Source organism: Syngnathus floridae, unplaced genomic scaffold (genome assembly GCF_059516105.1).
Source record: "Syngnathus floridae isolate MCC-2025c unplaced genomic scaffold, RoL_Sflo_1.0 HiC_scaffold_46, whole genome shotgun sequence".
NCBI classification, from domain to species: Eukaryota; Metazoa; Chordata; class Actinopteri; order Syngnathiformes; family Syngnathidae; genus Syngnathus; species Syngnathus floridae.
Genome location: NW_028284075.1, coordinates 9620 through 81708, shown reverse-complemented (window position 1 = coordinate 81708; position 72089 = coordinate 9620). Strand labels below are relative to the sequence as shown.

At 46.8% G+C, this 72089-nt stretch overlaps 3 long non-coding RNA genes across 5 annotated transcripts; all 3 read left to right on the top strand.

Moving 5' to 3' along the window:
• The first annotated feature begins 3656 nt into the window (after positions 1-3656).
• Positions 3657-6250, top strand: LOC148378407 (uncharacterized). Its single transcript, XR_015855895.1, has 3 exons — positions 3657-4150; positions 4332-4575; positions 6140-6250. It is a non-coding gene; the product is annotated as an uncharacterized LOC148378407 (long non-coding RNA).
• Positions 6251-15304: 9054 nt separating this feature from the next.
• Positions 15305-28046, top strand: LOC148378406 (uncharacterized). Of its 3 annotated transcripts, XR_015855890.1 has the most exons (4): positions 25488-25946; positions 26128-26170; positions 26294-26371; positions 27936-28046. It is a non-coding gene; the product is annotated as an uncharacterized LOC148378406 (long non-coding RNA). The 3 variants fall into 3 exon arrangements; XR_015855889.1 differs by lacking the exons at positions 25488-25946; positions 26128-26170 and adding an exon at positions 15305-15632; XR_015855888.1 differs by lacking the exon at positions 26128-26170 and having other exon boundaries at positions 25636-25946.
• Positions 28047-66558: 38512 nt separating this feature from the next.
• LOC148378405 (uncharacterized) lies at positions 66559-69152 on the top strand. The gene is made up of 3 exons (XR_015855898.1): positions 66559-67052; positions 67234-67477; positions 69042-69152. It is a non-coding gene; the product is annotated as an uncharacterized LOC148378405 (long non-coding RNA).
• Positions 69153-72089: the final 2937 nt, after the last annotated feature.

Sequence of the window (72089 nt, the reverse complement as noted above, 5' to 3'; positions counted from 1 at the left end):
CGTGTTGGTGGACTCGGACGGATCGTCCTTGTCTTTTCACACCGACAGAACCCCCGACACGGAACCCGAAGAGGTAGCCCGCCATTTCTGCCAGCGTATTGGCACCAAACATTCCTCTTCAGCCTGGAATCGGACTCGTCTTTGCGTCGCGGGTGCTTTGTCGCCGGTCTGACTGATTCTGGTACTAGTGCTGTGTTGCATTGGTGTGTGCATGAAGAGGCGGAGCTTCGCTACCGCCAGCTGACGCAAGAATATCAAGCGCTGCAACGAGCCTACGCTCTGCTAGCCCAGACCAGCGAAAGGGGACTACGACGCCGAGAAGGAGATCAAGGTGGCGCCCCTTCCCGCAACCCCCGGCCGGGTCGCAGCCTCCCCGTTCTCACCCAGCCTCGGGTGTTCTCTGGTCTGAAAGGAGGAGGAGGAGCCTCCCTCCTCCTCCTTTCAGACCAGAGAAAAGCTGATGGTAGAAATGGGTCACTATCAAAGCAGAGTAGCAGATCTGGAGTCAGCGCTGAAGCAACAAGGACAGGTAAGCTCATCAATGAGCACACCTTTTTCTCAGACAAAATAGCTACATTCTTCAGTCACTCATCCGTCTGGCATTACTGGACCAACCCCCCCCCCCCCCCCCCCCGAACGTGGCTGGGAAAATGCGGAGAAAAGCAAATGTCATTTTCCAGTCAACCAAAGAATTTGTGGATGAAAATGACACAACATTCCAAAGCTGTCCACGCGTTTGTCTCTTCTAGAATGTCAAGTGGGTGGAGGAGAAGCAGCTGCTGCGTCAGAGCAATCAGCAGTTGGCCGAAAAGGTGACGGAAAGAAAGGCGCTGGGCGGAGTCGCTTGGCGTCACACCTGTCGGGAAGCCCCGCAGATGAGGTCTGACTGTCTTTTCAGGTCAGGCGGATGGAGGCGGAAGAAGCGCGTCTGAAAGAGCACATCCAGGATATCCGAGATCAAAACGAACTGCTTGAGTTCCGCATCCTGGAGCTGGAGGTGGGAAGACTCGCACAAGCGTGTTGAGGCCAGAGATGTGACGGACGGACGGACGGACGGACGGACGGATGCATGCCTCTGCCTTTCAGGAGAGGGAGTGGCGCTCCCCCGTCTTGAAGTTTCTGCAAGTCCGTTTCCCAGACGGCCTCAGCCCTTTGCAGATCTACTGCGAGGCCGAGGGCGTGAGCGTACGTAAGGCGTCCCTCGCAACCCTAACCTTAACCCGAGGTCCCAGAACACCTTACATTGCTCCTTGCGCCTTTCCCCCGGACATCGTCATCAGTGATCTGATGAAGAAGCTGGACATCCTGGGCTATAACGCCGTAAGTGTATGTCGAACTCCTTATGTTCGCACTCCACGAGACTCGGCGGCTCAAATGTGACTTTTGGAAGGCTTTGCGCTGAAAGAAGCTTGTTGACGCTGTGCCTTTGGGCTCTTGCAGAATCTCACCAACGAGGAGCAGGTGGTCGTGATTCACGCCAGGACCCTTCTCACCCTAGCCGAGAAGGTAACGCGCACGTCCACGCACGCTCTCGCATTCTGCTTATGTGACAGCAGCCTTTCCTCAGTGGTTAGAATACATCAAAGTGACCAAGTCAGCACTTCAACAGAAGATGTTGGACATTGAAAGTGAGAAGGTAGACAGACACGCGACATCAGCCAAGGGGAACTCCGGCAATGTGCCCCAACAATTCTGACCTTGAGCTGTGCTAGGATATGTTCTGCAAGCAGAAGGGCTACCTGGATGAAGAGTTGGACTTCAGGAAGTGTTCCATGGACCAGGCTCATAAGGTAAGCCGCCCTCAAATCTCCCGCCGGACCACTGATGGACGAGGATTGCGGCCCAGAGGATCCTGGAGCTGGAGGCCATGTTGTACGAGGCGCTACCGCAGCGGGACTGCCCCGCCACGGACGGCGAAAAAGCCAGCCACGCTGGCGTGAATGACGTGCTGACGGCGGATCAGAGAGAAGAGCTTAGGAGCGCCGTGGACCAATGGAAGCGAGCCCTGATGTGCGAGTTGAGGGAGCGCGACGCTTGCATCCTCCAAGAGAGAATGGATCTGCTGCACAGCGCGCAACAGGTAAGGGCCCAAAGCCAGCCCGGCACTTACTTGCACGCTTACTGGCTTTTGAATGCCACTTTCCATTTGTCCGTCCTAGAGGAACAAAGAGCTGAAAGAATTCATCGAAGCTCAGAAGAGACAAATCAAACAATTGGAGGAGAAGTTTCTGTTTCTCTTTCTATTCTTCTCCTTGGCCTTCATTCTGTGGCCCTAACACCAGCTGGTGAGTGAGCTCCAGCGGCACCGCACTCGACACCTCCGATACACTGCCAGCCGGTCTCAGACGTTGGCAGACGCTCCGATGCCAACGTATACCCCCCGCCACGGTGACAGAGGCACCGCGTCACACCGGCGCTCATCCAATCAGAAGGCAGGAAAAGCAAATTCACATGCAGGGCACTTTTGAACCAGAAGAGAGCGCCACAAAAAACGGTTGTTGCCCCAAACGCGCACTAAAAAGGGTCAGAATAACAAGAGTCCCACTGGCCAGCCGGGGCCACCCGTCCAGCTGTTTCTTCAGGGGGGAAAAAAATTGGAGTCACCGGTGAGTACATTTTGCATTTAGCTCTGCTTTTCTGCTTCTGTCTTCAAGTGTGTGGCATCCTGCGATCAAAGATTCAGCCAACCCCAAAGCGGTTGACCTCAACGTCCCACCACCATGCCTACCAGAGCAGGTGACGTGATGCTTTGGACATCCTTCCGTCTCAGATGCCCAAAAGTACTCTTTGCCACATCTGCGGCAATACGGTGTCTTTTCAAAGGTGCAAATAAATCCAGCGTGGGCGGAACACGCACGTCTTCGGTTTTTCCCGCTTTGTTTGTGTGACAGCTGTTGTGAAAATTTTATACAAATAAAGTTGTATAGTACAGGTTTGGCCAAGCCGCAACTCCCGAACCGCATGCGGCTCTTTTATGTTCATATCAACATTTGTGTGTGTGTGTGTGTGTGGGGGGGGGGGGGGTTGTGCGTGTTGGCTTCACTTGAGTTCAATTTGGTATTTTGGTCAAAAGCGCATGTGGTGAAATTCCACAAAGTAGGATGGGCAAACACATTTCTTTAAACTATGAGTGTCAATTGGGCTCTCGAAATGGCAGGGAAAAGATGCACAGCAAAACGAAAATACGTAGATGAACACAGGACGTTTTAATCAGAGTGGGAAAGTTTCTATTTTTTGTTGAACGTGATGGCAAACCATTCTGCCTGATATGTCAGACCTCAGCGCATTTCAAAGATTCAAATCTTCAGCGCCATGCACTTCAGCTCACTCCATGCTAACATTGATCAGGCGTCGAACCCGCATCATCATGCTTAAGAGGTGGCCATGCTAACCAGTGCGCCATTATGTCAACGCATAATAACTAAGTCTACTGGTCAAAACAGCGGTTACTATATGACGTCGCTACGTCGTGGTCACGTGACGCAGACAAGACGTCAATGGACGTGGGCAGAGTTAACTTGTTTAAAAGGGAGTAGGCAGAAGAAATATTTAATTTATTTAAATCTATTTTGAGTGCACACCATTATGCCAATGCATAACAACTGTAAATCTACTAAACAAAACAGCGGTTGCTATATGACATCTGCCACGTCGTGGTCACGTGACATACGTGACGTCGATGGGCGTAACTTTCGCCGGAATTCAAATCCGCGGGGAGAGTTAACTTGTTTAAAAGAGAGTGGGCAGAAGAATTATTTAATTTATTTAAATCTATTTGGTGTGTGCGCCATTATGTCAATGCATAACAACTGTAAGTCTACTAAACAAAACAGCGGTTGCTATATGACGTCTGCCACGTCGTGGTCACGTGACGCGGACGTGACGTCGACGCCTACTTTACATCCCACCGATCACAGGACCCCTCGGCTGCATAACCGTGCCCCCTTCCCAACCAATCGGATTTGCTATACGCGAAAACGACGCCAATGGAAAGAGCTTCCGCCCAAATTTAAATCCGTGGGCGTGGCTCGCAGCAGGAAGTAGGAAAATGGCGGCGATGTTGACAAAGACACAGCGGATGGTAACATACGACTAACAAGAGAAATATTTTTATTTTCTGCTTGCAACTGGACCGTCCAGAGCGTACACGGTAAGTACAACTCATCGTTTTTAAAAAGAAGTACTTTTGTTGCCCTGAAAAGCGAGTGAGCGTGGCGTTTGTGGGGGACGTCGAATTTCGACGATTCTTTCTGGTCAACGGTTGTAAATGATTGTGTTGATTAAAAAAGAAAACTTGATGTAACTCTACTTTTAACTGCCGTTTCAGATAGATTTGGAATTGCATCACATCCAATTTTGCCTAGAGCGTACACGGTAAGTAACACTCGTTGTGTTTAAGGAGATTTACGTTTGTAATAGCAGAAGTGTAGCCGCGTTGCGTTGTACGTGTGAATGTTGGTCCGGGCGAAATGTTAATGTTTAATTTCATTCCTTTAGGTTCCACGGTGTTTGTTGGCTGCAAGTTTTCCACTGCAAGAAGAGGCTCATATCATTGACCAGGAGCGAGCTACAATGGTGAGTAGCCATAACATTTATGTTAAACACTTCCTATTTCATGTCTAACAGTACTTGATTTAACAAATAACCATAAATAAATACAGTGTGGGCACTGAAGTTAACATATGTGATTATACTGCCTAATCTGTCACCGAGTAGATTGTTGCAAAGTAATATAAGATCCAAAGTTGTAATTCAGAATAGTTTTCAAAAGAAGGCCATTAGAATTATATACAAGTCTGATTACCCTGAACAAGCTATTAATTAAATCACAAATTCTTCAATTCAAAGATTTGGTAGATTATCAGACAAATAATGTCTAACAGTAATTGATTTAACACATCACGATAAGTAGATTGAGTGTGGGCACTCTCAAGTTAACATATGTGATTATACTGCCTAATCTGTTACAGAGTATGTTGTTGCCAAGTAATGTAGAATAGATCCAAAGTAGTAATCCAGAATAGTTTTGAAGAGGCCATTAGAATAATAAACAAATCTGATTACCTTGAACATAATAACAAGCTAAGTGTTTAATATGTCCTATGAAGTCAAAATTGGGCACCATCATGTGGTGAAATTTGGAATTGCATCACATCCAATTTTGCCTGGGAACAAACAGATTACATAAATCTTAGTTTTGAATAAGCCACTCCTTCTCAAACAAGTAAACTCTGCCCATTTTGCGCAGTAGATGTTCTGTTAATATCTAGTATTTATACAAAGTCATAATTTAAATTGCTTTCAACCTTCATTCATCGGTTCAACCAACATTACTCGCTCTTATTACCAACTTGTATTGATTTAACTAAGCGTTTAATACTTCCTATCAGGTCTCAAATCGAGATTTGGCAAAATACAATTTCAGCAAATCCAATTTTGCCAGGGAACAAAAATAGATTAAATAAACTAAATAAGTCCTCTTCCCATTAAATAAATCAGAAAAGTCTGTCTTGTAACCAGTCCTCTTCAAACAAGTAAAGTCTGCCCATTTTGTGCCGTAGATTTTGTGTCTATGCCTAGTATTTAAACAAAATCATAATTTAAACGACTTCTTTCCTTCATTCACTTTGGAAATTTGGAATTGCAGCAAATCGAATTTTGGCAGGGAACAAAAATAGATCAATTAAACTAAATAAGTCTTCTTCCCATTAAATAAATTAAAAAAGTCTGTCTTGTAACCAGTCCTTTTCAAACAAGTAAAGTCTGCCCATTTTGTGCCGTCGATTTTGTGTTAATGCCTAGTATTTATACAAAATCATAATTTAAAGGACTTCATTCCTTCATTCACTTTGGAAATTTGGAATTGCAGCACATCAAATTTTGCCTGGGAAGAAAAGTAGATTAAATAAATTTAATAAGTCTTACTACTTCCCATTAAATAAATTAAATACGTCTTACTTGTTCCCACTCCTTTTCAAAACAGTAGTTTAAAACGAGGGCCCTTCACTCAATCTTTAACCTCAACCCCGCACGTTGTGTTGTATCTGTGAATGTTGGTTGTGGCCAAATGATAGTTTTCTTTCATTCGTTTAGGTTCCAAGAAAACTTGATGTAACTCTACTTTTAACTGCCGTTTCAGATAAGCGGGTATTACGTCGCAGTCAAATGCCGCGGATATGACGTAATTGCCCGAACCTCCGCCAAAATTCAAATCTGTTGGCGCGATGGCCGTGAGCCACTGAGCAGCGACGATTATCAACAGAAATATCTTTATTTTCTGCTTGCAACTGGACCGTCTAGAGCGTACACGGTAAGTAACACTCATTGTGTTTAAGGAGATTTACGTTTGTAATAGCAGAAGTGTAGCCGCGTTGCGTTGTACGTGTGAAAATTGGTCGAGGCGAAATGTTAATGTTTAATTTCATTCCTTTAGGTTCCACGGTGTTTGTTGGCTGCAAGTTTTCCACTGCAAGAAGAGGCTCGTATCATTGACCAGGAGCGAGCTACAATGGTGAGTAGCCATAACATTTATGTTAAACACTTCCTATTTCATGTCTAACAGTACTTGATTTAACAAATAACCATAAATAAATACAGTGTGGGCACTGAAGTTAACATATGTGATTATACTGCCTAATCTGTCACGGAGTAGATTGTTGCAAAGTAATATAAGATCCAAAGTTGTAATTCAGAATAGTTTTCAAAAGAAGGCCATTAGAATTATATACAAGTCTGATTACCCTGAACAAGCTATTAATTAAATCACAAATTCTTCAATTCAAAGATTTGGTAGATTATCAGACAAATAATGTCTAACAGTAATTGATTTAACACATCACGATAAGTAGATTGAGTGTGGGCACTCTCAAGTTAACATATGTGATTATACTGCCTAATCTGTTACAGAGTATGTTGTTGCCAAGTAATGTAGAATAGATCCAAAGTAGTAATCCAGAATAGTTTTGAAGAGGCCATTAGAATGATAAACAAATCTGATTACCTTGAACATAATAACAAGCTAAGTGTTTAATATGTCCTATGAAGTCAAAATTGGGCACCATCATGTGGTGAAATTTGGAATTGCATCACATCCAATTTTGCCTGGGAACAAACAGATTACATAAATCTTAGTTTTGAATAAGCCACTCCTTCTCAAACAAGTAAACTCTGCCCATTTTGCGCAGTAGATGTTCTGTTAATATCTAGTATTTATACAAAGTCATAATTTAAATTGCTTTCAACCTTCATTCATCGGTTCAACCAACATTACTCGCTCTTATTACCAACTTGTATTGATTTAACTAAGCGTTTAATACTTCCTATCAGGTCTCAAATCGAGATTTGGCAAAATACAATTTCAGCAAATCCAATTTTGCCAGGGAACAAAAATAGATTAAATAAACTAAATAAGTCCTCTTCCCATTAAATAAATCAGAAAAGTCTGTCTTGTAACCAGTCCTCTTCAAACAAGTAAAGTCTGCCCATTTTGTGCCGTAGATTTTGTGTCTATGCCTAGTATTTAAACAAAATCATAATTTAAACGACTTCTTTCCTTCATTCACTTTGGAAATTTGGAATTGCAGCAAATCGAATTTTGGCAGGGAACAAAAATAGATCAATTAAACTAAATAAGTCTTCTTCCCATTAAATAAATTAAAAAAGTCTGTCTTGTAACCAGTCCTTTTCAAACAAGTAAAGTCTGCCCATTTTGTGCCGTCGATTTTGTGTTAATGCCTAGTATTTATACAAAATCATAATTTAAAGGACTTCATTCCTTCATTCACTTTGGAAATTTGGAATTGCAGCACATCAAATTTTGCCTGGGAAGAAAAGTAGATTAAATAAATTTAATAAGTCTTACTACTTCCCATTAAATAAATTAAATACGTCTTACTTGTTCCCACTCCTTTTCAAAACAGTAGTTTAAAACGAGGGCCCTTCACTCAATCTTTAACCCCAACCCCGCACGTTGTGTTGTATCTGTGAATGTTGGTTGTGGCCAAATGATAGTTTTCTTTCATTCGTTTAGGTTCCAAGAAAACTTGATGTAACTCTACTTTTAACTGCCGTTTCAGATAAGCGGGTATTACGTCGCAGTCATGTGCCGTGGATATGACGTAATTGCCCGAACCTCCGCCAAAATTCAAATCTGTTGGCGCGATGGCCGTGAGCCACTGAGCAGCGACGATTATCAACAGAAATATCTTTATTTTCTGCTTGCAACTGGACCGTCTAGAGCGTACACGGTAAGTAACACTCATTGTGTTTAAGGAGATTTACGTTTGTAATAGCAGAAGTGTAGCCGCGTTGCGTTGTACGTGTGAAAATTGGTCGAGGCGAAATGTTAATGTTTAATTTCATTCCTTTAGGTTCCACGGTGTTTGTTGGCTGCAAGTTTTCCACTGCAAGAAGAGGCTCGTATCATTGACCAGGAGCGAGCTACAATGGTGAGTAGCCATAACATTTATGTTAAACACTTCCTATTTCATGTCTAACAGTACTTGATTTAACAAATAACCATAAATAAATACAGTGTGGGCACTGAAGTTAACATATGTGATTATACTGCCTAATCTGTCACGGAGTAGATTGTTGCAAAGTAATATAAGATCCAAAGTTGTAATTCAGAATAGTTTTCAAAAGAAGGCCATTAGAATTATATACAAGTCTGATTACCCTTAACATAACAACAAGCTATTAATTAAATCACAAATTCTTCAATTCAAAGATTTGGTAGATTATCAGACAAATAATGTCTAACAGTAATTGATTTAACACATCACGATAAGTAGATTGAGTGTGGGCACTCTCAAGTTAACAGATATGATTATACTGCCTAATCTGTTACAGAGTATGTTGTTGCCAAGTAATGTAGAATAGATCCAAAGTAGTAATCCAGAATAGTTTTGAAGAGGCCATTAGAATAATAAACAAATCTGATTACCTTGAACATAATAACAAGCTAAGTGTTTAATATGTCCTATGAAGTCAAAATTGGGCACCATCATGTGGTGAAATTTGGAATTGCATCACATCCAATTTTGCCTGGGAACAAACAGATTAAATAAATCTTAGTTTTGAATAAGCCACTCCTTCTCAAACAAGTAAACTCTGCCCATTTCGCGCAGTAGATGTTCTGTTAATATCTAGTATTTATACAAAGTCATAATTTAAATTGCTTTCAACCTTCATTCATCGGTTCAACCAACATTACTCGCTCTTATTACCAACTTGTATTGATTTAACTAAGCGTTTAATACTTCCTATCAGGTCTCAAGGCAAGATTTGGCAAAATACAATTTCAGCAAATCCAATTTTGCCAGGGAACAAAAATAGATTAAATAAACTAAATAAGTCTTCTTCCCATTAAATAAATCAGAAAAGTCTGTCTTGTAACCAGTCCTCTTCAAACAAGTAAAGTCTGCCCATTTTGTGCCGTAGATTTTGTGTCTATGCCTAGTATTTAAACAAAATCATAATTTAAACGACTTCTTTCCTTCATTCACTTTGGAAATTTGGAATTGCAGCAAATCGAATTTTGCCAGGGAACAAAAATAGATCAATTAAACTAAATAAGTCTTCTTCCCATTAAATAAATTAAAAAAGTCTGTCTTGTAACCAGTCCTTTTCAAACAAGTAAAGTCTGCCCATTTTGTGCCGTCGATTTTGTGTTAATGCCTAGTATTTATACAAAATCATAATTTAAAGGACTTCATTCCTTCATTCACTTTGGAAATTTGGAATTGCAGCACATCAAATTTTGCCTGGGAAGAAAAGTAGATTAAATAAATTTAATAAGTCTTACTACTTCCCATTAAATAAATTAAATACGTCTTACTTGTTCCCACTCCTTTACAAAAAAGTAGTTTAAAACGAGGTCCCTTCACTCAACCTTTAACCCTATTTATTCACCTTCTAGGCTAAGTGTTAAAGGCTAAGTGTTAAAGGCTAAGTGTTAAAGGCTAAGTGTTAGAGGCTAAGTGCCAGAGGCTAGGCGCCAGAGGCGAGTTTTTGTGGGCTGAAGTTTTAGTGGGGTTAGTGTGAATACAATCCAAAAGAATACAACAGAATACAATACAATAGAATATAATACATAGATTAAATTCAATAGCTCTTACTACTTCCCATTAAATAAATTAAATACGTCTTACTTGTTCCCAATCCTTTTCAAAAAAGTAGTTTAAAACGAGGGCCCTTCACTCAACCTTTAACCTCAACCCCGCACGTCACATTGTGTTGTATCTGTGAATGTTGGTTGTGGCCAAATGATAGTTTTCTTTCATTCGTTTAGGTTCCACGGTGTTTGTTGGCTATGTTTTCCACTGTCAGAAGGATGAAAATACAAAGTACAACGCTTGGACGTGGGCGAAGACGTCACCGGTGAGTCCTTCCTTCCTATTTATTTACCTTCTAGATGCTAGAGGCTAAGTGTTAGAGGCTAAGTGTTAGAGGCTAAGTGTTAAACACAATACGAACAACACAACGATACTGCACTGAACAACACGATACCGCACTGAGAAACACGATACCGCACTGAACAACAGGATACCGCACTGAACAACACCATGCCGCACTGAACACCATGCCACACTGAACAACACCATCCCGCACTGAACAACACCATGCCGCACTAAACAACACCATGCCGCACTGAACAACACCATGCCTCACTGAACGACACCATGCCGCACTGAAAGACACCATGCCGCACTGAACGACACCATGCCGCACTGAAAGACACCATCCCGCACTGAACACCATGCCGCACTGAACAACACCATCCTGCACTGAACAACACCATCCCGCACTGAACAACACCATGCCGCACTGAACAACATTATGCCGCACTGAACATTATGCCGCACTGAACAACACCATGCCGCACTGAACAACACCATGCCGCACTGAACAACATTATGCCGCACTGAACAACACCATGCCGCACTGAACAACACCATGCCGCACTGAACAACACCATGCCGCACTGAACAACATTATGCCGCACTGAACAACACCATGCCGCACTGAACAACACCATCCTGCACTGAACAACACCATTCCGCATTGAACACCATGCCGCACTGAACAACACCATCCCGCACTGAACAACACCATCCCGCACTGAACAACACCATGCCGCACTGAACAACATTATGCCGCACTGAACAACATTATGCCGCACTGAACAACACCATGCCGCACTGAACAACACCATGCCGCACTGAACAACACCATGCCGCACTGAACAACATTATAACGCACTGAACAACACCATCCCGCACTGAACAACACCATGCCGCACTAAACAACATTATGCCGCACTGAACAACATTATGCCGAAATGAACAACACCATGCCGCACTGAACAACACCATGCCGCACTGAACAACACCATCCTGCACTGAACAACACCATCCCGCACTGAACAACACCATGCCGCACTGAACAACACCATGCCGCACTGAACAACACCATGCCGCAATGAACAACACCATCCCGCACTGAACAACATTATGCCGCACTGAACAACATTATGCCGCACTGAACAACATTATGCCGCACTGAACAACACCATGCCGCACTGAACAACACCATCCTGCACTGAACAACACCATCCCGCACTGAACAACACCATGCCGCACTGAACAACATTATGGCGCACTGAACAACATTATGCCGCACTGAACAACACCATGCCGCACTGAACAACACCATGCCGCACTGAACAACACCATGCCGCAATGAACAACACCATCCCGCACTGAACAACACCATGCCGCACTGAGCAACACCATGCCGCACTGAACAACACCATCCTGCACTGAACAACACCATGCCGCACTGAACAACACCATTCCGCACTGAACAACACCATGCCGCACTGAACAACATTACGCTGCACTGAACAACACCATGCCGCACTGAACAACACCATGCCGCACTGAACAACACCATCCTGCACTGAACAACACCATCCCGCACTGAACAACACCATGCCGCATTGAACAACACCATCCTGCACTGAACAACACCATCCTGCACTGAACAACACCATGCCGCACTGAACAACACCATGCCGCACTGAACAACACCATGCCGCACTGAACAACACCATGCCGCACTGAACAACATTATGCCGCACTGAACAACATTATGTCGCACTGAACAACACCATGCCGCACTGAACAACACCATGCCGCACTGAACAACATTATGCCGCACTGAAAAACACCATGCCGCACTGAACAACACCATCCCGCACTGAACAACACCATGCCGCATTGAACAACACCATGCCGCACTGAACAACACCATGCTGCACTGAACAACATTATGCTGCACTGAACAACACGATCCTGCATTGAACAACACCATGCCGCACTGAACAACACCATCCTGCACTGAACAACACCATCCTGCACTGAACAACACCACCCCGCACTGAACAACACGATCCCGCATTGAACACCATCCCGCACTGAACAACACCATGCCGCACTGAACAACACCATTCCGCACTGAACAACACCATGCCGCACTGAACAACACCATGCCGCACTGAACAACACCATGCCGCACTGAACAACACCATGCCGCACTGAACAACATTATGCCGCACTGAACAACACCATGCCGCACTGAACAACACCATCCCGCACTGAACAACACCATGCCGCATTGAACAACACCATGCCGCACTGAACAACACCATCCTGCACTGAACAACACCATCCCGCACTGAACAACACCATCCCGCACTAAACAACACCATGCCGCACTGAACAACATTATGGCGCACTGGACAACATTATGCCGCACTGAACAACACCATGCCGCACTGAACAACACCATGCCGCACTGAACAACACCATGCCGCACTGAACAACATTATGCCGCACTGAACAACACCATGCCGCACTGAACAACACCATGCCGCACTGAACAACACGATCCCGCATTGAACAACACCATGCCGCACTGAACAACACCATGCCGCACTGAACAACACCATGCCGCACTGAACAACACCATTCCGCACTGAACAACACCATGCCGCACTGAACGACACCATCCTGCACTGAACAACACCATCCCGCACTGAACAACACCATGCCGCATTAAACACCATGCCGCACTGAACAACACCATCCTGCACTGAACAACACCATGCCGCACTGAACAACACCATGCCGCACTGAACAACACCATGCCGCACTGAACAACATTATGCTGCACTGAACAACATTATGCCGCACTGAACAACACGATCCCGCATTGAACAACACCATCCCGCAGTGAACAACACCATGCCGCATTGAACAACACCATGCCGCACTGAACAACACCATGCTGCACTGAACAACATTATGCTGCACTGAACAACACGATCCTGCATTGAACAACACCATGCCGCACTGAACAACACCATCCTGCACTGAACAACACCATGCCGCACTGAACAACACCATGCCGCACTGAACAACATTATGCCGCACTGAAAAACACCATGCCGCACTGAACAACACCATCCCGCACTGAACAACACCATGCCGCATTGAACAACACCATGCCGCACTGAACAACACCATGCTGCACTGAACAACATTATGCTGCACTGAACAACACGATCCTGCATTGAACAACACCATGCCGCACTGAACAACACCATCCTGCACTCAACAACACCATCCTGCACTGAACAACACCACCCCGCACTGAACAACACGATCCCGCATTGAACAACACCATCCCGCACTGAACAACACCATGCCGCACTGAACAACACCATTCCGCACTGAACAACACCATGCCGCACTGAACAACACCATGCCGCACTGAACAACACCATGCCGCACTGAACAACACCATGCCGCACTGAACAACATTATGCCGCACTGAACAACACCATGCCGCACTGAACAACACCATCCCGCACTGAACAACACCATGCCGCATTGAACAACACCATGCCGCACTGAACAACACCATGCTGCACTGAACAACATTATGCTGCACTGAACAACACGATCCTGCATTGAACAACACCATGCCGCACTGAACAACACCATCCTGCACTCAACAACACCATCCTGCACTGAACAACACCACCCCGCACTGAACAACACGATCCCGCATTGAACAACACCATCCCGCACTGAACAACACCATGCCGCACTGAACAACACCATTCCGCACTGAACAACACCATGCCGCACTGAACAACACCATGCCGCACTGAACAACACCATGCCGCACTGAACAACACCATGCCGCACTGAACAACATTATGCCGCACTGAACAACACCATGCCGCACTGAACAACACCATCCCGCACTGAACAACACCATGCCGCATTGAACAACACCATGCCGCACTGAACAACACCATCCTGCACTGAACAACACCATCCCGCACTAAACAACACCATGCCGCACTGAACAACATTATGGCGCACTGGACAACATTATGCCGCACTGAACAACACCATGCCGCACTGAACAACACCATGCCGCACTGAACAACACCATGCCGCACTGAACAACACCATTCCGCACTGAACAACACCATGCCGCACTGAACAACACCATCCTGCACTGAACAACACCATCCCGCACTGAACAACACCATGCCGCATTGAACAACACCATCCTGCACTGAACAACACCATCCTGCACTGAACAACACCATCCCGGACTGAACAACACCATCCTGCACTGAACAACACCATCCCGCACTGAACAACACCATGCCGCACTGAACAACATTATGGCGCACTGAACAACATTATGCCGCACTGAACAACACCATGCCGCACTGAACAACACCATGCCGCACTGAACAACACCATGCCGCACTGAACAACATTATGCCGCACTGAACAACATTATGCCGCACTGAACAACACCATGCCGCACTGAACAACACCATGCCGCACTGAACAACACCATGCCGCACTGAACAACACGACGTCGCACTGAACAACACGACGCCGCACAGAACAACACGACGCCGCACAGAATAACACAATACCGCACAGAACAACACAATACCGCACAAACAGTTTTAGATAATATTACGTCGCAGTCATGTGACGCGGACATGACGTCAATAGGCGGAACTCACGGCAAAATTATAATCCGTGGGCGTGGCTTGCAACAGGAAGTAGGAAAGCGGCAGTTCTGGCAAACAAGACACAGCGGTTAGTAACACGATGACTAACAAGGCAAATATTTTTGTTTTCAGCTTGCAACTTGACCGTCTAGAGCGTACAAGGTAATTACAACTGTTTTTTTTTAGCCCTGAAAAGCGAGGGAGTGTGGCGTTTGGGAGGAATGTCGAACTCGGCGTCTGCTTCCAGCCACAGACGCCAAATTTCGACGATTATTTCGACTGGTCAACGGTTGTAAATTATTGCGTTGACTAAAAACTTTATTTAACTCTACTCTTAACTTTGCCGTTTCAGATATGCGGGTATTACACCGCGGAAATGACGTCAATAGGCTGAACTCTCGCCAAAATTCAAATCTGTGGGCGCAATGGCCTTGAGCGAGACACCGGATACAAACACGACGATTATCAACAGAAATATCTTTATTTTCTGCTTGCAAGTGGACCGTCTAGAGCGTACACGGTAAGTACAACTCATTGTGTTTAAAAAGATTTACGTTTGTGTAGTTTGCGTTGCGTTGTATCTGTGAATGTTGGTTGAGGCTAAATGTTAATGTTTAATTTCATTCCTTTAGGTTCCACGGTGTTTGTTGGCTGTATGTTTTCCACTGCAAGAAGAGGCTCGTATCATTGACCAGCAGGAGCTACAATGGTGAGTACCCCTTTCGTCTTCCATTTATGTTAAACACTTCCTATTTCATGTCTAACAGTACTCGATTTAACAAATAACCATAAATAAATACAGTGTGGGCAGTCACGTTAACATATGTGATTATCCTGCCTAATATGTTTATCACAAATATGTCACTAATCACTAATATGTTTATTTGTTTATCACAACACCTTTGGACCTTCAGCAATCGATTATTTACCTTCATCTACATAGAGACAGAACGATGGTGTCTTAAACATCTCATTCATTTCACCAAATAACTTCACGCAGGTGGATAACGGCCGTCTCGGTCACGCTATGTTGCGTGATGCAGTTTTGAAGAACCAAATGCATTTATTCAATGACTAAGTCAAGCTAGTTCTATGTTTATGATGTTGTAAGTTACGGTACCGATTGAAGTTGAGTTCGAAGCCAGTGGAAAACAGCGCTGCGTTTGTGCTCTCCAGGTACAAATGTTGTGATCTCTGACTGACGACCGGGCGAGACTCGAGTAAGAGATGTCCAAACGAGCTCCGGCAGGGCGGGCCAAGGCGGAGCGAACGGACGCCCTTCAGGCCGCCAATGACGAGCTGAGAACCAAACTGATGGACGTCCAGTTAGAACTTCAGCAGGAGAAGAACAAGGTGAAAACCTCAACAGACAGACACTGCCTGCCTCCCTGCCTGCCTCCCTGCCTGCCTCCCTGCCTGCCTCCCTCCCTCCCAGTTTTCCCGATGTAGATTAGACATGCGTGTGCCATGACTGTGTCAGCCTACATCAACAAATGCACCGAGGACGTCAGCACCACTAAGAATATCATCACCCGGGGCAACCAACGACCCTGGATGACTGAGGAGGTACGTCAAACGCTACGAGCGCGGAACTCTGCCTTCAAGTCTGGCGACAAGGAGACACTGAGGACAGCGAGAGCCAACTTGAACCGTGCCATCAGGATAGCGAAGCGAGACCGCAGTCGAAAATTTCAGGATCGTTTCCACGACGTCAAAAACATCAGGAGTATGTGGCAAGGCATACGGGCGATTACAGACTACAACTCACCCTCCCCCCCCCCGGTGGGTGTAGTTGATGCTGACTTTCTAAATGGTCTAAATAACTTCTTTGGGAGGTTCGAGGCACTAAACGGCACTCCAGCAGTTAAAACTGTCCCCCATCAGGAAGAGGAGGTACTCTGCCTTGACTCCGCCGATGTGTTGAAGACCCTGAGGAGAGTCAACCCCTGTAAGGCCCCTGGCCCCGACAACATTCCTGGGCGTGTGTTCAGGGAATGTGCAAGTCATCTGGCTGGGGTCATCACAGACATTTTTAACACCTCGCTGGGCCAAGCCACAGTGCCGGCGTGCTTTAAGACTGCCTCCATCATTCCGGTGCCGAAGAAACCTCAAATCACCTCATTTAATGATTACCGGCCTGTTGCACTGACTCCGGTTATGATGAAGTGCTTCGAAAGGCTGCTTAAAGGTCACATCGTTTCCAGACTCCCCCTATTATTTGACCCGTTCCAGTTTGCCGACCGGCAAAACCGCTCCACTCAGGACGCCATCTCCTCCGTTCTTCACCTGAGCCTGGCTCACCTGGAGGAGAAGAACACCCATGTGCGGAGACTGTTCCTGGACTTCAGCTCAGCGTTTAACACCATCATCCCACAGCATCTGGTAGGAAAATTGGAACACCTGGGCTTCAACACCCCCCTTCGCAACTGGCTGCTAGACTTCCTCACCAACAGACCTCAGTCAGTCCGGGTCGGACAGAACACCTCTGATGTCATCACCCTCAGCACAGGCTCCCTTCAGGGCTGCGTCCTGAGCCCCCTGCTGTGCACCCTGATGACACACGACTGCGTCCTCAGGTTCACCACCAATCACATCGTGAAGTCAGCAGACGACACAACGGTGGTGGGGCTCATCAGAGACAACAACGACCTGGACTACAGAGAGGAGGTGGAGCAGCTGGTGGGCTGGTGCAGAGAAAACAGCCTGATCCTGAATGAGGAGAAGATGAAGGAGATCATCGTCGACTTCAGGAAAAAACAGCCTCACCACGCTCCACTGATCATCAACAGCTCAGCTGTGGAGGTGGTCAGCACCACCAAATTCCTGGGGGTCCACATCACAGAAGACCTCACCTGGACTATGAACACTACGGCACTGGTCAAGAGGGCACAGAAGCGCTTGTACTTCCTGCGGAGGATGAGGAGAGCCCACCTGCCCCCACCCATCATGAGGACGTTCTACAGGAGCACCATAGAGAGCATTCTGACAAGCTGTCTCTCTGTGTGGTGTGGAGGGTGCACCGCCTCCGATTGGAAGAACGTGAGGAGAGTGGTGAGGACAGCAGAGAGGATCATAGGGGCTCCTCTTCCCTCCATTCAGGACATTTCATCTCAGCGCTGCATGTCCCGTGCCCGTAACATCATCAATGACCCATCACACCCCCACCATGGACTGTTCTCCCTGCTGCCCTCTGGGAAGAGGTTTGCAGCATCCGCTGCAGGTCCACCAGGTTCTGCAACAGCTTTTTCCCTGCTGTCATCAGACTGTTGAACACTAGAACTGTTGAGCTCTAAACTGAACTCTGCATCACACATTCACAGAACTGTACTTTATGACACTACGGACCTCTATCTTGCACTATCTCGCACTACCAACTTTACTGAACTTGTATAAACCCTTTAAATAGAAGTTTAATACATGGTTTAGCATTCCTCTGCACACTCTTGAATACTGTTTTGCCTACTTGCACTATTGCATAATTATCACTGCTGCACTTTATACTTATTTTTAATATATATATATATATATATATATATATATATATAGTATATATGTATATATATATATTTTCATAGGATATGTTACTTCTATTCAACTGCAATATCACTACTTTGTTGTAAGACGTATGCAACGGAATTTCGTTTTGTATGCACCATGTGCAGACAAGATGACAATAAAGTTTGTCTAAGTCTAAGTCATGTCAGGTCAGCTGTCTGGAGAGAGAGAGAAGTCAGGACCTGCGGGCGGAGCACCACCGTGCCACCGCCGCCATGACGGAACTCAAAAGCAAACTCCATGAGGAGAAGCAGAAAGAGTTAGCCATTACCAGGGAGACATTACTGCGGCAGCATGAAATGGAGCTGATGAGAGTGATCAAAATCAAAGATGGAGAGATCCAGCGACTGAATGCCTTGGTCCTCAGCCTGAGGGACGGCTCCATGGACAAGGTGATCCGCTCTATCCGTGTCTGACTATCCGCACGCCACGTCGGGCTTCGATGCGGCCGCTACCGTATTGTGTAGCTTGTCCCCAGTAAGCGTCGCGGCGCTCCGGTGCGGTCTCAACGGCCCGGTGTGGCGCAATGTCTGCTCAGGTGAGGAGGGGGGGCGCTTTGCTGGCGGAGGTGGAGGAGACGCGGCGGTGTCGGGAGACCGAGCGGTGTCGCCTCCACCAGGAGCGCGGAAGAAGCCCTGGCAGCGGCCCAGCAGGCCTGGCAGTCCCGAGCGGCCGAGCTCCGATCGGCTCATCACCAGCATCGGGAGGAGCTGAGCCGAACCAAGAGAGACTGCGAGAGGGAGATCCGCCGACTGGTAGGACTGATCAGATGCGCGGTGCGTGACTATGTTCCCAATTTCGTTGTATACCTGCAGTGCAATGACACCTAAGGCATTCTATTCTATTCTATTTCACAAGAAGAAAATGTCCGGTTGCTCGCTTCGCTTTTGTCACAGCAAAGGTGTTCTAGTCGATTCAAGAACAAAATTGGCCGGTTGCTCTCTTTGTTTTTGTCACAATTCTGGCAAATGAGTTTGCCCGCCTGCCTGAGCGCTCCCCGTTTGTACATCCAGACGGATGAGATCAAGCTGAAAGACAGAGCGGTTAGTGTTTTGGATGAAGCCCTGGGGCCGGCCACGTCCACCGCCTTCAGCTGCAGACTCAGGCTGCCGAGCAGCAGATCGCTGCCCTGAGGGATTCCCAAAGGGCGGGCCTAAACTACCCTGGAAGTGGGGTCAACGCCGCTACTAGCAATCCTCTTCATTGCGTAAGCCACCTCATCACACACTTGCAGTACGCATGACTTAGTTCGTTGCTGGAGGAAGGTAGCACAAAAACAGTTTTGAACTTTGAACGAGTGCTTGTGTGTGTGTGTTGCGGGGCGTTTTCAGTCTCAGGAGGATCGGGACACGCGACGGTTTCATCTGAAAATCGCTGAGCTCAGCGCAGTCATCAGGAAACTGGAGGATCGAAACGCCCTGCTTTCTGAAGAGCGCAATGAACTGGTAATTTATTGACGGCACGCTTGAAGGTTTGCGCTACGTTTGATGCGCGCCATCCAGCGAGGCACCCATTGCGCTTGCTTATTAGTTGAGCGGCGCGGCGAGTCGGTTGCCTGGTAGATGTCTTTTATTGGGAGCCAAAGCCACGATTCCGTTCAAACCGATGCAAAAGGAATGGATACGTTCTGGCCCGCGTGTTGTGCGTCTTTCACATCCCGCACTTCATGCTTGCAGCTAAAGCGACTGAGAGAAACAGAAAGCCAGTTTCTGCCACTCCTGTACAAAAACAAACGCCTGAGCAGGAAGAATGAAGAACTCTCGCTGGTGCTGTGTCGCCTTGAAAACAAAGTGCGCTTTGTCACCCAGGAGAACGAGGAGATGGCAAGCTTGGTAAGTCGACGCGGACAACGGCGGCGTGCCAACAGAGTCCACTGCATTTGTGTTCCACAGAGAAGGCCTAGTTCGCTCAATGACCTGGACCGCGGTTGCGGCCAGCAGGACGGTGAAATGGAGTTCCTTCAAGTTGTGGAGCAGCGGCACATCATCGACGACTTGTCCAAGGTCTTCAGGCAGGCGACTCGGTGCACGTACGGCAGCGCCGCGCTCGCTCGCTGTCGCCAGGAAACCTTTTCCGTCCAAAGCTTGGCCGGCGGCCGCCATCCAAAAAATTGGCCCCTTAAATTCCGACCTTTCAAGCAGGAGCATTGTGCGCACGCGTTTGAACACGCTTTAGACTTGTTTTGCCGTTTTCAGCAGCTCAAAGCTCCCGTTTTGTCAGCGCCTTTGCCACTCGCTGTGCGCTGAAAACGACGGACTTGCCCGGCTGCTCAGCCCGTCAACCATGAGCCGCGAGCGCGACGTCATTGTCCGTAGGCAGCTAGTGGCAAAATGCACCCTGTTAGAGTTGCGCTCGCTCCAACTTATTTTGCAAGAACCACACGGGAGACAAGTAAGTTCTTTTGGACACCTGCAGGTGGAGAGTCCATCCGTTGTACGAATGAAGTCTGACTCTCGGCTCCTGCACGAGCATTTTAATTAAGAGAAACAGGCTGGGTGTAAGAGTGGATTGAATAGAGGAAGCCCTTGACCTCTAGTCAAAACATAGCAAGGGGTGTTTTACGACTTTGTGTAGGAAGGGATAAGCGATAGGGATAAATAAGGGATAAATAATATTATTTATTACAGGTCGCAGTCAAAGTCAAAGCAACACAATGATACGATAAAGATAATCTGGAAAACCCTGACACACCCTGTAGTTGTCACTTTTGGAAAAGACGAGCGTCCCTCCAATCATCGCCGGTGACGTGTTTTTCAGGCTCTGGAGACAGGAGCTCATGTCAGAAATGTCATTGTGAGTCGCGTTTGTTTCTGCGCCGGAGCCGTTCGTTCCCTTTGCATCCAAAGAATCTCAAAGGCGGATTATTTGTGTCGACAGGAGAGAGATTTGCTGCTACGATACCGACGTCGAGAATCTCTGAGGAGGAACAAAGCGTGAGGTCCTGCAAGGTGAGTCTGTTTGTTTGCGGCTGCTTGGTGTTGCGCAAGATGAAATGGCCTTTTTCTCGCTATCGTTCCTCTCGTCGATTCATCGTGAGGTGTCGCTTCAGTTTGTTCAGAGAGATGTTTGCTTCCGCGCCCGCAGGTCATCGAAACATTTTACGGCTACGACGAAGACGTGTTGGTGGACTCGGACGGATCGTCCTTGTCTTTTCACACCGACAGAACCCCCGACACGGAACCCGAAGAGGTAGCCCGCCATTTCTGCCAGCGTATTGGCACCAAACATTCCTCTTCAGCCTGGAATCGGACTCGTCTTTGCGTCGCGGGTGCTTTGTCGCCGGTCTGACTGATTCTGGTACTAGTGCTGTGTTGCATTGGTGTGTGCATGAAGAGGCGGAGCTTCGCTACCGCCAGCTGACGCAAGAATATCAAGCGCTGCAACGAGCCTACGCTCTGCTAGCCCAGACCAGCGAAAGGGGACTACGACGCCGAGAAGGAGATCAAGGTGGCGCCCCTTCCCGCAACCCCCGGCCGGGTCGCAGCCTCCCCGTTCTCACCCAGCCTCGGGTGTTCTCTGGTCTGAAAGGAGGAGGAGGAGCCTCCCTCCTCCTCCTTTCAGACCAGAGAAAAGCTGATGGTAGAAATGGGTCACTATCAAAGCAGAGTAGCAGATCTGGAGTCAGCGCTGAAGCAACAAGGACAGGTAAGCTCATCAATGAGCACACCTTTTTCTCAGACAAAATAGCTACATTCTTCAGTCACTCATCCGTCTGGCATTACTGGACCAACCCCCCCCCCCCCCCCCCCCCCCTCCCGAACGTGGCTGGGAAAATGCGGAGAAAAGCAAATGTCATTTTCCAGTCAACCAAAGAATTTGTGGATGAAAATGACACAACATTCCAAAGCTGTCCACGCGTTTGTCTCTTCTAGAATGTCAAGTGGGTGGAGGAGAAGCAGCTGCTGCGTCAGAGCAATCAGCAGTTGGCCGAAAAGGTGACGGAAAGAAAGGCGCTGGGCGGAGTCGCTTGGCGTCACACCTGTCGGGAAGCCCCGCAGATGAGGTCTGACTGTCTTTTCAGGTCAGGCGGATGGAGGCGGAAGAAGCGCGTCTGAAAGAGCACATCCAGGATATCCGAGACCAAAACGAACTGCTTGAGTTCCGCATCCTGGAGCTGGAGGTGGGAAGACTCGCACAAGCGTGTTGAGGCCAGAGATGTGACGGACGGACGGACGGACGGACGGACGGATGCATGCCTCTGCCTTTCAGGAGAGGGAGTGGCGCTCCCCCGTCTTGAAGTTTCTGCAAGTCCGTTTCCCAGACGGCCTCAGCCCTTTGCAGATCTACTGCGAGGCCGAGGGCGTGAGCGTACGTAAGGCGTCCCTCGCAACCCTAACCTTAACCCGAGGTCCCAGAACACCTTACATTGCTCCTTGCGCCTTTCCCCCGGACACCGTCATCAGTGATCTGATGAAGAAGCTGGACATCCTGGGCTATAACGCCGTAAGTGTATGTCGAACTCCTTATGTTCGCACTCCACGAGACTCGGCGGCTCAAATGTGACTTTTGGAAGGCTTTGCGCTGAAAGAAGCTTGTTGACGCTGTGCCTTTGGGCTCTTGCAGAATCTCACCAACGAGGAGCAGGTGGTCGTGATTCACGCCAGGACCCTTCTCACCCTAGCCGAGAAGGTAACGCGCACGTCCACGCACGCTCTCGCATTCTGCTTATGTGACAGCAGCCTTTCCTCAGTGGTTAGAATACATCAAAGTGACCAAGTCAGCACTTCAACAGAAGATGTTGGACATTGAAAGTGAGAAGGTAGACAGACACGCGACATCAGCCAAGGGGAACTCCGGCAATGTGCCCCAACAATTCTGACCTTGAGCTGTGCTAGGATATGTTCTGCAAGCAGAAGGGCTACCTGGATGAAGAGTTGGACTTCAGGAAGTGTTCCATGGACCAGGCTCATAAGGTAAGCCGCCCTCAAATCTCCCGCCGGACCACTGATGGACGAGGATTGCGGCCCAGAGGATCCTGGAGCTGGAGGCCATGTTGTACGAGGCGCTACCGCAGCGGGACTGCCCCGCCACGGACGGCGAAAAAGCCAGCCACGCTGGCGTGAATGACGTGCTGACGGCGGATCAGAGAGAAGAGCTTAGGAGCGCCGTGGACCAATGGAAGCGAGCCCTGATGTGCGAGTTGAGGGAGCGCGACGCTTGCATCCTCCAAGAGAGAATGGATCTGCTGCACAGCGCGCAACAGGTAAGGGCCCAAAGCCAGCCCGGCACTTACTTGCACGCTTACTGGCTTTTGAATGCCACTTTCCATTTGTCCGTCCTAGAGGAACAAAGAGCTGAAAGAATTCATCGAAGCTCAGAAGAGACAAATCAAACAATTGGAGGAGAAGTTTCTGTTTCTCTTTCTATTCTTCTCCTTGGCCTTCATTCTGTGGCCCTAACACCAGCTGGTGAGTGAGCTCCAGCGGCACCGCACTCGACACCTCCGATACACTGCCAGCCGGTCTCAGACGTTGGCAGACGCTCCGATGCCAACGTATACCCCCCGCCACGGTGACAGAGGCACCGCGTCACACCGGCGCTCATCCAATCAGAAGGCAGGAAAAGCAAATTCACATGCAGGGCACTTTTGAACCAGAAGAGAGCGCCACAAAAAACGGTTGTTGCCCCAAACGCGCACTAAAAAGGGTCAGAATAACAAGAGTCCCACTGGCCAGCCGGGGCCACCCGTCCAGCTGTTTCTTCAGGGGGGAAAAAAATTGGAGTCACCGGTGAGTACATTTTGCATTTAGCTCTGCTTTTCTGCTTCTGTCTTCAAGTGTGTGGCATCCTGCGATCAAAGATTCAGCCAACCCCAAAGCGGTTGACCTCAACGTCCCACCACCATGCCTACCAGAGCAGGTGACGTGATGCTTTGGACATCCTTCCGTCTCAGATGCCCAAAAGTACTCTTTGCCACATCTGCGGCAATACGGTGTCTTTTCAAAGGTGCAAATAAATCCAGCGTGGGCGGAACACGCACGTCTTCGGTTTTTCCCGCTTTGTTTGTGTGACAGCTGTTGTGAAAATTTTATACAAATAAAGTTGTATAGTACAGGTTTGGCCAAGCCGCAACTCCCGAACCGCATGCGGCTCTTTTATGTTCATATCAACATTTGTGTGTGTGTGTGTGTGTGGGGGGGGGGGGGGGGGGGGTTGTGCGTGTTGGCTTCACTTGAGTTCAATTTGGTATTTTGGTCAAAAGCGCATGTGGTGAAATTCCACAAAGTAGGATGGGCAAACACATTTCTTTAAACTATGAGTGTCAATTGGGCTCTCGAAATGGCAGGGAAAAGATGCACAGCAAAACGAAAATACGTAGATGAACACAGGACGTTTTAATCAGAGTGGGAAAGTTTCTATTTTTTGTTGAACGTGATGGCAAACCATTCTGCCTGATATGTCAGACCTCAGCGCATTTCAAAGATTCAAATCTTCAGCGCCATGCACTTCAGCTCACTCCATGCTAACATTGATCAGGCGTCGAACCCGCATCATCATGCTTAAGAGGTGGCCATGCTAACCAGTGCGCCATTATGTCAACGCATAATAACTAAGTCTACTGGTCAAAACAGCGGTTACTATATGACGTCGCTACGTCGTGGTCACGTGACGCAGACAAGACGTCAATGGACGTGGGCAGAGTTAACTTGTTTAAAAGGGAGTAGGCAGAAGAAATATTTAATTTATTTAAATCTATTTTGAGTGCACACCATTATGCCAATGCATAACAACTGTAAATCTACTAAACAAAACAGCGGTTGCTATATGACATCTGCCACGTCGTGGTCACGTGACATACGTGACGTCGATGGGCGTAACTTTCGCCGGAATTCAAATCCGCGGGGAGAGTTAACTTGTTTAAAAGAGAGTGGGCAGAAGAATTATTTAATTTATTTAAATCTATTTGGTGTGTGCGCCATTATGTCAATGCATAACAACTGTAAGTCTACTAAACAAAACAGCGGTTGCTATATGACGTCTGCCACGTCGTGGTCACGTGACGCGGACGTGACGTCGACGCCTACTTTACATCCCACCGATCACAGGACCCCTCGGCTGCATAACCGTGCCCCCTTCCCAACCAATCGGATTTGCTATACGCGAAAACGACGCCAATGGAAAGAGCTTCCGCCCAAATTTAAATCCGTGGGCGTGGCTCGCAGCAGGAAGTAGGAAAATGGCGGCGATGTTGACAAAGACACAGCGGATGGTAACATACGACTAACAAGAGAAATATTTTTATTTTCTGCTTGCAACTGGACCGTCCAGAGCGTACACGGTAAGTACAACTCATCGTTTTTAAAAAGAAGTACTTTTGTTGCCCTGAAAAGCGAGTGAGCGTGGCGTTTGTGGGGGACGTCGAATTTCGACGATTCTTTCTGGTCAACGGTTGTAAATGATTGTGTTGATTAAAAAAGAAAACTTGATGTAACTCTACTTTTAACTGCCGTTTCAGATAGATTTGGAATTGCATCACATCCAATTTTGCCTAGAGCGTACACGGTAAGTAACACTCGTTGTGTTTAAGGAGATTTACGTTTGTAATAGCAGAAGTGTAGCCGCGTTGCGTTGTACGTGTGAATGTTGGTCCGGGCGAAATGTTAATGTTTAATTTCATTCCTTTAGGTTCCACGGTGTTTGTTGGCTGCAAGTTTTCCACTGCAAGAAGAGGCTCATATCATTGACCAGGAGCGAGCTACAATGGTGAGTAGCCATAACATTTATGTTAAACACTTCCTATTTCATGTCTAACAGTACTTGATTTAACAAATAACCATAAATAAATACAGTGTGGGCACTGAAGTTAACATATGTGATTATACTGCCTAATCTGTCACCGAGTAGATTGTTGCAAAGTAATATAAGATCCAAAGTTGTAATTCAGAATAGTTTTCAAAAGAAGGCCATTAGAATTATATACAAGTCTGATTACCCTGAACAAGCTATTAATTAAATCACAAATTCTTCAATTCAAAGATTTGGTAGATTATCAGACAAATAATGTCTAACAGTAATTGATTTAACACATCACGATAAGTAGATTGAGTGTGGGCACTCTCAAGTTAACATATGTGATTATACTGCCTAATCTGTTACAGAGTATGTTGTTGCCAAGTAATGTAGAATAGATCCAAAGTAGTAATCCAGAATAGTTTTGAAGAGGCCATTAGAATGATAAACAAATCTGATTACCTTGAACATAATAACAAGCTAAGTGTTTAATATGTCCTATGAAGTCAAAATTGGGCACCATCATGTGGTGAAATTTGGAATTGCATCACATCCAATTTTGCCTGGGAACAAACAGATTACATAAATCTTAGTTTTGAATAAGCCACTCCTTCTCAAACAAGTAAACTCTGCCCATTTTGCGCAGTAGATGTTCTGTTAATATCTAGTATTTATACAAAGTCATAATTTAAATTGCTTTCAACCTTCATTCATCGGTTCAACCAACATTACTCGCTCTTATTACCAACTTGTATTGATTTAACTAAGCGTTTAATACTTCCTATCAGGTCTCAAATCGAGATTTGGCAAAATACAATTTCAGCAAATCCAATTTTGCCAGGGAACAAAAATAGATTAAATAAACTAAATAAGTCCTCTTCCCATTAAATAAATCAGAAAAGTCTGTCTTGTAACCAGTCCTCTTCAAACAAGTAAAGTCTGCCCATTTTGTGCCGTAGATTTTGTGTCTATGCCTAGTATTTAAACAAAATCATAATTTAAACGACTTCTTTCCTTCATTCACTTTGGAAATTTGGAATTGCAGCAAATCGAATTTTGGCAGGGAACAAAAATAGATCAATTAAACTAAATAAGTCTTCTTCCCATTAAATAAATTAAAAAAGTCTGTCTTGTAACCAGTCCTTTTCAAACAAGTAAAGTCTGCCCATTTTGTGCCGTCGATTTTGTGTTAATGCCTAGTATTTATACAAAATCATAATTTAAAGGACTTCATTCCTTCATTCACTTTGGAAATTTGGAATTGCAGCACATCAAATTTTGCCTGGGAAGAAAAGTAGATTAAATAAATTTAATAAGTCTTACTACTTCCCATTAAATAAATTAAATACGTCTTACTTGTTCCCACTCCTTTTCAAAACAGTAGTTTAAAACGAGGGCCCTTCACTCAATCTTTAACCTCAACCCCGCACGTTGTGTTGTATCTGTGAATGTTGGTTGTGGCCAAATGATAGTTTTCTTTCATTCGTTTAGGTTCCAAGAAAACTTGATGTAACTCTACTTTTAACTGCCGTTTCAGATAAGCGGGTATTACGTCGCAGTCAAATGCCGCGGATATGACGTAATTGCCCGAACCTCCGCCAAAATTCAAATCTGTTGGCGCGATGGCCGTGAGCCACTGAGCAGCGACGATTATCAACAGAAATATCTTTATTTTCTGCTTGCAACTGGACCGTCTAGAGCGTACACGGTAAGTAACACTCATTGTGTTTAAGGAGATTTACGTTTGTAATAGCAGAAGTGTAGCCGCGTTGCGTTGTACGTGTGAAAATTGGTCGAGGCGAAATGTTAATGTTTAATTTCATTCCTTTAGGTTCCACGGTGTTTGTTGGCTGCAAGTTTTCCACTGCAAGAAGAGGCTCGTATCATTGACCAGGAGCGAGCTACAATGGTGAGTAGCCATAACATTTATGTTAAACACTTCCTATTTCATGTCTAACAGTACTTGATTTAACAAATAACCATAAATAAATACAGTGTGGGCACTGAAGTTAACATATGTGATTATACTGCCTAATCTGTCACGGAGTAGATTGTTGCAAAGTAATATAAGATCCAAAGTTGTAATTCAGAATAGTTTTCAAAAGAAGGCCATTAGAATTATATACAAGTCTGATTACCCTGAACAAGCTATTAATTAAATCACAAATTCTTCAATTCAAAGATTTGGTAGATTATCAGACAAATAATGTCTAACAGTAATTGATTTAACACATCACGATAAGTAGATTGAGTGTGGGCACTCTCAAGTTAACATATGTGATTATACTGCCTAATCTGTTACAGAGTATGTTGTTGCCAAGTAATGTAGAATAGATCCAAAGTAGTAATCCAGAATAGTTTTGAAGAGGCCATTAGAATGATAAACAAATCTGATTACCTTGAACATAATAACAAGCTAAGTGTTTAATATGTCCTATGAAGTCAAAATTGGGCACCATCATGTGGTGAAATTTGGAATTGCATCACATCCAATTTTGCCTGGGAACAAACAGATTACATAAATCTTAGTTTTGAATAAGCCACTCCTTCTCAAACAAGTAAACTCTGCCCATTTTGCGCAGTAGATGTTCTGTTAATATCTAGTATTTATACAAAGTCATAATTTAAATTGCTTTCAACCTTCATTCATCGGTTCAACCAACATTACTCGCTCTTATTACCAACTTGTATTGATTTAACTAAGCGTTTAATACTTCCTATCAGGTCTCAAATCGAGATTTGGCAAAATACAATTTCAGCAAATCCAATTTTGCCAGGGAACAAAAATAGATTAAATAAACTAAATAAGTCCTCTTCCCATTAAATAAATCAGAAAAGTCTGTCTTGTAACCAGTCCTCTTCAAACAAGTAAAGTCTGCCCATTTTGTGCCGTAGATTTTGTGTCTATGCCTAGTATTTAAACAAAATCATAATTTAAACGACTTCTTTCCTTCATTCACTTTGGAAATTTGGAATTGCAGCAAATCGAATTTTGGCAGGGAACAAAAATAGATCAATTAAACTAAATAAGTCTTCTTCCCATTAAATAAATTAAAAAAGTCTGTCTTGTAACCAGTCCTTTTCAAACAAGTAAAGTCTGCCCATTTTGTGCCGTCGATTTTGTGTTAATGCCTAGTATTTATACAAAATCATAATTTAAAGGACTTCATTCCTTCATTCACTTTGGAAATTTGGAATTGCAGCACATCAAATTTTGCCTGGGAAGAAAAGTAGATTAAATAAATTTAATAAGTCTTACTACTTCCCATTAAATAAATTAAATACGTCTTACTTGTTCCCACTCCTTTTCAAAACAGTAGTTTAAAACGAGGGCCCTTCACTCAATCTTTAACCCCAACCCCGCACGTTGTGTTGTATCTGTGAATGTTGGTTGTGGCCAAATGATAGTTTTCTTTCATTCGTTTAGGTTCCAAGAAAACTTGATGTAACTCTACTTTTAACTGCCGTTTCAGATAAGCGGGTATTACGTCGCAGTCATGTGCCGTGGATATGACGTAATTGCCCGAACCTCCGCCAAAATTCAAATCTGTTGGCGCGATGGCCGTGAGCCACTGAGCAGCGACGATTATCAACAGAAATATCTTTATTTTCTGCTTGCAACTGGACCGTCTAGAGCGTACACGGTAAGTAACACTCATTGTGTTTAAGGAGATTTACGTTTGTAATAGCAGAAGTGTAGCCGCGTTGCGTTGTACGTGTGAAAATTGGTCGAGGCGAAATGTTAATGTTTAATTTCATTCCTTTAGGTTCCACGGTGTTTGTTGGCTGCAAGTTTTCCACTGCAAGAAGAGGCTCGTATCATTGACCAGGAGCGAGCTACAATGGTGAGTAGCCATAACATTTATGTTAAACACTTCCTATTTCATGTCTAACAGTACTTGATTTAACAAATAACCATAAATAAATACAGTGTGGGCACTGAAGTTAACATATGTGATTATACTGCCTAATCTGTCACGGAGTAGATTGTTGCAAAGTAATATAAGATCCAAAGTTGTAATTCAGAATAGTTTTCAAAAGAAGGCCATTAGAATTATATACAAGTCTGATTACCCTTAACATAACAACAAGCTATTAATTAAATCACAAATTCTTCAATTCAAAGATTTGGTAGATTATCAGACAAATAATGTCTAACAGTAATTGATTTAACACATCACGATAAGTAGATTGAGTGTGGGCACTCTCAAGTTAACAGATATGATTATACTGCCTAATCTGTTACAGAGTATGTTGTTGCCAAGTAATGTAGAATAGATCCAAAGTAGTAATCCAGAATAGTTTTGAAGAGGCCATTAGAATAATAAACAAATCTGATTACCTTGAACATAATAACAAGCTAAGTGTTTAATATGTCCTATGAAGTCAAAATTGGGCACCATCATGTGGTGAAATTTGGAATTGCATCACATCCAATTTTGCCTGGGAACAAACAGATTAAATAAATCTTAGTTTTGAATAAGCCACTCCTTCTCAAACAAGTAAACTCTGCCCATTTCGCGCAGTAGATGTTCTGTTAATATCTAGTATTTATACAAAGTCATAATTTAAATTGCTTTCAACCTTCATTCATCGGTTCAACCAACATTACTCGCTCTTATTACCAACTTGTATTGATTTAACTAAGCGTTTAATACTTCCTATCAGGTCTCAAGGCAAGATTTGGCAAAATACAATTTCAGCAAATCCAATTTTGCCAGGGAACAAAAATAGATTAAATAAACTAAATAAGTCTTCTTCCCATTAAATAAATCAGAAAAGTCTGTCTTGTAACCAGTCCTCTTCAAACAAGTAAAGTCTGCCCATTTTGTGCCGTAGATTTTGTGTCTATGCCTAGTATTTAAACAAAATCATAATTTAAACGACTTCTTTCCTTCATTCACTTTGGAAATTTGGAATTGCAGCAAATCGAATTTTGCCAGGGAACAAAAATAGATCAATTAAACTAAATAAGTCTTCTTCCCATTAAATAAATTAAAAAAGTCTGTCTTGTAACCAGTCCTTTTCAAACAAGTAAAGTCTGCCCATTTTGTGCCGTCGATTTTGTGTTAATGCCTAGTATTTATACAAAATCATAATTTAAAGGACTTCATTCCTTCATTCACTTTGGAAATTTGGAATTGCAGCACATCAAATTTTGCCTGGGAAGAAAAGTAGATTAAATAAATTTAATAAGTCTTACTACTTCCCATTAAATAAATTAAATACGTCTTACTTGTTCCCACTCCTTTACAAAAAAGTAGTTTAAAACGAGGTCCCTTCACTCAACCTTTAACCCTATTTATTCACCTTCTAGGCTAAGTGTTAAAGGCTAAGTGTTAAAGGCTAAGTGTTAAAGGCTAAGTGTTAGAGGCTAAGTGCCAGAGGCTAGGCGCCAGAGGCGAGTTTTTGTGGGCTGAAGTTTTAGTGGGGTTAGTGTGAATACAATCCAAAAGAATACAACAGAATACAATACAATAGAATATAATACATAGATTAAATTCAATAGCTCTTACTACTTCCCATTAAATAAATTAAATACGTCTTACTTGTTCCCAATCCTTTTCAAAAAAGTAGTTTAAAACGAGGGCCCTTCACTCAACCTTTAACCTCAACCCCGCACGTCACATTGTGTTGTATCTGTGAATGTTGGTTGTGGCCAAATGATAGTTTTCTTTCATTCGTTTAGGTTCCACGGTGTTTGTTGGCTATGTTTTCCACTGTCAGAAGGATGAAAATACAAAGTACAACGCTTGGACGTGGGCGAAGACGTCACCGGTGAGTCCTTCCTTCCTATTTATTTACCTTCTAGATGCTAGAGGCTAAGTGTTAGAGGCTAAGTGTTAGAGGCTAAGTGTTAAACACAATACGAACAACACAACGATACTGCACTGAACAACACGATACCGCACTGAGAAACACGATACCGCACTGAACAACAGGATACCGCACTGAACAACACCATGCCGCACTGAACACCATGCCACACTGAACAACACCATCCCGCACTGAACAACACCATGCCGCACTAAACAACACCATGCCGCACTGAACAACACCATGCCTCACTGAACGACACCATGCCGCACTGAAAGACACCATGCCGCACTGAACGACACCATGCCGCACTGAAAGACACCATCCCGCACTGAACACCATGCCGCACTGAACAACACCATCCTGCACTGAACAACACCATCCCGCACTGAACAACACCATGCCGCACTGAACAACATTATGCCGCACTGAACATTATGCCGCACTGAACAACACCATGCCGCACTGAACAACACCATGCCGCACTGAACAACATTATGCCGCACTGAACAACACCATGCCGCACTGAACAACACCATGCCGCACTGAACAACACCATGCCGCACTGAACAACATTATGCCGCACTGAACAACACCATGCCGCACTGAACAACACCATCCTGCACTGAACAACACCATTCCGCATTGAACACCATGCCGCACTGAACAACACCATCCCGCACTGAACAACACCATCCCGCACTGAACAACACCATGCCGCACTGAACAACATTATGCCGCACTGAACAACATTATGCCGCACTGAACAACACCATGCCGCACTGAACAACACCATGCCGCACTGAACAACACCATGCCGCACTGAACAACATTATAACGCACTGAACAACACCATCCCGCACTGAACAACACCATGCCGCACTAAACAACATTATGCCGCACTGAACAACATTATGCCGAAATGAACAACACCATGCCGCACTGAACAACACCATGCCGCACTGAACAACACCATCCTGCACTGAACAACACCATCCCGCACTGAACAACACCATGCCGCACTGAACAACACCATGCCGCACTGAACAACACCATGCCGCAATGAACAACACCATCCCGCACTGAACAACATTATGCCGCACTGAACAACATTATGCCGCACTGAACAACATTATGCCGCACTGAACAACACCATGCCGCACTGAACAACACCATCCTGCACTGAACAACACCATCCCGCACTGAACAACACCATGCCGCACTGAACAACATTATGGCGCACTGAACAACATTATGCCGCACTGAACAACACCATGCCGCACTGAACAACACCATGCCGCACTGAACAACACCATGCCGCAATGAACAACACCATCCCGCACTGAACAACACCATGCCGCACTGAGCAACACCATGCCGCACTGAACAACACCATCCTGCACTGAACAACACCATGCCGCACTGAACAACACCATTCCGCACTGAACAACACCATGCCGCACTGAACAACATTACGCTGCACTGAACAACACCATGCCGCACTGAACAACACCATGCCGCACTGAACAACACCATCCTGCACTGAACAACACCATCCCGCACTGAACAACACCATGCCGCATTGAACAACACCATCCTGCACTGAACAACACCATCCTGCACTGAACAACACCATGCCGCACTGAACAACACCATGCCGCACTGAACAACACCATGCCGCACTGAACAACACCATGCCGCACTGAACAACATTATGCCGCACTGAACAACATTATGTCGCACTGAACAACACCATGCCGCACTGAACAACACCATGCCGCACTGAACAACATTATGCCGCACTGAAAAACACCATGCCGCACTGAACAACACCATCCCGCACTGAACAACACCACGCCGCATTGAACAACACCATGCCGCACTGAACAACACCATGCTGCACTGAACAACATTATGCTGCACTGAACAACACGATCCTGCATTGAACAACACCATGCCGCACTGAACAACACCATCCTGCACTGAACAACACCATCCTGCACTGAACAACACCACCCCGCACTGAACAACACGATCCCGCATTGAACACCATCCCGCACTGAACAACACCATGCCGCACTGAACAACACCATTCCGCACTGAACAACACCATGCCGCACTGAACAACACCATGCCGCACTGAACAACACCATGCCGCACTGAACAACACCATGCCGCACTGAACAACATTATGCCGCACTGAACAACACCATGCCGCACTGAACAACACCATCCCGCACTGAACAACACCATGCCGCATTGAACAACACCATGCCGCACTGAACAACACCATCCTGCACTGAACAACACCATCCCGCACTGAACAACACCATCCCGCACTAAACAACACCATGCCGCACTGAACAACATTATGGCGCACTGGACAACATTATGCCGCACTGAACAACACCATGCCGCACTGAACAACACCATGCCGCACTGAACAACACCATGCCGCACTGAACAACATTATGCCGCACTGAACAACACCATGCCGCACTGAACAACACCATGCCGCACTGAACAACACGATCCCGCATTGAACAACACCATGCCGCACTGAACAACACCATGCCGCACTGAACAACACCATGCCGCACTGAACAACACCATTCCGCACTGAACAACACCATGCCGCACTGAACGACACCATCCTGCACTGAACAACACCATCCCGCACTGAACAACACCATGCCGCATTAAACAACACCATGCCGCACTGAACAACACCATCCTGCACTGAACAACACCATGCCGCACTGAACAACACCATGCCGCACTGAACAACACCATGCCGCACTGAACAACATTATGCTGCACTGAACAACATTATGCCGCACTGAACAACACGATCCCGCATTGAACAACACCATCCCGCAGTGAACAACACCATGCCGCATTGAACAACACCATGCCGCACTGAACAACACCATGCTGCACTGAACAACATTATGCTGCACTGAACAACACGATCCTGCATTGAACAACACCATGCCGCACTGAACAACACCATCCTGCACTGAACAACACCATGCCGCACTGAACAACACCATGCCGCACTGAACAACATTATGCCGCACTGAAAAACACCATGCCGCACTGAACAACACCATCCCGCACTGAACAACACCATGCCGCATTGAACAACACCATGCCGCACTGAACAACACCATGCTGCACTGAACAACATTATGCTGCACTGAACAACACGATCCTGCATTGAACAACACCATGCCGCACTGAACAACACCATCCCGCACTGAACAACACCATGCCGCACTGAACAACACCATTCCGCACTGAACAACACCATGCCGCACTGAACAACACCATGCCGCACTGAACAACACCATGCCGCACTGAACAACACCATGCCGCACTGAACAACATTATGCCGCACTGAACAACACCATGCCGCACTGAACAACACCATCCCGCACTGAACAACACCATGCCGCATTGAACAACACCATGCCGCACTGAACAACACCATCCTGCACTGAACAACACCATCCCGCACTGAACAACACCATCCCGCACTAAACAACACCATGCCGCACTGAACAACATTATGGCGCACTGGACAACATTATGCCGCACTGAACAACACCATGCCGCACTGAACAACACCATGCCGCACTGAACAACACCATGCCGCACTGAACAACATTATGCCGCACTGAACAACACCATGCCGCACTGAACAACACCATGCCGCACTGAACAACACGATCCCGCATTGAACAACACCATGCCGCACTGAACAACACCATGCCGCACTGAACAACACCATGCCGCACTGAACAACACCATTCCGCACTGAACAACACCATGCCGCACTGAACGACACCATCCTGCACTGAACAACACCATCCCGCACTGAACAACACCATGCCGCATTAAACAACACCATGCCGCACTGAACAACACCATCCTGCACTGAACAACACCATGCCGCACTGAACAACACCATGCCGCACTGAACAACACCATGCCGCACTGAACAACATTATGCTGCACTGAACAACATTATGCCGCACTGAACAACACGATCCCGCATTGAACAACACCATCCCGCAGTGAACAACACCATGCCGCATTGAACAACACCATGCCGCACTGAACAACACCATGCTGCACTGAACAACATTATGCTGCACTGAACAACACGATCCTGCATTGAACAACACCATGCCGCACTGAACAACACCATCCTGCACTGAACAACACCATGCCGCACTGAACAACACCATGCCGCACTGAACAACATTATGCCGCACTGAAAAACACCATGCCGCACTGAACAACACCATCCCGCACTGAACAACACCATGCCGCATTGAACAACACCATGCCGCACTGAACAACACCATGCTGCACTGAACAACATTATGCTGCACTGAACAACACGATCCTGCATTGAACAACACCATGCCGCACTGAACAACACCATCCTGCACTCAACAACACCATCCTGCACTGAACAACACCACCCCGCACTGAACAACACGATCCCGCATTGAACAACACCATCCCGCACTGAACAACACCATGCCGCACTGAACAACACCATTCCGCACTGAACAACACCATGCCGCACTGAACAACACCATGCCGCACTGAACAACACCATGCCGCACTGAACAACACCATGCCGCACTGAACAACATTATGCCGCACTGAACAACACCATGCCGCACTGAACAACACCATCCCGCACTGAACAACACCATGCCGCATTGAACAACACCATGCCGCACTGAACAACACCATGCTGCACTGAACAACATTATGCTGCACTGAACAACACGATCCTGCATTGAACAACACCATGCCGCACTGAACAACACCATCCTGCACTCAACAACACCATCCTGCACTGAACAACACCACCCCGCACTGAACAACACGATCCCGCATTGAACAACACCATCCCGCACTGAACAACACCATGCCGCACTGAACAACACCATTCCGCACTGAACAACACCATGCCGCACTGAACAACACCATGCCGCACTGAACAACACCATGCCGCACTGAACAACACCATGCCGCACTGAACAACATTATGCCGCACTGAACAACACCATGCCGCACTGAACAACACCATCCCGCACTGAACAACACCATGCCGCATTGAACAACACCATGCCGCACTGAACAACACCATCCTGCACTGAACAACACCATCCCGCACTAAACAACACCATGCCGCACTGAACAACATTATGGCGCACTGGACAACATTATGCCGCACTGAACAACACCATGCCGCACTGAACAACACCATGCCGCACTGAACAACACCATGCCGCACTGAACAACACCATGCCGCACTGAACAACATTATGCCGCACTGAACAACACCATGCCGCACTGAACAACACCATGCCGCACTGAACAACACGATCCCGCATTGAACAACACCATCCTGCACTGAACAACACCATGCCGCACTGAACAACACCATGCCGCACTGAACAACACCATTCCGCACTGAACAACACCATGCCGCACTGAACAACACCATCCTGCACTGAACAACACCATCCCGCACTGAACAACACCATGCCGCATTGAACAACACCATGCCGCACTGAACAACACCATCCCGCACTGAACAACACCATGCCGCATTGAACAACACCATGCCGCACTGAACAACACCATCCTGCACTGAACAACACCATCCCGCACTGAACAACACCATGCCGCACTGAACAACATTATGGCGCACTGAACAACATTATGCCGCACTGAACAACACCATGCCGCACTGAACAACACCATGCCGCACTGAACAACACCATGCCGCACTGAACAACATTATGCCGCACTGAACAACATTATGCCGCACTGAACAACACCATGCCGCACTGAACAACACCATGCCGCACTGAACAACACCATGCCGCACTGAACAACACGACGTCGCACTGAACAACACGACGCCGCACAGAACAACACGACGCCGCACAGAATAACACAATACCGCACAGAACAACACAATACCGCACAAACAGTTTTAGATAATATTACGTCGCAGTCATGTGACGCGGACATGACGTCAATAGGCGGAACTCACGGCAAAATTATAATCCGTGGGCGTGGCTTGCAACAGGAAGTAGGAAAGCGGCAGTTCTGGCAAACAAGACACAGCTGTTAGTAACACGATGACTAACAAGGCAAATATTTTTGTTTTCAGCTTGCAACTTGACCGTCTAGAGCGTACAAGGTAATTACAACTGTTTTTTTTTAGCCCTGAAAAGCGAGGGAGTGTGGCGTTTGGGAGGAATGTCGAACTCGGCGTCTGCTTCCAGCCACAGACGCCAAATTTCGACGATTATTTCGACTGGTCAACGGTTGTAAATTATTGCGTTGACTAAAAACTTTATTTAACTCTACTCTTAACTTTGCCGTTTCAGATATGCGGGTATTACACCGCGGAAATGACGTCAATAGGCTGAACTCTCGCCAAAATTCAAATCTGTGGGCGCAATGGCCTTGAGCGAGACACCGGATACAAACACGACGATTATCAACAGAAATATCTTTATTTTCCGCTTGCAAGTGGACCGTCTAGAGCGTACACGGTAAGTACAACTCATTGTGTTTAAAAAGATTTACGTTTGTGTAGTTTGCGTTGCGTTGTATCTGTGAATGTTGGTTGAGGCTAAATGTTAATGTTTAATTTCATTCCTTTAGGTTCCACGGTGTTTGTTGGCTGTATGTTTTCCACTGCAAGAAGAGGCTCGTATCATTGACCAGCAGGAGCTACAATGGTGAGTACCCCTTTCGTCTTCCATTTATGTTAAACACTTCCTATTTCATGTCTAACAGTACTCGATTTAACAAATAACCATAAATAAATACAGTGTGGGCAGTCACGTTAACATATGTGATTATCCTGCCTAATATGTTTATCACAAATATGTCACTAATCACTAATATGTTTATTTGTTTATCACAACACCTTTGGACCTTCAGCAATCGATTATTTACCTTCATCTACATAGAGACAGAACGATGGTGTCTTAAACATCTCATTCATTTCACCAAATAACTTCACGCAGGTGGATAACGGCCGTCTCGGTCACGCTATGTTGCGTGATGCAGTTTTGAAGAACCAAATGCATTTATTCAATGACTAAGTCAAGCTAGTTCTATGTTTATGATGTTGTAAGTTACGGTACCGATTGAAGTTGAGTTCGAAGCCAGTGGAAAACAGCGCTGCGTTTGTGCTCTCCAGGTACAAATGTTGTGATCTCTGACTGACGACCGGGCGAGACTCGAGTAAGAGATGTCCAAACGAGCTCCGGCAGGGCGGGCCAAGGCGGAGCGAACGGACGCCCTTCAGGCCGCCAATGACGAGCTGAGAACCAAACTGATGGACGTCCAGTTAGAACTTCAGCAGGAGAAGAACAAGGTGAAAACCTCAACAGACAGACACTGCCTGCCTCCCTGCCTGCCTCCCTGCCTGCCTCCCTGCCTGCCTCCCTCCCTCCCAGTTTTCCCGATGTAGATTAGACATGCGTGTGCCATGACTGTGTCAGCCTACATCAACAAATGCACCGAGGACGTCAGCACCACTAAGAATATCATCACCCGGGGCAACCAACGACCCTGGATGACTGAGGAGGTACGTCAAACGCTACGAGCGCGGAACTCTGCCTTCAAGTCTGGCGACAAGGAGACACTGAGGACAGCGAGAGCCAACTTGAACCGTGCCATCAGGATAGCGAAGCGAGACCGCAGTCGAAAATTTCAGGATCGTTTCCACGACGTCAAAAACATCAGGAGTATGTGGCAAGGCATACGGGCGATTACAGACTACAACTCACCCTCCCCCCCCCCGGTGGGTGTAGTTGATGCTGACTTTCTAAATGGTCTAAATAACTTCTTTGGGAGGTTCGAGGCACTAAACGGCACTCCAGCAGTTAAAACTGTCCCCCATCAGGAAGAGGAGGTACTCTGCCTTGACTCCGCCGATGTGTTGAAGACCCTGAGGAGAGTCAACCCCTGTAAGGCCCCTGGCCCCGACAACATTCCTGGGCGTGTGTTCAGGGAATGTGCAAGTCATCTGGCTGGGGTCATCACAGACATTTTTAACACCTCGCTGGGCCAAGCCACAGTGCCGGCGTGCTTTAAGACTGCCTCCATCATTCCGGTGCCGAAGAAACCTCAAATCACCTCATTTAATGATTACCGGCCTGTTGCACTGACTCCGGTTATGATGAAGTGCTTCGAAAGGCTGCTTAAAGGTCACATCGTTTCCAGACTCCCCCTATTATTTGACCCGTTCCAGTTTGCCGACCGGCAAAACCGCTCCACTCAGGACGCCATCTCCTCCGTTCTTCACCTGAGCCTGGCTCACCTGGAGGAGAAGAACACCCATGTGCGGAGACTGTTCCTGGACTTCAGCTCAGCGTTTAACACCATCATCCCACAGCATCTGGTAGGAAAATTGGAACACCTGGGCTTCAACACCCCCCTTCGCAACTGGCTGCTAGACTTCCTCACCAACAGACCTCAGTCAGTCCGGGTCGGACAGAACACCTCTGATGTCATCACCCTCAGCACAGGCTCCCTTCAGGGCTGCGTCCTGAGCCCCCTGCTGTGCACCCTGATGACACACGACTGCGTCCTCAGGTTCACCACCAATCACATCGTGAAGTCAGCAGACGACACAACGGTGGTGGGGCTCATCAGAGACAACAACGACCTGGACTACAGAGAGGAGGTGGAGCAGCTGGTGGGCTGGTGCAGAGAAAACAGCCTGATCCTGAATGAGGAGAAGATGAAGGAGATCATCGTCGACTTCAGGAAAAAACAGCCTCACCACGCTCCACTGATCATCAACAGCTCAGCTGTGGAGGTGGTCAGCACCACCAAATTCCTGGGGGTCCACATCACAGAAGACCTCACCTGGACTATGAACACTACGGCACTGGTCAAGAGGGCACAGAAGCGCTTGTACTTCCTGCGGAGGATGAGGAGAGCCCACCTGCCCCCACCCATCATGAGGACGTTCTACAGGAGCACCATAGAGAGCATTCTGACAAGCTGTCTCTCTGTGTGGTGTGGAGGCTGCACCGCCTCCGATTGGAAGAACGTGAGGAGAGTGGTGAGGACAGCAGAGAGGATCATAGGGGCTCCTCTTCCCTCCATTCAGGACATTTCATCTCAGCGCTGCATGTCCCGTGCCCGTAACATCATCAATGACCCATCACACCCCCACCATGGACTGTTCTCCCTGCTGCCCTCTGGGAAGAGGTTTGCAGCATCCGCTGCAGGTCCACCAGGTTCTGCAACAGCTTTTTCCCTGCTGTCATCAGACTGTTGAACACTAGAACTGTTGAGCTCTAAACTGAACTCTGCATCACACATTCACAGAACTGTACTTTATGACACTACGGACCTCTATCTTGCACTATCTCGCACTACCAACTTTACTGAACTTGTATAAACCCTTTAAATAGAAGTTTAATACATGGTTTAGCATTCCTCTGCACACTCTTGAATACTGTTTTGCCTACTTGCACTATTGCATAATTATCACTGCTGCACTTTATACTTATTTTTAATATATATATATATATATATATATATATATATATATATAGTATATATGTATATATATATATTTTCATAGGATATGTTACTTCTATTCAACTGCAATATCACTACTTTGTTGTAAGACGTATGCAACGGAATTTCGTTTTGTATGCACCATGTGCAGACAAGATGACAATAAAGTTTGTCTAAGTCTAAGTCATGTCAGGTCAGCTGTCTGGAGAGAGAGAGAAGTCAGGACCTGCGGGCGGAGCACCACCGTGCCACCGCCGCCATGACGGAACTCAAAAGCAAACTCCATGAGGAGAAGCAGAAAGAGTTAGCCATTACCAGGGAGACATTACTGCGGCAGCATGAAATGGAGCTGATGAGAGTGATCAAAATCAAAGATGGAGAGATCCAGCGACTGAATGCCTTGGTCCTCAGCCTGAGGGACGGCTCCATGGACAAGGTGATCCGCTCTATCCGTGTCTGACTATCCGCACGCCACGTCGGGCTTCGATGCGGCCGCTACCGTATTGTGTAGCTTGTCCCCAGTAAGCGTCGCGGCGCTCCGGTGCGGTCTCAACGGCCCGGTGTGGCGCAATGTCTGCTCAGGTGAGGAGGGGGGGCGCTTTGCTGGCGGAGGTGGAGGAGACGCGGCGGTGTCGGGAGACCGAGCGGTGTCGCCTCCACCAGGAGCGCGGAAGAAGCCCTGGCAGCGGCCCAGCAGGCCTGGCAGTCCCGAGCGGCCGAGCTCCGATCGGCTCATCACCAGCATCGGGAGGAGCTGAGCCGAACCAAGAGAGACTGCGAGAGGGAGATCCGCCGACTGGTAGGACTGATCAGATGCGCGGTGCGTGACTATGTTCCCAATTTCGTTGTATACCTGCAGTGCAATGACACCTAAGGCATTCTATTCTATTCTATTTCACAAGAAGAAAATGTCCGGTTGCTCGCTTCGCTTTTGTCACAGCAAAGGTGTTCTAGTCGATTCAAGAACAAAATTGGCCGGTTGCTCTCTTTGTTTTTGTCACAATTCTGGCAAATGAGTTTGCCCGCCTGCCTGAGCGCTCCCCGTTTGTACATCCAGACGGATGAGATCAAGCTGAAAGACAGAGCGGTTAGTGTTTTGGATGAAGCCCTGGGGCCGGCCACGTCCACCGCCTTCAGCTGCAGACTCAGGCTGCCGAGCAGCAGATCGCTGCCCTGAGGGATTCCCAAAGGGCGGGCCTAAACTACCCTGGAAGTGGGGTCAACGCCGCTACTAGCAATCCTCTTCATTGCGTAAGCCACCTCATCACACACTTGCAGTACGCATGACTTAGTTCGTTGCTGGAGGAAGGTAGCACAAAAACAGTTTTGAACTTTGAACGAGTGCTTGTGTGTGTGTGTTGCGGGGCGTTTTCAGTCTCAGGAGGATCGGGACACGCGACGGTTTCATCTGAAAATCGCTGAGCTCAGCGCAGTCATCAGGAAACTGGAGGATCGAAACGCCCTGCTTTCTGAAGAGCGCAATGAACTGGTAATTTATTGACGGCACGCTTGAAGGTTTGCGCTACGTTTGATGCGCGCCATCCAGCGAGGCACCCATTGCGCTTGCTTATTAGTTGAGCGGCGCGGCGAGTCGGTTGCCTGGTAGATGTCTTTTATTGGGAGCCAAAGCCACGATTCCGTTCAAACCGATGCAAAAGGAATGGATACGTTCTGGCCCGCGTGTTGTGCGTCTTTCACATCCCGCACTTCATGCTTGCAGCTAAAGCGACTGAGAGAAACAGAAAGCCAGTTTCTGCCACTCCTGTACAAAAACAAACGCCTGAGCAGGAAGAATGAAGAACTCTCGCTGGTGCTGTGTCGCCTTGAAAACAAAGTGCGCTTTGTCACCCAGGAGAACGAGGAGATGGCAAGCTTGGTAAGTCGACGCGGACAACGGCGGCGTGCCAACAGAGTCCACTGCATTTGTGTTCCACAGAGAAGGCCTAGTTCGCTCAATGACCTGGACCGCGGTTGCGGCCAGCAGGACGGTGAAATGGAGTTCCTTCAAGTTGTGGAGCAGCGGCACATCATCGACGACTTGTCCAAGGTCTTCAGGCAGGCGACTCGGTGCACGTACGGCAGCGCCGCGCTCGCTCGCTGTCGCCAGGAAACCTTTTCCGTCCAAAGCTTGGCCGGCGGCCGCCATCCAAAAAATTGGCCCCTTAAATTCCGACCTTTCAAGCAGGAGCATTGTGCGCACGCGTTTGAACACGCTTTAGACTTGTTTTGCCGTTTTCAGCAGCTCAAAGCTCCCGTTTTGTCAGCGCCTTTGCCACTCGCTGTGCGCTGAAAACGACGGACTTGCCCGGCTGCTCAGCCCGTCAACCATGAGCCGCGAGCGCGACGTCATTGTCCGTAGGCAGCTAGTGGCAAAATGCACCCTGTTAGAGTTGCGCTCGCTCCAACTTATTTTGCAAGAACCACACGGGAGACAAGTAAGTTCTTTTGGACACCTGCAGGTGGAGAGTCCATCCGTTGTACGAATGAAGTCTGACTCTCGGCTCCTGCACGAGCATTTTAATTAAGAGAAACAGGCTGGGTGTAAGAGTGGATTGAATAGAGGAAGCCCTTGACCTCTAGTCAAAACATAGCAAGGGGTGTTTTACGACTTTGTGTAGGAAGGGATAAGCGATAGGGATAAATAAGGGATAAATAATATTATTTATTACAGGTCGCAGTCAAAGTCAAAGCAACACAATGATACGATAAAGATAATCTGGAAAACCCTGACACACCCTGTAGTTGTCACTTTTGGAAAAGACGAGCGTCCCTCCAATCATCGCCGGTGACGTGTTTTTCAGGCTCTGGAGACAGGAGCTCATGTCAGAAATGTCATTGTGAGTCGCGTTTGTTTCTGCGCCGGAGCCGTTCGTTCCCTTTGCATCCAAAGAATCTCAAAGGCGGATTATTTGTGTCGACAGGAGAGAGATTTGCTGCTACGATACCGACGTCGAGAATCTCTGAGGAGGAACAAAGCGTGAGGTCCTGCAAGGTGAGTCTGTTTGTTTGCGGCTGCTTGGTGTTGCGCAAGATGAAATGGCCTTTTTCTCGCTATCGTTCCTCTCGTCGATTCATCGTGAGGTGTCGCTTCAGTTTGTTCAGAGAGATGTTTGCTTCCGCGCCCGCAGGTCATCGAAACATTTTACGGCTACGACGAAGACGTGTTGGTGGACTCGGACGGATCGTCCTTGTCTTTTCACACCGACAGAACCCCCGACACGGAACCCGAAGAGGTAGCCCGCCATTTCTGCCAGCGTATTGGCACCAAACATTCCTCTTCAGCCTGGAATCGGACTCGTCTTTGCGTCGCGGGTGCTTTGTCGCCGGTCTGACTGATTCTGGTACTAGTGCTGTGTTGCATTGGTGTGTGCATGAAGAGGCGGAGCTTCGCTACCGCCAGCTGACGCAAGAATATCAAGCGCTGCAACGAGCCTACGCTCTGCTAGCCCAGACCAGCGAAAGGGGACTACGACGCCGAGAAGGAGATCAAGGTGGCGCCCCTTCCCGCAACCCCCGGCCGGGTCGCAGCCTCCCCGTTCTCACCCAGCCTCGGGTGTTCTCTGGTCTGAAAGGAGGAGGAGGAGCCTCCCTCCTCCTCCTTTCAGACCAGAGAAAAGCTGATGGTAGAAATGGGTCACTATCAAAGCAGAGTAGCAGATCTGGAGTCAGCGCTGAAGCAACAAGGACAGGTAAGCTCATCAATGAGCACACCTTTTTCTCAGACAAAATAGCTACATTCTTCAGTCACTCATCCGTCTGGCATTACTGGACCAACCCCCAGTCAACCAAAGAATTTGTGGATGAAAATGACACAACATTCCAAAGCTGTCCACGCGTTTGTCTCTTCTAGAATGTCAAGTGGGTGGAGGAGAAGCAGCTGCTGCGTCAGAGCAATCAGCAGTTGGCCGAAAAGGTGACGGAAAGAAAGGCGCTGGGCGGAGTCGCTTGGCGTCACACCTGTCGGGAAGCCCCGCAGATGAGGTCTGACTGTCTTTTCAGGTCAGGCGGATGGAGGCGGAAGAAGCGCGTCTGAAAGAGCACATCCAGGATATCCGAGACCAAAACGAACTGCTTGAGTTCCGCATCCTGGAGCTGGAGGTGGGAAGACTCGCACAAGCGTGTTGAGGCCAGAGATGTGACGGACGGACGGACGGACGGACGGACGGATGCATGCCTCTGCCTTTCAGGAGAGGGAGTGGCGCTCCCCCGTCTTGAAGTTTCTGCAAGTCCGTTTCCCAGACGGCCTCAGCCCTTTGCAGATCTACTGCGAGGCCGAGGGCGTGAGCGTACGTAAGGCGTCCCTCGCAACCCTAACCTTAACCCGAGGTCCCAGAACACCTTACATTGCTCCTTGCGCCTTTCCCCCGGACACCGTCATCAGTGATCTGATGAAGAAGCTGGACATCCTGGGCTATAACGCCGTAAGTGTATGTCGAACTCCTTATGTTCGCACTCCACGAGACTCGGCGGCTCAAATGTGACTTTTGGAAGGCTTTGCGCTGAAAGAAGCTTGTTGACGCTGTGCCTTTGGGCTCTTGCAGAATCTCACCAACGAGGAGCAGGTGGTCGTGATTCACGCCAGGACCCTTCTCACCCTAGCCGAGAAGGTAACGCGCACGTCCACGCACGCTCTCGCATTCTGCTTATGTGACAGCAGCCTTTCCTCAGTGGTTAGAATACATCAAAGTGACCAAGTCAGCACTTCAACAGAAGATGTTGGACATTGAAAGTGAGAAGGTAGACAGACACGCGACATCAGCCAAGGGGAACTCCGGCAATGTGCCCCAACAATTCTGACCTTGAGCTGTGCTAGGATATGTTCTGCAAGCAGAAGGGCTACCTGGATGAAGAGTTGGACTTCAGGAAGTGTTCCATGGACCAGGCTCATAAGGTAAGCCGCCCTCAAATCTCCCGCCGGACCACTGATGGACGAGGATTGCGGCCCAGAGGATCCTGGAGCTGGAGGCCATGTTGTACGAGGCGCTACCGCAGCGGGACTGCCCCGCCACGGACGGCGAAAAAGCCAGCCACGCTGGCGTGAATGACGTGCTGACGGCGGATCAGAGAGAAGAGCTTAGGAGCGCCGTGGACCAATGGAAGCGAGCCCTGATGTGCGAGTTGAGGGAGCGCGACGCTTGCATCCTCCAAGAGAGAATGGATCTGCTGCACAGCGCGCAACAGGTAAGGGCCCAAAGCCAGCCCGGCACTTACTTGCACGCTTACTGGCTTTTGAATGCCACTTTCCATTTGTCCGTCCTAGAGGAACAAAGAGCTGAAAGAATTCATCGAAGCTCAGAAGAGACAAATCAAACAATTGGAGGAGAAGTTTCTGTTTCTCTTTCTATTCTTCTCCTTGGCCTTCATTCTGTGGCCCTAACACCAGCTGGTGAGTGAGCTCCAGCGGCACCGCACTCGACACCTCCGATACACTGCCAGCCGGTCTCAGACGTTGGCAGACGCTCCGATGCCAACGTATACCCCCCGCCACGGTGACAGAGGCACCGCGTCACACCGGCGCTCATCCAATCAGAAGGCAGGAAAAGCAAATTCACATGCAGGGCACTTTTGAACCAGAAGAGAGCGCCACAAAAAACGGTTGTTGCCCCAAACGCGCACTAAAAAGGGTCAGAATAACAAGAGTCCCACTGGCCAGCCGGGGCCACCCGTCCAGCTGTTTCTTCAGGGGGGAAAAAAATTGGAGTCACCGGTGAGTACATTTTGCATTTAGCTCTGCTTTTCTGCTTCTGTCTTCAAGTGTGTGGCATCCTGCGATCAAAGATTCAGCCAACCCCAAAGCGGTTGACCTCAACGTCCCACCACCATGCCTACCAGAGCAGGTGACGTGATGCTTTGGACATCCTTCCGTCTCAGATGCCCAAAAGTACTCTTTGCCACATCTGCGGCAATACGGTGTCTTTTCAAAGGTGCAAATAAATCCAGCGTGGGCGGAACACGCACGTCTTCGGTTTTTCCCGCTTTGTTTGTGTGACAGCTGTTGTGAAAATTTTATACAAATAAAGTTGTATAGTACAGGTTTGGCCAAGCCGCAACTCCCGAACCGCATGCGGCTCTTTTATGTTCATATCAACATTTGTGTGTGTGTGTGTGGGGGGGGGGGGGGGGGGGGGGGGGGTTGTGCGTGTTGGCTTCACTTGAGTTCAATTTGGTATTTTGGTCAAAAGCGCATGTGGTGAAATTCCACAAAGTAGGATGGGCAAACACATTTCTTTAAACTATGAGTGTCAATTGGGCTCTCGAAATGGCAGGGAAAAGATGCACAGCAAAACGAAAATACGTAGATGAACACAGGACGTTTTAATCAGAGTGGGAAAGTTTCTATTTTTTGTTGAACGTGATGGCAAACCATTCTGCCTGATATGTCAGACCTCAGCGCATTTCAAAGATTCAAATCTTCAGCGCCATGCACTTCAGCTCACTCCATGCTAACATTGATCAGGCGTCGAACCCGCATCATCATGCTTAAGAGGTGGCCATGCTAACCAGTGCGCCATTATGTCAACGCATAATAACTAAGTCTACTGGTCAAAACAGCGGTTACTATATGACGTCGCTACGTCGTGGTCACGTGACGCAGACAAGACGTCAATGGACGTGGGCAGAGTTAACTTGTTTAAAAGGGAGTAGGCAGAAGAAATATTTAATTTATTTAAATCTATTTTGAGTGCACACCATTATGCCAATGCATAACAACTGTAAATCTACTAAACAAAACAGCGGTTGCTATATGACATCTGCCACGTCGTGGTCACGTGACATACGTGACGTCGATGGGCGTAACTTTCGCCGGAATTCAAATCCGCGGGGAGAGTTAACTTGTTTAAAAGAGAGTGGGCAGAAGAATTATTTAATTTATTTAAATCTATTTGGTGTGTGCGCCATTATGTCAATGCATAACAACTGTAAGTCTACTAAACAAAACAGCGGTTGCTATATGACGTCTGCCACGTCGTGGTCACGTGACGCGGACGTGACGTCGACGCCTACTTTACATCCCACCGATCACAGGACCCCTCGGCTGCATAACCGTGCCCCCTTCCCAACCAATCGGATTTGCTATACGCGAAAACGACGCCAATGGAAAGAGCTTCCGCCCAAATTTAAATCCGTGGGCGTGGCTCGCAGCAGGAAGTAGGAAAATGGCGGCGATGTTGACAAAGACACAGCGGATGGTAACATACGACTAACAAGAGAAATATTTTTATTTTCTGCTTGCAACTGGACCGTCCAGAGCGTACACGGTAAGTACAACTCATCGTTTTTAAAAAGAAGTACTTTTGTTGCCCTGAAAAGCGAGTGAGCGTGGCGTTTGTGGGGGACGTCGAATTTCGACGATTCTTTCTGGTCAACGGTTGTAAATGATTGTGTTGATTAAAAAAGAAAACTTGATGTAACTCTACTTTTAACTGCCGTTTCAGATAGATTTGGAATTGCATCACATCCAATTTTGCCTAGAGCGTACACGGTAAGTAACACTCGTTGTGTTTAAGGAGATTTACGTTTGTAATAGCAGAAGTGTAGCCGCGTTGCGTTGTACGTGTGAATGTTGGTCCGGGCGAAATGTTAATGTTTAATTTCATTCCTTTAGGTTCCACGGTGTTTGTTGGCTGCAAGTTTTCCACTGCAAGAAGAGGCTCATATCATTGACCAGGAGCGAGCTACAATGGTGAGTAGCCATAACATTTATGTTAAACACTTCCTATTTCATGTCTAACAGTACTTGATTTAACAAATAACCATAAATAAATACAGTGTGGGCACTGAAGTTAACATATGTGATTATACTGCCTAATCTGTCACCGAGTAGATTGTTGCAAAGTAATATAAGATCCAAAGTTGTAATTCAGAATAGTTTTCAAAAGAAGGCCATTAGAATTATATACAAGTCTGATTACCCTGAACAAGCTATTAATTAAATCACAAATTCTTCAATTCAAAGATTTGGTAGATTATCAGACAAATAATGTCTAACAGTAATTGATTTAACACATCACGATAAGTAGATTGAGTGCGGGCACTCTCAAGTTAACATATGTGATTATACTGCCTAATCTGTTACAGAGTATGTTGTTGCCAAGTAATGTAGAATAGATCCAAAGTAGTAATCCAGAATAGTTTTGAAGAGGCCATTAGAATAATAAACAAATCTGATTACCTTGAACATAATAACAAGCTAAGTGTTTAATATGTCCTATGAAGTCAAAATTGGGCACCATCATGTGGTGAAATTTGGAATTGCATCACATCCAATTTTGCCTGGGAACAAACAGATTACATAAATCTTAGTTTTGAATAAGCCACTCCTTCTCAAACAAGTAAACTCTGCCCATTTCGCGCAGTAGATGTTCTGTTAATATCTAGTATTTATACAAAGTCATAATTTAAATTGCTTTCAACCTTCATTCATCGGTTCAACCAACATTACTCGCTCTTATTACCAACTTGTATTGATTTAACTAAGCGTTTAATACTTCCTATCAGGTCTCAAGGCAAGATTTGGCAAAATACAATTTCAGCAAATCCAATTTTGCCAGGGAACAAAAATAGATTAAATAAACTAAATAAGTCTTCTTCCCATTAAATAAATCAGAAAAGTCTGTCTTGTAACCAGTCCTCTTCAAACAAGTAAAGTCTGCCCATTTTGTGCCGTAGATTTTGTGTCTATGCCTAGTATTTAAACAAAATCATAATTTAAACGACTTCTTTCCTTCATTCACTTTGGAAATTTGGAATTGCAGCAAATCGAATTTTGCCAGGGAACAAAAATAGATCAATTAAACTAAATAAGTCTTCTTCCCATTAAATAAATTAAAAAAGTCTGTCTTGTAACCAGTCCTTTTCAAACAAGTAAAGTCTGCCCATTTTGTGCCGTCGATTTTGTGTTAATGCCTAGTATTTATACAAAATCATAATTTAAAGGACTTCATTCCTTCATTCACTTTGGAAATTTGGAATTGCAGCACATCAAATTTTGCCTGGGAAGAAAAGTAGATTAAATAAATTTAATAAGTCTTACTACTTCCCATTAAATAAATTAAATACGTCTTACTTGTTCCCACTCCTTTACAAAAAAGTAGTTTAAAACGAGGTCCCTTCACTCAACCTTTAACCCTATTTATTCACCTTCTAGGCTAAGTGTTAAAGGCTAAGTGTTAAAGGCTAAGTGTTAAAGGCTAAGTGTTAGAGGCTAAGTGCCAGAGGCTAGGCGCCAGAGGCGAGTTTTTGTGGGCTGAAGTTTTAGTGGGGTTAGTGTGAATACAATCCAAAAGAATACAACAGAATACAATACAATAGAATATAATACATAGATTAAATTCAATAGCTCTTACTACTTCCCATTAAATAAATTAAATACGTCTTACTTGTTCCCAATCCTTTTCAAAAAAGTAGTTTAAAACGAGGGCCCTTCACTCAACCTTTAACCTCAACCCCGCACGTCACATTGTGTTGTATCTGTGAATGTTGGTTGTGGCCAAATGATAGTTTTCTTTCATTCGTTTAGGTTCCACGGTGTTTGTTGGCTATGTTTTCCACTGTCAGAAGGATGAAAATACAAAGTACAACGCTTGGACGTGGGCGAAGACGTCACCGGTGAGTCCTTCCTTCCTATTTATTTACCTTCTAGATGCTAGAGGCTAAGTGTTAGAGGCTAAGTGTTAGAGGCTAAGTGTTAAACACAATACGAACAACACAACGATACTGCACTGAACAACACGATACCGCACTGAGAAACACGATACCGCACTGAACAACACGATACCGCACTGAACAACACCATGCCGCACTGAACACCATGCCACACTGAACAACACCATCCCGCACTGAACAACACCATGCCGCACTAAACAACACCATGCCGCACTGAACAACACCATGCCTCACTGAACGACACCATGCCGCACTGAAAGACACCATGCCGCACTGAACGACACCATGCCGCACTGAAAGACACCATCCCGCACTGAACACCATGCCGCACTGAACAACACCATCCTGCACTGAACAACACCATCCCGCACTGAACAACACCATGCCGCACTGAACAACATTATGCCGCACTGAACATTATGCCGCACTGAACAACACCATGCCGCACTGAACAACACCATGCCGCACTGAACAACATTATGCCGCACTGAACAACACCATGCCGCACTGAACAACACCATGCCGCACTGAACAACACCATGCCGCACTGAACAACATTATGCCGCACTGAACAACACCATGCCGCACTGAACAACACCATCCTGCACTGAACAACACCATTCCGCATTGAACACCATGCCGCACTGAACAACACCATCCCGCACTGAACAACACCATCCCGCACTGAACAACACCATGCCGCACTGAACAACATTATGCCGCACTGAACAACATTATGCCGCACTGAACAACACCATGCCGCACTGAACAACACCATGCCGCACTGAACAACACCATGCCGCACTGAACAACATTATAACGCACTGAACAACACCATCCCGCACTGAACAACACCATGCCGCACTAAACAACATTATGCCGCACTGAACAACATTATGCCGAAATGAACAACACCATGCCGCACTGAACAACACCATGCCGCACTGAACAACACCATCCTGCACTGAACAACACCATCCCGCACTGAACAACACCATGCCGCACTGAACAACACCATGCCGCAATGAACAACACCATCCCGCACTGAACAACATTATGCCGCACTGAACAACATTATGCCGCACTGAACAACATTATGCCGCACTGAACAACACCATGCCGCACTGAACAACACCATCCTGCACTGAACAACACCATCCCGCACTGAACAACACCATGCCGCACTGAACAACATTATGGCGCACTGAACAACATTATGCCGCACTGAACAACACCATGCCGCACTGAACAACACCATGCCGCACTGAACAACACCATGCCGCAATGAACAACACCATCCCGCACTGAACAACACCATGCCGCACTGAGCAACACCATGCCGCACTGAACAACACCATCCTGCACTGAACAACACCATGCCGCACTGAACAACACCATTCCGCACTGAACAACACCATGCCGCACTGAACAACATTACGCTGCACTGAACAACACCATGCCGCACTGAACAACACCATGCCGCACTGAACAACACCATGCCGCATTGAACAACACCATGCCGCATTGAACAACACCATGCCGCACTGAACAACACCATCCTGCACTGAACAACACCATGCCGCATTGAACAACACCATGCCGCACTGAACAACACCATCCTGCACTGAACAACACCATCCCGCACTGAACAACACCATCCCGCATTGAACAACACCATCCTGCACTGAACAACACCATGCCGCACTGAACAACACCATGCCGCACTGAACAACACCATTCCGCACTGAACAACACCATGCCGCACTGAACAACACCATCCTGCACTGAACAACACCATCCCGCACTGAACAACACCATGCCGCATTGAACAACACCATCCTGCACTGAACAACACCATCCTGCACTGAACAACACCATGCCGCACTGAACAACACCATGCCGCACTGAACAACACCATGCCGCACTGAACAACACCATGCCGCACTGAACAACATTATGCCGCACTGAACAACATTATGTCGCACTGAACAACACCATGCCGCACTGAACAACACCATGCCGCACTGAACAACATTATGCCGCACTGAAAAACACCATGCCGCACTGAACAACACCATCCCGCACTGAACAACACCATGCCGCATTGAACAACACCATGCCGCACTGAACAACACCATGCTGCACTGAACAACATTATGCTGCACTGAACAACACGATCCTGCATTGAACAACACCATGCCGCACTGAACAACACCATCCTGCACTGAACAACACCATCCTGCACTGAACAACACCACCCCGCACTGAACAACACGATCCCGCATTGAACACCATCCCGCACTGAACAACACCATGCCGCACTGAACAACACCATTCCGCACTGAACAACACCATGCCGCACTGAACAACACCATGCTGCACTGAACAACACCATGCCGCACTGAACAACACCATGCCGCACTGAACAACATTATGCCGCACTGAACAACACCATGCCGCACTGAACAACACCATTCCGCACTGAACAACACCATGCCGCACTGAACAACACCATGCTGCACTGAACAACACCATGCCGCACTGAACAACACCATGCCGCACTAAACAACACCATGCCGCACTGAACAACATTATGGCGCACTGGACAACATTATGCCGCACTGAACAACACCATGCCGCACTGAACAACACCATGCCGCACTGAACAACACCATGCCGCACTGAACAACACCATGCCGCACTGAACAACATTATGCCGCACTGATCAACACCATGCCGCACTGAACAACACCATGCCGCACTGAACAACACGATCCCGCATTGAACAACACCATCCTGCACTGAACAACACCATGCCGCACTGAACAACACCATGCCGCACTGAACAACACCATTCCGCACTGAACAACACCATGCCGCACTGAACGACACCATCCTGCACTGAACAACACCATCCCGCACTGAACAACACCATGCCGCATTAAACAACACCATGCCGCACTGAACAACACCATCCTGCACTGAACAACACCATGCCGCACTGAACAACACCATGCCGCACTGAACAACACCATGCCGCACTGAACAACATTATGCCGCACTGAACAACATTATGCCGCACTAAACAACATTATGTCGCACTGAACAACACCATGCCGCACTGAACAACACCATGCTGCACTGAACAACATTATGCCGCACTGAACAACACGATCCCGCATTGAACAACACCATCCCGCAGTGAACAACACCATGCCGCATTGAACAACACCATGCCGCACTGAACAACACCATGCTGCACTGAACAACATTATGCTGCACTGAACAACACGATCCTGCATTGAACAACACCATGCCGCACTGAACAACACCATCCTGCACTGAACAACACCATGCCGCACTGAACAACACCATGCCGCACTGAACAACATTATGCCGCACTGAAAAACACCATGCCGCACTGAACAACACCATCCCGCACTGAACAACACCATGCCGCATTGAACAACACCATGCCGCACTGAACAACACCATGCTGCACTGAACAACATTATGCTGCACTGAACAACACGATCCTGCATTGAACAACACCATGCCGCACTGAACAACACCATCCTGCACTGAACAACACCATCCTGCACTGAACAACACCACCCCGCACTGAACAACACGATCCCGCATTGAACAACACCATCCCGCACTGAACAACACCATGCCGCACTGAACAACACCATTCCGCACTGAACAACACCATGCCGCACTGAACAACACCATGCCGCACTGAACAACACCATGCCGCACTGAACAACACCATGCCGCACTGAACAACATTATGCCGCACTGAACAACACCATGCCGCACTGAACAACACCATCCCGCACTGAACAACACCATGCCGCATTGAACAACACCATGCCGCACTGAACAACACCATCCTGCACTGAACAACACCATTCCGCACTAAACAACACCATGCCGCACTGAACAACATTATGGCGCACTGGACAACATTATGCCGCACTAAACAACACCATGCCGCACTGAACAACACCATGCCGCACTGAACAACACCATGCCGCACTGAACAACACCATGCCGCACTGAACAACATTATGCCGCACTGAACAACACCATGCCGCACTGAACAACACCATGCCGCACTGAACAACACGATCCCGCATTGAACAACACCATCCTGCACTGAACAACACCATGCCGCACTGAACAACACCATGCCGCACTGAACAACACCATTCCGCACTGAACAACACCATGCCGCACTGAACAACACCATCCTGCACTGAACAACACCATCCCGCACTGAACAACACCATGCCGCATTGAACAACACCATGCCGCACTGAACAACACCATCCCGCACTGAACAACACCATGCCGCATTGAACAACACCATGCCGCACTGAACAACACCATCCTGCACTGAACAACACCATCCCGCACTGAACAACACCATGCCGCACTGAACAACATTATGGCGCACTGAACAACATTATGCCGCACTGAACAACACCATGCCGCACTGAACAACACCATGCCGCACTGAACAACACCATGCCGCACTGAACAACATTATGCCGCACTGAACAACATTATGCCGCACTGAACAACACCATGCCGCACTGAACAACACCATGCCGCACTGAACAACACCATGCCGCACTGAACAACACGACGTCGCACTGAACAACACGACGCCGCACAGAACAACACGATGCCGCACAGAATAACACAATACCGCACAGAACAACACAATACCGCACAAACAGTTTTAGATAATATTACGTCGCAGTCATGTGACGCGGACATGACGTCAATAGGCGGAACTCACGGCAAAATTATAATCCGTGGGCGTGGCTTGCAACAGGAAGTAGGAAAGCGGCAGTTCTGGCAAACAAGACACAGCTGTTAGTAACACGATGACTAACAAGGCAAATATTTTTGTTTTCAGCTTGCAACTTGACCGTCTAGAGCGTACAAGGTAATTACAACTGTTTTTTTTTAGCCCTGAAAAGCGAGGGAGTGTGGCGTTTGGGAGGAATGTCGAACTCGGCGTCTGCTTCCAGCCACAGACGCCAAATTTCGACGATTATTTCGACTGGTCAACGGTTGTAAATTATTGCGTTGACTAAAAACTTTATTTAACTCTACTCTTAACTTTGCCGTTTCAGATATGCGGGTATTACACCGCGGAAATGACGTCAATAGGCTGAACTCTCGCCAAAATTCAAATCTGTGGGCGCAATGGCCTTGAGCGAGACACCGGATACAAACACGACGATTATCAACAGAAATATCTTTATTTTCCGCTTGCAAGTGGACCGTCTAGAGCGTACACGGTAAGTACAACTCATTGTGTTTAAAAAGATTTACGTTTGTGTAGTTTGCGTTGCGTTGTATCTGTGAATGTTGGTTGAGGCTAAATGTTAATGTTTAATTTCATTCCTTTAGGTTCCACGGTGTTTGTTGGCTGTATGTTTTCCACTGCAAGAAGAGGCTCGTATCATTGACCAGCAGGAGCTACAATGGTGAGTACCCCTTTCGTCTTCCATTTATGTTAAACACTTCCTATTTCATGTCTAACAGTACTCGATTTAACAAATAACCATAAATAAATACAGTGTGGGCAGTCACGTTAACATATGTGATTATCCTGCCTAATATGTTTATCACAAATATGTCACTAATCACTAATATGTTTATTTGTTTATCACAACACCTTTGGACCTTCAGCAATCGATTATTTACCTTCATCTACATAGAGACAGAACGATGGTGTCTTAAACATCTCATTCATTTCACCAAATAACTTCACGCAGGTGGATAACGGCCGTCTTGGTCACGCTATGTTGCGTGATGCAGTTTTGAAGAACCAAATGCATTTATTCAATGACTAAGTCAAGCTAGTTCTATGTTTATGATGTTGTAAGTTACGGTACCGATTGAAGTTGAGTTCGAAGCCAGTGGAAAACAGCGCTGCGTTTGTGCTCTCCAGGTACAAATGTTGTGATCTCTGACTGACGACCGGGCGAGACTCGAGTAAGAGATGTCCAAACGAGCTCCGGCAGGGCGGGCCAAGGCGGAGCGAACGGACGCCCTTCAGGCCGCCAATGACGAGCTGAGAACCAAACTGATGGACGTCCAGTTAGAACTTCAGCAGGAGAAGAACAAGGTGAAAACCTCAACAGACAGACACTGCCTGCCTCCCTGCCTGCCTCCCTGCCTGCCTCCCTGCCTGCCTCCCTCCCTCCCAGTTTTCCCGATGTAGATTAGACATGCGTGTGCCATGACTGTGTCAGCCTACATCAACAAATGCACCGAGGACGTCAGCACCACTAAGAATATCATCACCCGGGGCAACCAACGACCCTGGATGACTGAGGAGGTACGTCAAACGCTACGAGCGCGGAACTCTGCCTTCAAGTCTGGCGACAAGGAGACACTGAGGACAGCGAGAGCCAACTTGAACCGTGCCATCAGGATAGCGAAGCGAGACCGCAGTCGAAAATTTCAGGATCGTTTCCACGACGTCAAAAACATCAGGAGTATGTGGCAAGGCATACGGGCGATTACAGACTACAACTCACCCTCCCCCCCCCCCGGTGGGTGTAGTTGATGCTGACTTTCTAAATGGTCTAAATAACTTCTTTGGGAGGTTCGAGGCACTAAACGGCACTCCAGCAGTTAAAACTGTCCCCCATCAGGAAGAGGAGGTACTCTGCCTTGACTCCGCCGATGTGTTGAAGACCCTGAGGAGAGTCAACCCCTGTAAGGCCCCTGGCCCCGACAACATTCCTGGGCGTGTGTTCAGGGAATGTGCAAGTCATCTGGCTGGGGTCATCACAGACATTTTTAACACCTCGCTGGGCCAAGCCACAGTGCCGGCGTGCTTTAAGACTGCCTCCATCATTCCGGTGCCGAAGAAACCTCAAATCACCTCATTTAATGATTACCGGCCTGTTGCACTGACTCCGGTTATGATGAAGTGCTTCGAAAGGCTGCTTAAAGGTCACATCGTTTCCAGACTCCCCCTATTATTTGACCCGTTCCAGTTTGCCGACCGGCAAAACCGCTCCACTCAGGACGCCATCTCCTCCGTTCTTCACCTGAGCCTGGCTCACCTGGAGGAGAAGAACACCCATGTGCGGAGGCTGTTCCTGGACTTCAGCTCAGCGTTTAACACCATCATCCCACAGCATCTGGTAGGAAAATTGGAACACCTGGGCTTCAACACCCCCCTTCGCAACTGGCTGCTAGACTTCCTCACCAACAGACCTCAGTCAGTCCGGGTCGGACAGAACACCTCTGATGTCATCACCCTCAGCACAGGCTCCCTTCAGGGCTGCGTCCTGAGCCCCCTGCTGTGCACCCTGATGACACACGACTGCGTCCTCAGGTTCACCACCAATCACATCGTGAAGTCAGCAGACGACACAACGGTGGTGGGGCTCATCAGAGACAACAACGACCTGGACTACAGAGAGGAGGTGGAGCAGCTGGTGGGCTGGTGCAGAGAAAACAGCCTGATCCTGAATGAGGAGAAGATGAAGGAGATCATCGTCGACTTCAGGAAAAAACAGCCTCACCACGCTCCACTGATCATCAACAGCTCAGCTGTGGAGGTGGTCAGCACCACCAAATTCCTGGGGGTCCACATCACAGAAGACCTCACCTGGACTATGAACACTACGGCACTGGTCAAGAGGGCACAGAAGCGCTTGTACTTCCTGCGGAGGATGAGGAGAGCCCACCTGCCCCCACCCATCATGAGGACGTTCTACAGGAGCACCATAGAGAGCATTCTGACAAGCTGTCTCTCTGTGTGGTGTGGAGGCTGCACCGCCTCCGATTGGAAGAACGTGAGGAGAGTGGTGAGGACAGCAGAGAGGATCATAGGGGCTCCTCTTCCCTCCATTCAGGACATTTCATCTCAGCGCTGCATGTCCCGTGCCCGTAACATCATCAATGACCCATCACACCCCCACCATGGACTGTTCTCCCTGCTGCCCTCTGGGAAGAGGTTTGCAGCATCCGCTGCAGGTCCACCAGGTTCTGCAACAGCTTTTTCCCTGCTGTCATCAGACTGTTGAACACTAGAACTGTTGAGCTCTAAACTGAACTCTGCATCACACATTCACAGAACTGTACTTTATGACACTACGGACCTCTATCTTGCACTATCTCGCACTACCAACTTTACTGAACTTGTATAAACCCTTTAAATAGAAGTTTAATACATGGTTTAGCATTCCTCTGCACACTCTTGAATACTGTTTTGCCTACTTGCACTATTGCATAATTATCACTGCTGCACTTTATACTTATTTTTAATATATATATATATATATATATATATATATATATATATATAGTATATATGTATATATATATATTTTCATAGGGTATGTTACTTCTATTCAACTGCAATATCACTACTTTGTTGTAAGACGTATGCAACGGAATTTCGTTTTGTATGCACCATGTGCAGACAAGATGACAATAAAGTTTGTCTAAGTCTAAGTCTAAGTCATGTCAGGTCAGCTGTCTGGAGAGAGAGAGAAGTCAGGACCTGCGGGCGGAGCACCACCGTGCCACCGCCGCCATGACGGAACTCAAAAGCAAACTCCATGAGGAGAAGCAGAAAGAGTTAGCCATTACCAGGGAGACATTACTGCGGCAGCATGAAATGGAGCTGATGAGAGTGATCAAAATCAAAGATGGAGAGATCCAGCGACTGAATGCCTTGGTCCTCAGCCTGAGGGACGGCTCCATGGACAAGGTGATCCGCTCTATCCGTGTCTGACTATCCGCACGCCACGTCGGGCTTCGATGCGGCCGCTACCGTATTGTGTAGCTTGTCCCCAGTAAGCGTCGCGGCGCTCCGGTGCGGTCTCAACGGCCCGGTGTGGCGCAATGTCTGCTCAGGTGAGGAGGGGGGGCGCTTTGCTGGCGGAGGTGGAGGAGACGCGGCGGTGTCGGGAGACCGAGCGGTGTCGCCTCCACCAGGAGCGCGGAAGAAGCCCTGGCAGCGGCCCAGCAGGCCTGGCAGTCCCGAGCGGCCGAGCTCCGATCGGCTCATCACCAGCATCGGGAGGAGCTGAGCCGAACCAAGAGAGACTGCGAGAGGGAGATCCGCCGACTGGTAGGACTGATCAGATGCGCGGTGCGTGGCTATGTTCCCAATTTCGTTGTATACCTGCAGTGCAATGACACCTAAGGCATTCTATTCTATTCTATTTCACAAGAAGAAAATGTCCGGTTGCTCGCTTCGCTTTTGTCACAGCAAAGGTGTTCTAGTCGATTCAAGAAAAAAATTGGCCGGTTGCTCTCTTTGTTTTTGTCACAATTCTGGCAAATGAGTTTGCCCGCCTGCCTGAGCGCTCCCCGTTTGTACATCCAGACGGATGAGATCAAGCTGAAAGACAGAGCGGTTAGTGTTTTGGATGAAGCCCTGGGGCCGGCCACGTCCACCGCCTTCAGCTGCAGACTCAGGCTGCCGAGCAGCAGATCGCTGCCCTGAGGGATTCCCAAAGGGCGGGCCTAAACTACCCTGGAAGTGGGGTCAATGCCGCTACTAGCAATCCTCTTCATTGCGTAAGCCACCTCATCACACACTTGCAGTACGCATGACTTAGTTCGTTGCTGGAGGAAGGTAGCACAAAAACAGTTTTGAACTTTGAACGAGTGCTTGTGTGTGTGTGTTGCGGGGCGTTTTCAGTCTCAGGAGGATCGGGACACGCGACGGTTTCATCTGAAAATCGCTGAGCTCAGCGCAGTCATCAGGAAACTGGAGGATCGAAACGCCCTGCTTTCTGAAGAGCGCAATGAACTGGTAATTTATTGACGGCACGCTTGAAGGTTTGCGCTACGTTTGATGCGCGCCATCCAGCGAGGCACCCATTGCGCTTGCTTATTAGTTGAGCGGCGCGGCGAGTCGGTTGCCTGGTAGATGTCTTTTATTGGGAGCCAAAGCCACGATTCCGTTCAAACCGATGCAAAAGGAATGGATACGTTCTGGCCCGCGTGTTGTGCGTCTTTCACATCCCGCACTTCATGCTTGCAGCTAAAGCGACTGAGAGAAACAGAAAGCCAGTTTCTGCCACTCCTGTACAAAAACAAACGCCTGAGCAGGAAGAATGAAGAACTCTCGCTGGTGCTGTGTCGCCTTGAAAACAAAGTGCGCTTTGTCACCCAGGAGAACGAGGAGATGGCAAGCTTGGTAAGTCGACGCGGACAACGGCGGCGTGCCAACAGAGTCCACTGCATTTGTGTTCCACAGAGAAGGCCTAGTTCGCTCAATGACCTGGACCGCGGTTGCGGCCAGCAGGACGGTGAAATGGAGTTCCTTCAAGTTGTGGAGCAGCGGCACATCATCGACGACTTGTCCAAGGTCTTCAGGCAGGCGACTCGGTGCACGTACGGCAGCGCCGCGCTCGCTCGCTGTCGCCAGGAAACCTTTTCCGTCCAAAGCTTGGCCGGCGGCCGCCATCCAAAATATTGGCCCCTTAAATTCCGACCTTTCAAGCAGGAGCATTGTGCGCACGCGTTTGAACACGCTTTAGACTTGTTTTGCCGTTTTCAGCAGCTCAAAGCTCCCGTTTTGTCAGCGCCTTTGCCACTCGCTGTGCGCTGAAAACGACGGACTTGCCCGGCTGCTCAGCCCGTCAACCATGAGCCGCGAGCGCGACGTCATTGTCCGTAGGCAGCTAGTGGCAAAATGCACCCTGTTAGAGTTGCGCTCGCTCCAACTTATTTTGCAAGAACCACACGGGAGACAAGTAAGTTCTTTTGGACACCTGCAGGTGGAGAGTCCATCCGTTGTACGAATGAAGTCTGACTCTCGGCTCCTGCACGAGCATTTTAATTAAGAGAAACAGGGTGGGTGTAAGAGTGGATTGAATAGAGGAAGCCCTTGACCTCTAGTCAAAACATAGCAAGGGGTGTTTTACGACTTTGTGTAGGAAGGGATAAGCGATAGGGATAAATAAGGGATAAATAATATTATTTATTACAGGTCGCAGTCAAAGTCAAAGCAACACAATGATACGATAAAGATAATCTGGAAAACCCTGACACACCCTGTAGTTGTCACTTTTGGAAAAGACGAGCGTCCCTCCAATCATCGCCGGTGACGTGTTTTTCAGGCTCTGGAGACAGGAGCTCATGTCAGAAATGTCATTGTGAGTCGCGTTTGTTTCTGCGCCGGAGCCGTTCGTTCCCTTTGCATCCAAAGAATCTCAAAGGCGGATTATTTGTGTCGACAGGAGAGAGATTTGATGCTACGATACCGACGTCGAGAATCTCTGAGGAGGAACAAAGCGTGAGGTCCTGCAAGGTGAGTCTGTTTGTTTGCGGCTGCTTGGTGTTGCGCAAGATGAAATGGCCTTTTTCTCGCTATCGTTCCTCTCGTCGATTCATCGTGAGGTGTCGCTTCAGTTTGTTCAGAGAGATGTTTGCTTCCGCGCCCGCAGGTCATCGAAACATTTTACGGCTACGACGAAGACGTGTTGGTGGACTCGGACGGATCGTCCTTGTCTTTTCACACCGACAGAACCCCCGACACGGAACCCGAAGAGGTAGCCCGCCATTTCTGCCAGCGTATTGGCACCAAACATTCCTCTTCAGCCTGGAATCGGACTCGTCTTTGCGTCGCGGGTGCTTTGTCGCCGGTCTGACTGATTCTGGTACTAGTGCTGTGTTGCATTGGTGTGTGCATGAAGAGGCGGAGCTTCGCTACCGCCAGCTGACGCAAGAATATCAAGCGCTGCAACGAGCCTACGCTCTGCTAGCCCAGACCAGCGAAAGGGGACTACGACGCCGAGAAGGAGATCAAGGTGGCGCCCCTTCCCGCAACCCCCGGCCGGGTCGCAGCCTCCCCGTTCTCACCCAGCCTCGGGTGTTCTCTGGTCTGAAAGGAGGAGGAGGAGCCTCCCTCCTCCTCCTTTCAGACCAGAGAAAAGCTGATGGTAGAAATGGGTCACTATCAAAGCAGAGTAGCAGATCTGGAGTCAGCGCTGAAGCAACAAGGACAGGTAAGCTCATCAATGAGCACACCTTTTTCTCAGACAAAATAGCTACATTCTTCAGTCACTCATCCGTCTGGCATTACTGGACCAACCCCCAGTCAACCAAAGAATTTGTGGATGAAAATGACACAACATTCCAAAGCTGTCCACGCGTTTGTCTCTTCTAGAATGTCAAGTGGGTGGAGGAGAAGCAGCTGCTGCGTCAGAGCAATCAGCAGTTGGCCGAAAAGGTGACGGAAAGAAAGGCGCTGGGCGGAGTCGCTTGGCGTCACACCTGTCGGGAAGCCCCGCAGATGAGGTCTGACTGTCTTTTCAGGTCAGGCGGATGGAGGCGGAAGAAGCGCGTCTGAAAGAGCACATCCAGGATATCCGAGACCAAAACGAACTGCTTGAGTTCCGCATCCTGGAGCTGGAGGTGGGAAGACTCGCACAAGCGTGTTGAGGCCAGAGATGTGACGGACGGACGGACGGACGGACGGACGGATGCATGCCTCTGCCTTTCAGGAGAGGGAGTGGCGCTCCCCCGTCTTGAAGTTTCTGCAAGTCCGTTTCCCAGACGGCCTCAGCCCTTTGCAGATCTACTGCGAGGCCGAGGGCGTGAGCGTACGTAAGGCGTCCCTCGCAACCCTAACCTTAACCCGAGGTCCCAGAACACCTTACATTGCTCCTTGCGCCTTTCCCCCGGACACCGTCATCAGTGATCTGATGAAGAAGCTGGACATCCTGGGCTATAACGCCGTAAGTGTATGTCGAACTCCTTATGTTCGCACTCCACGAGACTCGGCGGCTCAAATGTGACTTTTGGAAGGCTTTGCGCTGAAAGAAGCTTGTTGACGCTGTGCCTTTGGGCTCTTGCAGAATCTCACCAACGAGGAGCAGGTGGTCGTGATTCACGCCAGGACCCTTCTCACCCTAGCCGAGAAGGTAACGCGCACGTCCACGCACGCTCTCGCATTCTGCTTATGTGACAGCAGCCTTTCCTCAGTGGTTAGAATACATCAAAGTGACCAAGTCAGCACTTCAACAGAAGATGTTGGACATTGAAAGTGAGAAGGTAGACAGACACGCGACATCAGCCAAGGGGAACTCCGGCAATGTGCCCCAACAATTCTGACCTTGAGCTGTGCTAGGATATGTTCTGCAAGCAGAAGGGCTACCTGGATGAAGAGTTGGACTTCAGGAAGTGTTCCATGGACCAGGCTCATAAGGTAAGCCGCCCTCAAATCTCCCGCCGGACCACTGATGGACGAGGATTGCGGCCCAGAGGATCCTGGAGCTGGAGGCCATGTTGTACGAGGCGCTACCGCAGCGGGACTGCCCCGCCACGGACGGCGAAAAAGCCAGCCACGCTGGCGTGAATGACGTGCTGACGGCGGATCAGAGAGAAGAGCTTAGGAGCGCCGTGGACCAATGGAAGCGAGCCCTGATGTGCGAGTTGAGGGAGCGCGACGCTTGCATCCTCCAAGAGAGAATGGATCTGCTGCACAGCGCGCAACAGGTAAGGGCCCAAAGCCAGCCCGGCACTTACTTGCACGCTTACTGGCTTTTGAATGCCACTTTCCATTTGTCCGTCCTAGAGGAACAAAGAGCTGAAAGAATTCATCGAAGCTCAGAAGAGACAAATCAAACAATTGGAGGAGAAGTTTCTGTTTCTCTTTCTATTCTTCTCCTTGGCCTTCATTCTGTGGCCCTAACACCAGCTGGTGAGTGAGCTCCAGCGGCACCGCACTCGACACCTCCGATACACTGCCAGCCGGTCTCAGACGTTGGCAGACGCTCCGATGCCAACGTATACCCCCCGCCACGGTGACAGAGGCACCGCGTCACACCGGCGCTCATCCAATCAGAAGGCAGGAAAAGCAAATTCACATGCAGGGCACTTTTGAACCAGAAGAGAGCGCCACAAAAAACGGTTGTTGCCCCAAACGCGCACTAAAAAGGGTCAGAATAACAAGAGTCCCACTGGCCAGCCGGGGCCACCCGTCCAGCTGTTTCTTCAGGGGGGAAAAAAATTGGAGTCACCGGTGAGTACATTTTGCATTTAGCTCTGCTTTTCTGCTTCTGTCTTCAAGTGTGTGGCATCCTGCGATCAAAGATTCAGCCAACCCCAAAGCGGTTGACCTCAACGTCCCACCACCATGCCTACCAGAGCAGGTGACGTGATGCTTTGGACATCCTTCCGTCTCAGATGCCCAAAAGTACTCTTTGCCACATCTGCGGCAATACGGTGTCTTTTCAAAGGTGCAAATAAATCCAGCGTGGGCGGAACACGCACGTCTTCGGTTTTTCCCGCTTTGTTTGTGTGACAGCTGTTGTGAAAATTTTATACAAATAAAGTTGTATAGTACAGGTTTGGCCAAGCCGCAACTCCCGAACCGCATGCGGCTCTTTTATGTTCATATCAACATTTGTGTGTGTGTGTGTGTGGGGGGGGGGGGGGGGGGGGGGGTTGTGCGTGTTGGCTTCACTTGAGTTCAATTTGGTATTTTGGTCAAAAGCGCATGTGGTGAAATTCCACAAAGTAGGATGGGCAAACACATTTCTTTAAACTATGAGTGTCAATTGGGCTCTCGAAATGGCAGGGAAAAGATGCACAGCAAAACGAAAATACGTAGATGAACACAGGACGTTTTAATCAGAGTGGGAAAGTTTCTATTTTTTGTTGAACGTGATGGCAAACCATTCTGCCTGATATGTCAGACCTCAGCGCATTTCAAAGATTCAAATCTTCAGCGCCATGCACTTCAGCTCACTCCATGCTAACATTGATCAGGCGTCGAACCCGCATCATCATGCTTAAGAGGTGGCCATGCTAACCAGTGCGCCATTATGTCAACGCATAATAACTAAGTCTACTGGTCAAAACAGCGGTTACTATATGACGTCGCTACGTCGTGGTCACGTGACGCAGACAAGACGTCAATGGACGTGGGCAGAGTTAACTTGTTTAAAAGGGAGTAGGCAGAAGAAATATTTAATTTATTTAAATCTATTTTGAGTGCACACCATTATGCCAATGCATAACAACTGTAAATCTACTAAACAAAACAGCGGTTGCTATATGACATCTGCCACGTCGTGGTCACGTGACATACGTGACGTCGATGGGCGTAACTTTCGCCGGAATTCAAATCCGCGGGGAGAGTTAACTTGTTTAAAAGAGAGTGGGCAGAAGAATTATTTAATTTATTTAAATCTATTTGGTGTGTGCGCCATTATGTCAATGCATAACAACTGTAAGTCTACTAAACAAAACAGCGGTTGCTATATGACGTCTGCCACGTCGTGGTCACGTGACGCGGACGTGACGTCGACGCCTACTTTACATCCCACCGATCACAGGACCCCTCGGCTGCATAACCGTGCCCCCTTCCCAACCAATCGGATTTGCTATACGCGAAAACGACGCCAATGGAAAGAGCTTCCGCCCAAATTTAAATCCGTGGGCGTGGCTCGCAGCAGGAAGTAGGAAAATGGCGGCGATGTTGACAAAGACACAGCGGATGGTAACATACGACTAACAAGAGAAATATTTTTATTTTCTGCTTGCAACTGGACCGTCCAGAGCGTACACGGTAAGTACAACTCATCGTTTTTAAAAAGAAGTACTTTTGTTGCCCTGAAAAGCGAGTGAGCGTGGCGTTTGTGGGGGACGTCGAATTTCGACGATTCTTTCTGGTCAACGGTTGTAAATGATTGTGTTGATTAAAAAAGAAAACTTGATGTAACTCTACTTTTAACTGCCGTTTCAGATAGATTTGGAATTGCATCACATCCAATTTTGCCTAGAGCGTACACGGTAAGTAACACTCGTTGTGTTTAAGGAGATTTACGTTTGTAATAGCAGAAGTGTAGCCGCGTTGCGTTGTACGTGTGAATGTTGGTCCGGGCGAAATGTTAATGTTTAATTTCATTCCTTTAGGTTCCACGGTGTTTGTTGGCTGCAAGTTTTCCACTGCAAGAAGAGGCTCATATCATTGACCAGGAGCGAGCTACAATGGTGAGTAGCCATAACATTTATGTTAAACACTTCCTATTTCATGTCTAACAGTACTTGATTTAACAAATAACCATAAATAAATACAGTGTGGGCACTGAAGTTAACATATGTGATTATACTGCCTAATCTGTCACCGAGTAGATTGTTGCAAAGTAATATAAGATCCAAAGTTGTAATTCAGAATAGTTTTCAAAAGAAGGCCATTAGAATTATATACAAGTCTGATTACCCTGAACAAGCTATTAATTAAATCACAAATTCTTCAATTCAAAGATTTGGTAGATTATCAGACAAATAATGTCTAACAGTAATTGATTTAACACATCACGATAAGTAGATTGAGTGTGGGCACTCTCAAGTTAACATATGTGATTATACTGCCTAATCTGTTACAGAGTATGTTGTTGCCAAGTAATGTAGAATAGATCCAAAGTAGTAATCCAGAATAGTTTTGAAGAGGCCATTAGAATGATAAACAAATCTGATTACCTTGAACATAATAACAAGCTAAGTGTTTAATATGTCCTATGAAGTCAAAATTGGGCACCATCATGTGGTGAAATTTGGAATTGCATCACATCCAATTTTGCCTGGGAACAAACAGATTACATAAATCTTAGTTTTGAATAAGCCACTCCTTCTCAAACAAGTAAACTCTGCCCATTTTGCGCAGTAGATGTTCTGTTAATATCTAGTATTTATACAAAGTCATAATTTAAATTGCTTTCAACCTTCATTCATCGGTTCAACCAACATTACTCGCTCTTATTACCAACTTGTATTGATTTAACTAAGCGTTTAATACTTCCTATCAGGTCTCAAATCGAGATTTGGCAAAATACAATTTCAGCAAATCCAATTTTGCCAGGGAACAAAAATAGATTAAATAAACTAAATAAGTCCTCTTCCCATTAAATAAATCAGAAAAGTCTGTCTTGTAACCAGTCCTCTTCAAACAAGTAAAGTCTGCCCATTTTGTGCCGTAGATTTTGTGTCTATGCCTAGTATTTAAACAAAATCATAATTTAAACGACTTCTTTCCTTCATTCACTTTGGAAATTTGGAATTGCAGCAAATCGAATTTTGGCAGGGAACAAAAATAGATCAATTAAACTAAATAAGTCTTCTTCCCATTAAATAAATTAAAAAAGTCTGTCTTGTAACCAGTCCTTTTCAAACAAGTAAAGTCTGCCCATTTTGTGCCGTCGATTTTGTGTTAATGCCTAGTATTTATACAAAATCATAATTTAAAGGACTTCATTCCTTCATTCACTTTGGAAATTTGGAATTGCAGCACATCAAATTTTGCCTGGGAAGAAAAGTAGATTAAATAAATTTAATAAGTCTTACTACTTCCCATTAAATAAATTAAATACGTCTTACTTGTTCCCACTCCTTTTCAAAACAGTAGTTTAAAACGAGGGCCCTTCACTCAATCTTTAACCTCAACCCCGCACGTTGTGTTGTATCTGTGAATGTTGGTTGTGGCCAAATGATAGTTTTCTTTCATTCGTTTAGGTTCCAAGAAAACTTGATGTAACTCTACTTTTAACTGCCGTTTCAGATAAGCGGGTATTACGTCGCAGTCAAATGCCGCGGATATGACGTAATTGCCCGAACCTCCGCCAAAATTCAAATCTGTTGGCGCGATGGCCGTGAGCCACTGAGCAGCGACGATTATCAACAGAAATATCTTTATTTTCTGCTTGCAACTGGACCGTCTAGAGCGTACACGGTAAGTAACACTCATTGTGTTTAAGGAGATTTACGTTTGTAATAGCAGAAGTGTAGCCGCGTTGCGTTGTACGTGTGAAAATTGGTCGAGGCGAAATGTTAATGTTTAATTTCATTCCTTTAGGTTCCACGGTGTTTGTTGGCTGCAAGTTTTCCACTGCAAGAAGAGGCTCGTATCATTGACCAGGAGCGAGCTACAATGGTGAGTAGCCATAACATTTATGTTAAACACTTCCTATTTCATGTCTAACAGTACTTGATTTAACAAATAACCATAAATAAATACAGTGTGGGCACTGAAGTTAACATATGTGATTATACTGCCTAATCTGTCACGGAGTAGATTGTTGCAAAGTAATATAAGATCCAAAGTTGTAATTCAGAATAGTTTTCAAAAGAAGGCCATTAGAATTATATACAAGTCTGATTACCCTGAACAAGCTATTAATTAAATCACAAATTCTTCAATTCAAAGATTTGGTAGATTATCAGACAAATAATGTCTAACAGTAATTGATTTAACACATCACGATAAGTAGATTGAGTGTGGGCACTCTCAAGTTAACATATGTGATTATACTGCCTAATCTGTTACAGAGTATGTTGTTGCCAAGTAATGTAGAATAGATCCAAAGTAGTAATCCAGAATAGTTTTGAAGAGGCCATTAGAATGATAAACAAATCTGATTACCTTGAACATAATAACAAGCTAAGTGTTTAATATGTCCTATGAAGTCAAAATTGGGCACCATCATGTGGTGAAATTTGGAATTGCATCACATCCAATTTTGCCTGGGAACAAACAGATTACATAAATCTTAGTTTTGAATAAGCCACTCCTTCTCAAACAAGTAAACTCTGCCCATTTTGCGCAGTAGATGTTCTGTTAATATCTAGTATTTATACAAAGTCATAATTTAAATTGCTTTCAACCTTCATTCATCGGTTCAACCAACATTACTCGCTCTTATTACCAACTTGTATTGATTTAACTAAGCGTTTAATACTTCCTATCAGGTCTCAAATCGAGATTTGGCAAAATACAATTTCAGCAAATCCAATTTTGCCAGGGAACAAAAATAGATTAAATAAACTAAATAAGTCCTCTTCCCATTAAATAAATCAGAAAAGTCTGTCTTGTAACCAGTCCTCTTCAAACAAGTAAAGTCTGCCCATTTTGTGCCGTAGATTTTGTGTCTATGCCTAGTATTTAAACAAAATCATAATTTAAACGACTTCTTTCCTTCATTCACTTTGGAAATTTGGAATTGCAGCAAATCGAATTTTGGCAGGGAACAAAAATAGATCAATTAAACTAAATAAGTCTTCTTCCCATTAAATAAATTAAAAAAGTCTGTCTTGTAACCAGTCCTTTTCAAACAAGTAAAGTCTGCCCATTTTGTGCCGTCGATTTTGTGTTAATGCCTAGTATTTATACAAAATCATAATTTAAAGGACTTCATTCCTTCATTCACTTTGGAAATTTGGAATTGCAGCACATCAAATTTTGCCTGGGAAGAAAAGTAGATTAAATAAATTTAATAAGTCTTACTACTTCCCATTAAATAAATTAAATACGTCTTACTTGTTCCCACTCCTTTTCAAAACAGTAGTTTAAAACGAGGGCCCTTCACTCAATCTTTAACCCCAACCCCGCACGTTGTGTTGTATCTGTGAATGTTGGTTGTGGCCAAATGATAGTTTTCTTTCATTCGTTTAGGTTCCAAGAAAACTTGATGTAACTCTACTTTTAACTGCCGTTTCAGATAAGCGGGTATTACGTCGCAGTCATGTGCCGTGGATATGACGTAATTGCCCGAACCTCCGCCAAAATTCAAATCTGTTGGCGCGATGGCCGTGAGCCACTGAGCAGCGACGATTATCAACAGAAATATCTTTATTTTCTGCTTGCAACTGGACCGTCTAGAGCGTACACGGTAAGTAACACTCATTGTGTTTAAGGAGATTTACGTTTGTAATAGCAGAAGTGTAGCCGCGTTGCGTTGTACGTGTGAAAATTGGTCGAGGCGAAATGTTAATGTTTAATTTCATTCCTTTAGGTTCCACGGTGTTTGTTGGCTGCAAGTTTTCCACTGCAAGAAGAGGCTCGTATCATTGACCAGGAGCGAGCTACAATGGTGAGTAGCCATAACATTTATGTTAAACACTTCCTATTTCATGTCTAACAGTACTTGATTTAACAAATAACCATAAATAAATACAGTGTGGGCACTGAAGTTAACATATGTGATTATACTGCCTAATCTGTCACGGAGTAGATTGTTGCAAAGTAATATAAGATCCAAAGTTGTAATTCAGAATAGTTTTCAAAAGAAGGCCATTAGAATTATATACAAGTCTGATTACCCTTAACATAACAACAAGCTATTAATTAAATCACAAATTCTTCAATTCAAAGATTTGGTAGATTATCAGACAAATAATGTCTAACAGTAATTGATTTAACACATCACGATAAGTAGATTGAGTGTGGGCACTCTCAAGTTAACAGATATGATTATACTGCCTAATCTGTTACAGAGTATGTTGTTGCCAAGTAATGTAGAATAGATCCAAAGTAGTAATCCAGAATAGTTTTGAAGAGGCCATTAGAATAATAAACAAATCTGATTACCTTGAACATAATAACAAGCTAAGTGTTTAATATGTCCTATGAAGTCAAAATTGGGCACCATCATGTGGTGAAATTTGGAATTGCATCACATCCAATTTTGCCTGGGAACAAACAGATTAAATAAATCTTAGTTTTGAATAAGCCACTCCTTCTCAAACAAGTAAACTCTGCCCATTTCGCGCAGTAGATGTTCTGTTAATATCTAGTATTTATACAAAGTCATAATTTAAATTGCTTTCAACC